This window comes from Cajanus cajan, chromosome 4, assembly GCF_000230855.2.
Source record: "Cajanus cajan strain Asha chromosome 4, NIPB_CcT2T_4, whole genome shotgun sequence".
NCBI classification, from domain to species: domain Eukaryota; kingdom Viridiplantae; phylum Streptophyta; class Magnoliopsida; order Fabales; family Fabaceae; genus Cajanus; species Cajanus cajan.
The window spans coordinates 31,445,418-31,517,506 of record NC_138520.1 but is presented as its reverse complement, the minus strand read 5'-3'; positions in this window follow the sequence as shown (position 1 = coordinate 31,517,506).

Sequence of the window (72,089 nt, the reverse complement as noted above, 5' to 3'; positions counted from 1 at the left end):
CGGCGAGCCTCTCCAGGCTCAGTTATTCTGAAAGATGTGAAATCTTTGTCTTTTTTTGTCGACTTTTGACTTTTTCTGTATGTTTGCCTTTTTTGTCATTTTTTGGCTTTTTCTGTATTTTTGCCTTTTCTGTTGTTTTTCAGCTTTTTCTGTACAGAAATGTCTCAGTTATTATGAGGGAGTATTATTTCGGCGAGCCTCTCCAGGCTCAATTATTTTGAGAGAGTATTATTTCGGCAAGCCTCTCCAGGCTCAGTTATTTTGAGAGAGTATTATTTCGGCAAGCCTCTCCAGGCTCAGTTATTCTGAGAGTATTCTTTCGGCAAGCCTCTCCAGGCTCAGTTATTCTGAGAGTATTCTTTCGGCAAGCCTCTCCAGGCTCAGTTATTCTGTATGACGCTGTTGATTTTCTGAATCTTTGCATTTTGTTTGCTGCTGTCATACACAAGCAATTTTTCCTATTTTTTCTATTTTATGCAATTGCCTCATGACGAGGTCTTTGAAAATTTCTTTATGGCTAATACGGCCGCATCCATTTCAGTACGCCCGTATTGAGTTGAAATTTTGTTCATAACCCTGATTTTAGTACGGGTGTACTGAACATGGTACGGGCGCATTGTTTTTTCTGAAATTTATATTTTTTATTATTATTATATTTTTATTTTTTTATTTTTATTTTTTTTTGTTTTTTCAATAAACAGAGAATAAGTGATCTTCCAGTACACCTATCATCTGTATGCATGTATGCAGTATGATGCACCTAATTCTATTTGATTCTTTTTTCAAAAGAATTAATCGATGCGTTTTTCTGTTTGAATTTTTGCCATTCCTCTAGACGAGCTGTGCTCTGCCGATTTCTGTAACCGAGGAATGATGCGTATTTGATTTTGGGATTTGGTGTCATCAACCAAATGATCCTTCCCTTCCTTTAGAAGATGTGTCAACCCTCCTATTGACCACTATATCTCCATGTTTCCACTAGATTATTAAAAAATCGTTGGGACAAGAGAGAAAAGAAGGAAAGGGTATATTTTTCAAAAGTTTGTGTTTTAGAGGGGATTATTTTATTTTTTGAAAAATGGATTTTGTAAGAATGGCTGGCCATGGTAGGCTTATTGTGTTTAGGTTTGTTCGATTAAACACTTATGAAGTTAAGCACATCTTTGTTATTAATGATTTGTGCTTTGACAACTTGGATAGCTTTTCTTGAGCCCCTTGTTGAATTCAATTGATGGTACCATCATGGATTTATTTTGTTTTTCTTTTTTGACGGCCCTAACTTTTGCCTAAAACACCCATTTGTGATGTCTTAGCGAGCTTTTGTCTTTGTTCATTTTTTCAACCCTAACTTTTGCCTAGGTCACCCTTTTTGTGGGATTCCTAGCGGGTTTTTGTCTTCATTTTGTAACCCTAACTTTTGTCTAGGTCACCCTTTTATGGGATTCCTAGCGGGTCTTTTGCTCTTATTTTTACGCAGTCCCCTTTTTGGGTTTCCTGCCGAGCTTATTATCTTTAGGATTTCTTTATCCATGATGGCACTTATTGAGGCCAAGAAAAGGTGCTCCAAGCTGTCATGCACATTTCCACATAAAAATGATGCGGGTTTATTGATTATTAAGACGATTTTAACCTCACTTATGTTTATTCAAACAGGGTTAAATGACGTGGTTTAGAATTTTATTGCGAGCAAGAAAAGAAGCAATAAGAAATAATGAAGAATGATTTTATTATAATCATAGTGGAAACATGTGCCCTATCGAGGCTCGGGGGTCGGGCTGTCCCCGAGGAGTGATCTCTAATAGTCACTGAATTTACACATCCCTATTAGAAGGAAAAGGACACTTGATGACGACAACCGGCCTTGACGATTGTGAACCGGCCTTCCTAAAGATCTGGCTTAAAGAACGTCGAGAAGGATCTTGGTTCCTCTTCGTCCTTTGATCTTTGTTAGGGTTGTATCTTAACCCTTGTTTCCCCGGATTGTCCTTGATAATGGGTAGCTCCGGGATTCCTTGGGAGTCCTTGCCTAATTCTTGTTTTGGCAAGTATTCGTTCTTTGTGAGCATATGAGCTACCTTCTTCATTTCTCGGGGAAACGTTTCAACATTGGCAATCTCCAATGCTTGGAAGGCGGTTTCTAGAGCTTCCTCCACTGCATCCACATAAGGTATGGTGGATGGCTTGCTGATGAGTATGTCGTCTTCAGCTTGTACAGTCACCAGCTTGTCACCCACAATGAATTTGACTTTCTGGTGAAGCGTAGAAGGAATAGCTTTTGCATCATGAATCCAAGGTCGGCCGAGGAGACAGCTGTATGCGGGAGTAATGTCCATCACTTGAAATTCGACGTTTAAAGATGGTGGGCCCAATTTGGATTGGGAGATTGACTTCTCCCACCACTTCTCTTTTAGATCCATCGAAGGCTCGGACGATCATGTTGCTCGGGCGCATTTGGACTCCCTTGATTGCCAATTGCTTGAGCGTTCTTTTTGGCATCACATTCAAGGAAGATCCATTATCTACCAAGACTTTAGCGATGTGATACTCCTTGCACTTTATAGAGATGTGCAAGGGCTTGTTGTGGTTTGATCCCTCGGTGGGGATTTCTTCATCGATGAAAGTGAGGTGGTCATTAGCCGTGATGTGGCTAACAATTCCCTCAAACTTGTCTTGGGAGATGGTATGCGACACATATGCCTCGTTCAAGACCTTCAACAGAGCTTGCCGATGCGGTTCGGAGCTTAGGATCAACGACAGCAAAGTGATCTTCGCCGGTGTCTTGTGAAGTTGATCCACAATGGAGTACTCGCTCTGTCTGATGAATTTTAACAGCTCATCAGTCTCCTCCTCGGATTCTTTTTCCTCGGTTTTATCTTTTCCTTTTTCTTTATTCTTGGGAGCTTTATCATGAAGATCTTCGGGAGTGTAGATCCTGCCACTCCTAGTCATGCCCCCAAGTCCAGCGATATTGGAGATATCACTGACGGCAGAAGTATGGATGTCGTATATCCATGGCACAGCCTTATTTGATTCGTAAGGGAAAGGTCTTGGAGCGACAATCCTTAACGGCGTGGGACCTTCCCCTTTTTCTGTCTTGATTTCCAACAACGGCGTCGTCGTGTGTTCGCTTTGCGCAGTTGTTGGTTTGCATTTTATCACAAATGGCGTGCGATCCATTCTGAACATACACATCGATTAATTCTTTCTTTTTATTAATTTTTATTTATTAATTACTAGGAGAGATAAATGCAAAATGAATGACTAATGAGATGCAAAGGCAATAAATCTCAAAAATACGATTTTATTCATTAAAGAAAGTGTACAACTTTTATACAATGCTTTGAAGCAATTTTTTACAATAAGAGAAAAGCCGGTAGAAACCCACAGGCGGGTTCATATTTCTTTGCCATTCATCTTCGGCTTCCTCGACATGACGACCCATTGCTTCAATCTGCGTATGGACCGCTTGGCTCATATCGTCACTGATTTTCTGAGCCTTCTTCGCTTTCTGAGTATAGTAGTTGATCATGGCCTGTAGCTCATTAAGCTCGTCTTCGGCTCGATCCTTCTCCTCTTGGAGTTTGGCCATTTGTGCCAATCCTTCCCTTTCTTTTCTGCGAAAATCGGAAAGGTTTGCGGCTTGTCGTTGAGCGACTTCCCGCCATTGCTGTGCGTCGGATCGAGTCAGAAACAAATCATCTTGCATGTCCTTGATCAACTGTGCCTGCTTTGCATGCTCGGCTTCAAGGCGTGCTATCTTCTCATTGACTTCTTGGAGTTGACTACTCGGTTCAACCTTTGGCATTTTGGATGCCCGAGTAGTCTCCTCGTTGAGGTTAGCACACTCATCCTTGAGCCGCTCTATCTCATGGTCCTTCTTCTTGCATTGCCTTTGAAGACCATCAATGGTGAAACTGGATTCTTCGTTTTTCTCTTCAAGAACTCTCATCTGAGCTCCCATGATTCCCAGTTTCTTGGTCAAGGCGTCGACCTGTTCTTGCAACACCCTCCTTGTAGTCGTGGTTGCACAAGAGGTGGATGGTTGTGACACCCCCCTCTCATTCCTCCATTTCTCATAGTCAATGGAAACGGACACCCGAGGCTTTTCAAGCTCGAGATCTCCCTCATAGGTTGGTCTCTCCCACGCTCTTATAACAGCGTGCATATCTCTCTGATGCTCGGGATCGAAAGAGAAACACAACCCTCCCAGCTCCTCTATGGTAGGAACGATTTGGGTCCTCATTAGTTGCCTCATAACCAATTTAGGTGAGTAGGTTATGCAACCTCTGAGGCCCATCAACGGTATGCTCGAATAACTGCCGCATCTTGTCAATACATGGCTCGGACGGAACCAAGGGCAAACCCACGTGAAGTGCTCGATACTCCACTGTTCCATCTCATCCTTCCACTCGGAAGCATATCGGCGGCAGACGGGGATCTTTGAAAAGCTTCTCAGCGGATCGGGCAAGGTCCCCATGTGACTAGAGGCGTAGAAATGTGTGATGCCCCACACATATAACAAGGAGGTGCAGCATCGGATGATCTTCCCTTGCTTCTGTTGAGATAGATGAAGAGATAGCAAGGTGTCGGCAAGAATAGCGGGCACGGGACTCTTCATATGCACGTCCCAAGCAAAGAAAGCGTCCATCGCAGCATGGTCCACTGTGTTTGCGTGAAAGGGGAATAGGATCATCCCAAACACGGCTAACGCAAGAGTCTTGTTGAAAGCTAACCAATCTCCCTTACCAGCCAAGGAAGAAAGGTGGTCTTCGATCATAGCAAGCTTCCAACCCTTGATACTGCCGTTCCCTACTAAGGCAGCTGATCGTAGTGGTAGTTTGACCTGAGTGGCTACTCTCTCTACGGCCACATGGTTCCCCTGAAAAAGGTAGACCCCAGCTGATTTAGGCCACCGTAACATGAGCTCATACTCCTCTAGAGTAGGAACCAGGTCAAACTGGGGGAACTCAAAACAGTGCAGATCGGGACTCCAGAAGTGAACCAATGCCCTCAGAAAAGCTGGATCCACACAAATCCTCATCAAATCGAGAACTCGCCCATAAGATTTCTCAAACTTGACGCGAGCCTCTCTTGACATCAAGGTACAGAGGTGATCCAACCTCTCAGCACGGTATAATAGGAAGTCCACTTTCTTTAATGGCCTTTGCACCTCCCTAGACCTCTCCATAATCTACAATTCAATGCATGATATGAGATGATGGCGATGAATATGCATGCATAGTGTTTATTGAACTAAGCATTATCATGTTTTCGGGATGTCCCTAAGATGATGCATGATATCGCTTGGTTTTGGGTAAATATCATTTTTCTTTTTTGGGTATTTTTTATTATTATTATTATTTTTGGGTGAAAAGGGAAACTACCTATATGAATGCAATGGAGGCAGATGTTAACACCATGTACTAGCAAATCTTTATTTCTATTTATTCTTATTTTTTATTGTAAACAAGAATGTTGTATGTTTAAAAGGTGCAAATATATGCTCATACAATGTCACATAAAAAATGCACACACAATTCACTCATCCACGAACAGTCACGAGCGAATCACGAGGTAGGGGTATCCTGCAGAAATGGTGCATATTCAAGGTAGGTTCTAACTGTTCTCACCAGTCCAAGGCCCCCAAGGTGCCCCCATTATAGGGACCCAATTCCTCTCATCGTAGGTCGATGGAAAGCTCCAACGCACCGTCGGACTCAAGTTCATGGTTATCACCTTGAGTGATGTTTTCCGACAACGGTCTACGGGCACCTATAGACCCATTCGACAACCGGCCGTACTAACATCCACTCCCTATAGTTAATCACTCATGCCCCCGGGTATAGAGGGAACTGTTGTGTGCAAAGGTTTGTGTGCAGTTTTTATTTCAAACAATTGCGTAAATTTAAAAATACAACAGTTATTAAAGCCAAATAGATAAACATGTTATCATACAAGTGAGGGGTAATAAAGTAATTTTAACTATTATTTGTTAAAAATAATCTGTCACTAAATGGGACTGACTCTCGAGGCTTCCCCAGTGGAGTCGCCATCTGTCGCCACCGGCCCAAACGGGCCTCGGCGGTCGCGAAGACGGTCGAGCTCGCTTTTATTTTAGTTTTGAAAATGTATTGGATTGTTAGAACGACTTGTTCTCAAACTGAGACCTTGTCGATCCTATCCAATTTATTTATTAAAACGTCTCACCAATCCATATTAATCCCAAGCGGGACCCTCCATGGATTAGTGGTTTTCGTAAAAGGAGGGTTCGTGGAGTCGCCACCAATGTTTTACTCAAAACATTGGAAAAAGGGATAAGGCAATTGATTTTATAAATCAACTTTGGCCATTACAACCAGAGTTGGGTAAGGGAGTCGGTTACGCGTGGGGAAGGTGTTAGCACCCCACAGCGCCCCTTTCGGGTTCCCTATGACAGATTATTTTCTAAAATAACAGCGTAAAATTACTAAATTACCCCTATTTATTCTAAGCAATTATAAATTAACTATCTACATGATGATAGTTTAAATATGCACCCAGAAAGCAGTAAAAGGAAGGATTTAAGAAGAAACCTCTTGAAGCGTGCTTTTATATATTGAGTAAAACTGGGAAGCTTTTTGGCGTTCCCTCGCTCTACAAGCTCGCTCGCTCCTTCTAAAAACTTTTAACTATGGAAATCCGAAGGATTTCCCTTCGACTAAGTTCGATCCTCAAGCAAAATGGCTCGGGGCTCAAGAACTTCGTCGGATCAACTCTCCGAGTGATTTCTAGGGCAGAACACTGCTCAAAAACCCCAGAATACTCAAGGAGAGGGTTAAAACTATGTGAAAAAGTGTGAAATGACGTCCAATTGACGTCATATTTATAGGGAATAGGCGCAATACGGGCTACAGAATCAATACGGCCGTATTGAAATTTTTGAACTTCAATACGGCCGTATTGAGTTCAATACGGCCGTATTGAAATTCAGAAATTTCAATACGGCCGTATTGAGTTCAATACGGATGTATTGAAGCTTCAATACGGCCGTATTGATTTCAGTACGGCCGTATTGAAGTTTCAGAAACTTCAATACGCCGTATTGAGTTCACTGCGGCCGTATTGAAGCTTCAATACGGCCGTATTAAGTTCAGTACGGCCGTATTGGGCTTCATTCCCTCCACTTCCTTATTTTGAGCTATTCTAAGACCTCTAGACCTACAGAGAACCCTCCTAGGGCCTTCCAGGAGTCCTTCTGGCTGATCTTCCTTCAGTCTTCGAGAGTCTTCAAGCTTTATTTCCGACCCGGACAATTTTAGGGGTCTACAAGGACGTGCCAATGACGTCCTATTTATAGGATTGAGGCGCAATACGGCCTAGGGGGTCAATACGGCCCGTACTGGGTTTTTGAACTACGGCCGTACTCAAGTTCAAAATCTTCAGTACGACCGTATTGAGTTCAGTACGGCCGTATTGCAGTTCAAATGGCTCAGTACGGCCGTACTGAACCTCTGGGAGGGTGTATTGAGCTCCAATCCTTGCATACCCTTATTTTAAGCTATTCTAAGACTTCTAGACCTACAAAGAATCATCCTAGGGTCTTCCAGGAGTCCTTCCGGCTGACTTTCCTTCGGTCTTTGAGAGTCTTTGAGCTTTATTTCCGACCCGGACAATTTTAGGGGTCTACAGCCCTCATTAGATACAACTCCATCTTTTGTCTATACTCTTCCACACTCATGTTATTTTGTTGGAGTCTTTGGAGCTTATCCATAAGCTCCCTACTATAATAAGAAGGTATATGCCTTCTTCTCATAGCACTTCTCAAATCATTCCAATAGGTTATAGGAGGGATCATTATGAAGTCGCCTTTCTCTTACCAAGGCTGTCCACCAATATATAGCTTGTCCTTGGAAAGCTAAGGTGGCTAAGGGAACTTTTATTTCTTCACCTGCTTGATGACAAGTGAAGATTTGCTCCACTTTCATTTCCCAATCCAAGTAGGCATCTACATATTCTTTTCCATGAAAGTAAGGGAGATCAACTCTTGATTCCCTAACTTTGGGTTCCTTAATGACTTTTCTAGGCATGGGTTGGTAATATGCATCTACATTCAAACTACCAACATCCTCTTGGCTTGTGGAGCCATTGGAACTTTTAGTGGAACTCTTTTGACTCTTTTTCTTTTTAAGTTTTTCCAAAAGTTTTGCTTCTTGTTGCTTAATTTTGTTTATCTCTTCCTCAAGAGCAACAAGTTGTACTTCTCTTTCAATCTTTTCTCTTTCTTTTTGAAGTACCTCTTGTTGTCTCCATAGTTTTAGTGCCTCAACCACCTTAACAATCTGATTAAAACTTTTAGGAGATTCAAGGTCACTATCACTTTGAGAAATATGACTCATGATTAAGCAATAAAAAGTTTATAAGCTATGCAAAAGAGATAAAATATTTTTGGTCTTTTCTAGGAACAAAAATAACACTTGGAAGTCTAAGTGTACAAGTTGCACTGTCAAGGGAGGTGAGCTACTAAGAGCCACTTAATAACCAAGACTTTTCAAGTGGAAATCACTAAACTACCTTGTGGTATTTTCAATTCCACAAAACTTTTCACAAAGATTTTTATGTTGAATGTTTTTCTCAATTGTTGTTGAATACTAACTAAACGTGAACAAGTAACTCTACACAATGCTAGTCGAATTAAGGCAGAAAATTAAACAACTTAAAGAACAAACAAATCAAAGGAAGCAAGATTAAGCAACTAGTCATTTTGCCCTAAGTGGAAGCTTGAAACATATGAAATTTCCAAGCCGCTTCCACTAGTACTACACGTGAGTGAGCTACCAAGGGTTAGATATACCTGACCAGCTTCTTAATACTCCCTCCAAGCTTTACAAATTGATTGAAAATACAAGAGAAATTGCAAAAATTTAAACTACACTAGAAACAAATTTGTGGCGGCTTTAGTGACGGATTTGTTGTCCAAGTTTTCCAACACTTCTTTAAGTGTTTCAACCCGCCACTAATCCTTGATTATTGTTGCTCCTGGACCCTGCACAAATAACACAATAAAGTGATGAATGTAGGCTTCTCACAAGGTTAATGGAAAGATCACTCTTGTGAAGGTAGGTTTAGGAATTTTCGGTCACTAAATTAGGTCAAGTTTCAAAGTCTTTTATGTCCAATTCCTTTCCTACTTTTGTTGAGTCAATGTTTGGTCCTTAAGCAAGGATTTGAGGCCACTTCCAGCATAGAATTTTTAGTCAAAGAAAACTATACAAGAAACAAAAGCACAATTTCACAAGCTTATACCAAAAATTGAAGAGTAAAGTGTTTAAGACAAGACTCAAAGATAGCCAAAAATTGAAAGCTGAAAAATAAGACTCCAAAGAAAGCTAGCACATAGTAAGGAAGGTTCCTAGATAAGCACTAGAGTAGATTAACAAATCAAAAAAAATTTGGAAGTGATTGAACAAGTATAAACAAACTAGTAGTCCAATTAAGTTGTGGAATTCAAGTGTATTTTCTTAATTGTTCTTCTCGGCTTTTGCTTACTATATTTGCTTTATATTTTTTTTAATTCTTTTCTTTTTCTGAATTCAAATGTATATTCTAGAGAAGATACTTGCCTTTTGATCTCAAAATTTTCACAATTCCAAAGTATAGCAACCGGATCTACTAGAATGAAAAGTTTCAAGTGAAAATTGATGAACTAGTGCACTTTTAAGCTTTTGGTTGGATTCTTTTGTTCTCTTTTTTTTTATAACTATTTTGAATGATAATGCTCTGTATTTTCTCTATTTTCCAGCCACCAAACTTTTAAAATTTGAATCCAAAACAATTAGTGCACTAGAAGTAAGATGATTCACTTAAAATTTTTCAAGTTACAAATGGTAGATTCAAAAGTAATATGGAAAGTAATTTGAAAACTTAAGTACACAAAGGAAACCTAACACTAAGAGTTCACCAATGATCTACTAGTGAACATGAACTCAAATATGTAAAACAAAAGCACATATAGGTAGGCACAAAGAATATAAGCAAAAACCGTGACCAATAGTAGACACAAACAACACAAAACAAAAAAAAATTAGGCTAAACAAGCTAGTCTAGGAATTTTCAACATACAAGAACTACACATGACTTGCTAAGACATAACAAGTGATTCAAAAATAAAAATAATGCAATGTGAATGAAGTGCAATCACAGACACATGCTAAGGAATGTAGAAGACTCAAGCAAATACAAAAACGCACAAGCAAATAGAACCTACGTGTGTTGATTGTGGAATGAAACTCAAAATATAATCAACAAATGGATCTATGTATAAAATGTTTTCAAAAATTTATAGATCCGTAAAGAAACTCAAAGTATGACAAACAAGAACACCAAAAACACAAAAACAATCGGTCCAACATCAAGAACACTTATCTCCAATGAAGAAACCTTGCTCTTGATACCAAAATTGATGGAGAAGCTAGGAGAAGTGATGGATGAACTACTCCTTCACTTTACCAAGCGTAGGATCCTCTTCTTGGAGACTTTAACCGAATAGATGGAGCTTTTTTGATTGAAGAACATGAAGCAAGAAAGCCTAGGCTAGAGAAGGAAGTATCCTAGCTTGAAGGCTCAAAGGAATGCTCACTTCAAAGGTAGGAAACTAAGGGAATTTCCTAGGTTTTTGAAGGCACTCTCTCACGGTGACTCTTGTAGAAATTTGGCTGAAGAATGTTCAGAAATTTCATATATTCAAAAGTGATTACAAGGTGTTAGGATGAAGGCTTTTATAATTCCGGAATTAGGGACACTTGGCGCCAATGTGAAGGCTTTACATGTGGTGCCAAGATTTGAATTCAAATTTTGAATTTGAATTCAAATCTTAACCCACATGCATCATCGGATTCCCAAGGGTGCTAAGTGTATTTAGGTTTGATTTAATTTGCATTTAGAGTTGAATTTGAGTCACACATGTTCAGCCAAGGTGGCGCCATCCATGTGACTCAAAATGCAACTTAAATGCAAGCTAAATTAAACCTAGTTTTGCCTAATCCTCTTAATCAAGTATTCCTCCTTAAATCCTAAACTAATGACCTAAATACAATGGTCAATGAAATACAATGAATAGGAAAAATTACAAGAAAATGAGCCCAATATTGGGTGTCAAAAGCCCAAAGGCCCATGAAGCACAATTACAAGCCCAAAGTTCACAATCCCTAATCTATGGTGCAAAATACAAGACCAAAACAAAGTAAATCCCTATTCTATGAATATGCAATAAAACATGGTGTCAAACAGGTAAAGCCCAAGTGAGTAGCACCCTAGGCCCACCAAGCCCATTGGGCCCACTAAGCTCTGAAGCAGTCAAGTCTTCAAGTAATCTCCTGGCCATTGCTCTAGTGGTTGGACCCTTGGTCCATGCTCTTCCATCAAAACATCCTATGAAATTTACAACGGAAGGAAGCCTAACATTTCATACTTTAGAGTGTTCGGGTGTAAGTGCTTTGTGCTGAACAATGGAAAAGAGAAACTTGGAAAATTTGATGCAAAGGCTGATGAGGAAATCTTTTTAGGATATTCTACAAATAGAAAAGCCTATAGAATCTATAACAAGAGAACTCTAATTGTTGAAGAATCAGTTCATGTTGTGTTTGATGAGACTAATAAACAAGAGACAAAGTAAACTGAAATAGAAGACTTGACTGATTTGCTTGATCAACCTCTATTGGAGAGTGAACCAAATGAAAAGCCTAAAGAGCGTGAACCAAATGAAACTACCAAGGATACAAGTGAACAATTTCCTAAGGAATGGAAAACTTCTAGGGACTTATCAATGGATAATATAATTGGAAATATTGGTAAGGGAGTGTCAACTAGAAGAGCCATCAAGAATATTTGCAATACTATGGGTTTTGTGTCACAAGTTGAACCTAAAAGTATAAATGAAGCACTAAAAGATGAACATTGGTTAATGGCCATGCAAGAGGAACTAAATCAGTTTGAAAGAAATGAAGTATGGGATTTAGTGCCATTACCAACTGATTATCCAATTATAGGAACCAAGTGGGCTTTTAGAAATAAGCTTGATGAATCAGGAATTATTATAAGAAATAAGGCAAGGCTAGTGGCTAAGGGGTATAATCAAGAAGAGGGAATTGACTATGATGAGACTTTCACCCTGTAGCAAGGATAAAAGCCATTAGATTACTTCTTGCTTACTCTTCTATAATGAATTTCAAGCTTTATCAAATGGATGTGAAAAGTTCTTTTCTTAATGGTTTGATACAAGAAGAAGTGTATGTGGAGCAACCACCTGGTTTTATTGACTTTAAGTATCCTAATCATGTGTATAAACTTAAAAAGGCACTCTATGGCTTGAAGCAAGCTTTAAGATCAGGGTATGACAGGTTGAGAAAATTTTTGATTGAGAATGACTATGTAAGAGGGAAAGTAGATAATACATTGTTTTTTAAGAAATTTAAAAATGATACAATGTATGTTCAAATCTATGTGGATGATATTGTTTTTGGATCTACTAATGTCTCTCTATGCAACGAATTTTCTAAGACCATGCAAGGAGAATTTGAAATGTCAATGATGGGGGAGCTTACATTCTTCTTGGGGTTGCAAATCAAACAAATGAGAGATGGAATCTTCATAAGTCAAAGCAAGTATTGTAATGAATTATTGAAAAAGTTTGGTATGGAAGGGTGTAAGGAGGCTGCAACACCAATATCAAACACATGCAATCTTGACTTGGATGAGAAAGGCATAGTTGTTGATAACTCAAAGTATAGAGGTGTCATTGGATCACTCTTATACTTAACAGCTAGTAGGCCTGATATAATGTTTGTTGTGTGCTTGTGTGCAAGATTTCAGGCAAATCCAAAAGAATCTCACATGAAATGTGTAAAGAGAATTCTTAAATATCTAAAAGGTACAACTAATGTAGGTTTGTGGTATCCAAAAGCAGTCTCACTAAATCTGCTAGGCTACTCAGCTTCAGACTATGTTGGGTGTAAACTTGATAGAAAAAACACAAGTGGTACTTGTCACCTACTAGGAAGTGCACTAGTCTCATGGCATAACAAAAAGTAAGCTTGTGTTGCTTTAAGTACAGCTGAGGCTGAATATATAGTTGCTGGGAGTTGTTGTGCTCAAATTCTATGGATGAAACAACAACTAAGAGATTATGGAACTGAGCTGAATAAAGTACCTCTTAGGTGTGACAATACAAGTGCAATAAATCTGACCAAAAATCCAATTTTGCACTCTAGGACAAAAAACATAGAGATAAGACACCATTTTTTAAGGGATCATGTTCAAAGAAATGATTGTGTTGTAGAGTTTGTTGAAACAAGTAAGCAATTAGCTGACATATTTACAAAACCTCTACCAAGGGAAAAATTTAATCAATTAAGAATTAAACTAGGAATAATCAATGAATCTTGTTTGAATTGATTGTGATTTGAGATTGATTGTGTGATTGGTTTGTATATGTGTGAAACATTGATGTATAATGTATAAAAGAGAGTGTTCAAGAGTTGAATTAGATTTGGAGTGGTTTAAAAAGTTAGATTTTAAGAGAAGCAAAACTTCTCTGGAATAATCGATTATTTTAAAATTTAAACGATTATTGTAAGTAAGCCTATAAGAATAATCGATTATTTGGGCAATAATCGATTATCTGGGAGAAGAAGAATTCCAAGAGCCTCTGTAATAATCGATTATTTGGGGCAATAATCGATTATCTGGGAAGAAGAATGCCAAGAGTCTCTGGAATAATCGATTATTTTGGAAATAATCGATTATCTAGGCAAAGTTAAGGAAAATGAACCTCTAGAATAATCGATTATTTCTAAAATAATCGATTATTTAGTGCAGAAAGGGTTTTTAAAGGTTTTTACTGATACAAATAATTGATTATTTGTATGGATAATCGATTGTTTGCGTGACCTTTGGTTTTCCAGAAGGATTTTGAATGGTTTTTATTCGCGCCAAACCCTTAACTTCCCATTATTCTTCAGTTGTGTAACCTCCTCTCCACCCAAAAACATGCTAAGGCTAAATATAACCTCCAAACCCTCTCATTTTTCCAAATACTCATATTCTCTAAACTCTCAAACCCTAACCTCTTCATCTTTCTCATTTTCTTCATCTCTACCAAAACCCAACAATGGCTTCTTTCTCCAAAAGACCAAAGAAGCTAGAAGTGAGGGGGAGCAAGCGTCCTCTGCCCTTAGAGCAACTCATTTCCAAATGGTTTGCGGATGAGAAAACCCAGGAGTATTATTTTCGAGTGGTATGCAGGTCGGAGAATCATCCCTCCCAAGACCCTGAAGCTGGATTGGTTCAAGAACGAAGGATTCAACTTTCCTACTCTGCTAGAGCACCAAGAACTTGGGAAGTTTTTGGAACTAGAAGGACCCTACTACCCTGAGATGATAAGGCTGTTTCTCTCCTCTCCTTGCATTTTCATTTATGCATCTACTTTTTTTTTAATGGAAGGCTAAAACCCTAGGGTTGGGCCCTTGGCAGATTGCAACCCTTTGATGGAGGTTCTTTGTGCGTTGCATTTCTGTTCCGCTTGATTCCCCCTTGTGAGGTCTCTGTTCTGAGGCGTTCAACATCTGAGTCATGCTTAATGACTCTGGGTTGTTTTTGTTCAGTATCTCAGGTTGCTTAATCTTGAGGAAGGAGGTGACAAGGTTCACGTTTGCTTAATTCATGCAGTGAGGTCTCAGGTTAATCTTCGCTTAGTTGGTTAATCTGGACTGAACAGGATTAAGTTTGGACAGATTATCTTTCGTGAATCGAGGATATCAGAGGTGCATTATGTTCAAGGGTCTGACCTATTTTAATTACTGCAATTAATTCATATCTGCTCTGTGTTTTATTTAATTTTGATAATCTGCTCAAACCCGCCCACTGCGTGTTTAAACCTTTGACAGAGAAAAATGGTCCTTGGGAGACGACCTAGGACAACTTCCTAGTTCCTAGTACTGCATTTAATTATTTTTATTTGACCGGATACGGCTTTGATCACATTGTTATGTTTTTGAACATTGATATGTGGTATTTGATATTTGTTGGCATAATTGATGTTGATTTTGGACTTTGAATTGTGATAATGTACTGCATATTTTGATTTTGGCTGAAAAATGAATGTTTTTGTTGCTGATCATATGATCCTTATGGTAATGAATTACATATTGTGATTGAAGATCACTTGATAAATTTGAAAATTTTATGATCACAAAGTTAATTGGTTGGAGCAATGTCTCTGTTATGTTTAAATAAGTTTTGTGGCATTGATTCTGAGCAAATAAGGAGTATGCATAAAGCTCATACTTGTGTATTCTAGACATACATAAATTGGTTTGTTTTTGATGATGTCCAAAGGGGGAGAAAGGTGTTGTGAGTTTGTTTTGTAGGATTTGAAAGGTTGTGTAATGTAGCAAAACAACATGGCTTGGCTTGTATGGTTTGTCATCATCAAAAAGGGGGAGATTGTTGAGATTCATGGTGGTGAATCAACTCACCTCTGGAGATTAAAGGTTTTGATGATAACAAAAGTGTGGAACAAAGCCGACCAAGGACATCAACAACTTAGATGTCAAAAACAAAGTCAAAGAAAAATGTAGCTATTATGTTATGTAATAGGAGTAGCTTATAAATTGTTTTATTAAGCTTATTTTTTGTGTGTATGCTTTGTGCATGAGCTAATCTTTATCTAATCTAATTAGGAGTGAGTATGATGATGAGTTTGAAAGTTTAAGAAGTTATTTTGAGACTTAAAACAGAGTTTTGAAAACTAACTCAAAATAATCGATTATCATTAAATATAACCGATTATTCCAGCAATAGGTAAAAAGGATACCTTGTTGCAATAATCAATTATTCGTGAAATAATCGATTATCCCATAAATCACTCTCTGGAATAATCGATTATCCTGTAAAATAATCGATTAAATTGTTCTTGGTTGATTTCCAAAAATCTGGTTCTGAAAAACTTATAAATAGTTTGCACATTTTGAAACTTCAGAACAAGATAGAATTAAGAATCAAAAATAGAAAAACGTGTTTATGTCTTTGTGACATTCTTGGAGAGTTTTCTTTGTGAAACCAAGAAGAAAAACGTTTTTGAAATGCTTTGAGAAAAAATCATCATCATCACATTCTTGAAAAGAGAAAAGATTAAGATTTGTTTCTGAATTCCAGGTGAATTCGTTCCTTAATTCTTTGTGAATATTTGTAAATCTTGAGTAGGTTTCTCAAGTGGTAAGGAATTCTTGTAGTGGATTTCTAGAAGGGGTGCTTTCTTGAGGTCAAGAAAGTGGTTATCTTGAATGTAGGAGTGTATGCATGTGTGGTATGCTTGTAAAACTTCTTCATTAAGATAGTGGAACAAATCTTGATCAGTTTATGATTGAGGACTTGATGTAGGTCACATGTGGAGTGGCTGAACCAGGATAAAAGACTTGTGCAATCTTCTCTTACCCCTATCTTTTACTTTGTGTAATATCTTGGTTGTATTTTAAAAAGATTATTCTTGATTAACATGTTTGCATGTGCAATATTGAGTTGAACTGAATCAAAGTATTACATATTGATTGTACTTAACTTTGAATCTCATTAATGATTAATCAAGAAAGCATATAGGATTCATTCTTCATTAACAAGTCTTCAAGAAACTTCTTTGAAAATTCATAATTAGAAAAGATCCTAAAACTCAGGAAAAAAAATTTTAGTGTCATAGAATCCAATTCACCCCCCCTCTTGGATTGAGCCATTCTTTTCTAACAGAAGTAGCTTCATCAAGGCTACTATAGTGATCTTGGCCCCTTAAAATGATGGTTTTCTTAGTGGGGCATTGTGAAGCAATGTGCCCACGACCAAGACACTTGAAACACTTGATATCACTTGTTTTAGTGTCTTTGGAAGATACTTTGAAAGATGATTTTTCTTTTTCTTTCTCTTTTTCTTTTTCTTTTTCTTCTTTTGGATAAGGTTGGGAAGAGTGGCCCTCTTTCTTAAAACTCTTGGGATTAGAGGGAATGAAGTCTTTTCGACAAGATTTTCTCTTAAGTTGATGCTCCACCCTTGAGCAAAGTTGAACAAGTTCATTTAAATCTTTATAAGGCAAGAGTTAAACTTTGTCTCTTATCTCAAAATTAAGAGCACTTTGAAATCTAGAGATTGTGGTCCTCTCTTCCTCCCTAATCCCAGCCCCCATCATTATCAACTCCATAAATTGCCTATATTCTTCCATACTAGATGACCCTTATTTTAATCTTTGAAGTTTATCCATAAGTTATCGGTCATAGTTTGGAGGAATATGCCCCTTTCTCAAGGCACTACAAAGCTCATTCCAATATTGGATTGGGGGCTCAAGATTTATTATCCTTTCTTTTTCTAAAGAGGTCCACCAATACATGGCATGCCCTTAGAAGCTAAGGGTTACCAAAGAAACCTTTCATTCTTCACTCACTCCATGGAAAGATAAAAGTTGTTCAAGTTTCATTTCCCAATATAAATAGGTTTCAATGTTGTCTTTGCCATGGAATGGGGGAAGAGTGATGTTAGGTTCCCTATTGGAAGACTCCCTATGTGTTGGTTGCCTTGGGGCTCTTTGATAGTAATCATCATTGTGATGACTACTATAAAAGCTTTCACTTGGAGGTTGGGTATGATGCCCTTCCTCCTCGTGTATACTTGAGGGCATGTGGACCCCTTTGCCTTTTGAGGACTTAGGAGGAGGAAATCTTGGTCTAGAACCACTAGCCTCCCCTCCCACAACTAACCTTGCAAGTAATTGTTTTATTTCCTCATTATTTCTAACATTTTTTTTTTCTCTTTTTTAAGCTATTCTTCTCTTTTTATATTTTCCTATTCTTTTTTTCATAGGTACTCTTTTAATTCCCTAAGTTCATCCTTAACACTAGACCTAGTACTACAAGAATTATGACCATGTACACTAGAATAATCACTCATCTTTATTTAAGAAAAGGTTTTCACAAATTTGTTGTAAAATGATTGGTAAAAAGGTTTTACAAAGAGTGAGTGATAAAAAGGTTTTCAGAAAAAGGTTTTCAATGTGCAAGATTGGTATGAAAAGGCCTAAGTGTACAAAGTGAACTATCAAGGGAGGTGGACTACAAGGAATCACTTAAAAACCAAGCCTTTTCAATACTTATGTGTTTGTGTGAGGTTAGCAGAAAAGCACATAGAAGGGGGGGTTGAATATGTGTGTGTGTGAACAAAGGTATTTTAAAACCGTTTTTGCAAGAGTAGTGCTCTTCATCCACTACACTTTTGAATATCAGACGGTTGTGCAGAGTTTGCTTAACATATAATCAATGCATCTGAAGGGTTTATCATCCACTAGGAAAAATGTCTCGTAAAAATATTAATTGAAGTTCTTACATTTTTGTTTTCAAGATAGTTTCGTTGGATAAGTAGTAGATGAAACTTTCAGTGTAATAAGTTTGTCAAGCAAAGTTAGCATCTTCGTCTAAAAGTTTTTTTAAATATATATAAACACTGGACGAAGTCTTTAACAAATGTTTAATCAGTAAGGGAGATCAGTGTCTAAGTAAATAAAAGGATGCAACCATTTTATATTGGTTCGCTCAATAGAGCTACGTCCAGTCTCCTTCAACTTGAAGGTTTCCACTAGATATGAAATGAAGAACATCGAGTATTATCGTCCACTCCTGGAACTGATTATTCTTGACCACTCCTGACCTTGAGTATTCTCGGCCACTCCTAGCCCTGACGATTCTCGACCACTCTTGACCCGTCAGCTTCACTCACCAATGCTAGTATTCTTAAACCTCTTCTGGTTCTCCAAGTATTCTCGACCACTCCTGGTCTGTCGGCTTCACTCACCAATGCTAGTATATTCTTCTCAGCCACTTCTGGCTAGCAGTGAGTATTCTTTGACAAGCCTCTCCAGGCTTTACAAGTATTCTTTCCAAGCCTCTTCAGGCTTTACAATGTTGGCTAGACAATTTTGGTTTAATGCATACATTACTCTCATAGAGAGGATTGGGAATTTCCTACACTCACTAAGGTTTGCTACCTTAGTTTTACAAAGACTTGTGTTTAAGTGTTTGGGTTACTCTCATGGAGAGGATACATAGGTTTACAACACTCACTAGGGTTTAGTCCATTACTGACATTTCAAACACCTTAGTCTACAGAGATACAAATACAATATTACATTGTACATATTACTACGTATGCTCATCTTTGGTCTCTGCCTCGCGGGCTTGATATCACTCTTTTTCTTCCAATCAAAAAGCCTAGGGCAAGGCATATAATCATTCTTTCATTATTTCTTGCCTTACCTTATTTATAAGGTTTGAGGTAGATATATATATATATATATATATATATATATATATATATATATTCTTGTAAAATCTGCCCTTTGCTTGATTTTGAATATGTCCGTTGACACAGAGCTTCATGTTGCATATGTCCATTGAAGCTAATATAGTCGTTCATGACTAGTTTGATCCTTTCATTTAATGCATTTTGCCTTGCATTAAATGTTACTTCCTGTTCTTAGATATTGAGTGTATTCTTCTCTGTTCTGTTGCAACATTGGTTGACTTTATCTGAGACCAAGAAATTATTTGTCTTTTTCTGGTCATGCAGCAATATAGCCGTTGTACTTTTCTGAAAAAGTAATGCACTTTTTCTGACACATGCATGCTCTACTTTTGCGTGCTTCTTTTCTTCTTTGTTTCTTCACTTAGATCACGTGTTTTACGTCGAACGCTTTTGTTTGGTCATAGACTATGTCTTGGCTTGTTTCTTGAGACATGATTCTTTATTTGTTTGCGTGCTAGTCTTCATCTTCATCTATTGGTCATTGTTTCCATTTGGAGTGTCTCTCAGTCTGTGCTGTCTTTCAACTGATGCATAGTTGGCTTTCTTTTTTACCTTAGTCATATGCCTCATCAGATTTGCGCTTTGGGATAGTTGTACTAGACACATTTTTATCTGAGTATTTTATGATCAACTGGCACATATTCGTGTTCCAATTATTCTTCTCTTGACGCTCGGTTTCCTACATCACTGGCTTCATCTTTCTATCCTTTCTCAAATGAAGCCAAACCCAATCCCCATCTCCCCTAGGGTTGGCTCTTGAATTTGTCATGGTATTTCTTGGTAAAATCCGCCCTTGATACTCCTTTTTGTGAAACAAAGAAGTAGTATTAGGGAGTGGTAGTAAGTCAAGGGGGGTGAGAGGGTTAAAGCCATATACAACCTCAGAAGGGGATAGATTAGTAGTTTTGTTAACTAGCCTATTATCGGCAAACTCTATGAGGGGGAGACAATCATCCCAAGTTTTCTTATTTCCTTTCAATATAACCCTTAACAATGTGGATAGGGATCTATTCACCACTTCGATTTTCCCATCAGTTTATGGGTGACATGTAGTGGAATAGACAAGCTTGGTTCCTAGTTTTTCCCATAATATTTTCCAAAAGTGACTTAGGAACTTCACATCCCTATCGGACACAATAGTCTTGGATAGACCATGCAAATGAACCACTTCCTTGAAGAAAAGCTAAGGAATATAGCTAGCATCATCTACTTTCTAGCATGGTATGAAATGAGCCATCTTACTAAAACGGTCCACTACCACAAAGATAGAATCAGATCCCCTTTGGGTTCTTAGGAGACCAAGCACAAAATCCATACTAATGTCAACCCAAGGGGAGCTAGCTATAGGAAGGGGTGTATAGAGTCCATGAGGCATTACTCTAGATTTGGCTTGGAGACAAGTAATACACTTAGAACAATGCCTTTGTACGTCTATTCTCATGTGTGGCCAATAAAATTTTGATTTTAAAAGACTTAGGGTTTTATCAACCCCAAAGTGGCCCATGAGTCCCTAACTAATTTGAATTACTGGTCCAATGAAAGCCCAAATAGAAAATGGTGCAGAATATAAACAATTAAGCACAAATCAGAGATTAAAATAAGTACAGAAAGGTAAGAAAATAAGGGAAAATAATGACTCATCAAATTCCCCCACACTTAGCCTTTTGCACTTTTGGGCAAAATCAAAAAGCAGAGCAAGGAACAATTCTAAAGACATCAAAGAGAGTGACACAACAGAAAGAAACAGAAACAAGAATACACACAAGAAAACAAACAGATTTACACAATCCTCAATGAATCCTGGGAAAAGAAAAGGAGTAGACAACATCCAACACACAAAGAGTCAGAGAAACCAGATACTTATGGAAATCATCCAAGCATTTATAAACATGGCAAGAAAATTGGTCAGTTCAAGAGGTGACTCAAAAGCTATAGAACTTCACAAGATATGCACTGTATCACTGAATCTCTCATGTGTCTAGGCTAATGTATACTCTCGGAGCACTCATGAAAAACAAGCAACAGATAGACTTGGCAAGCCTCTAAAATCAACACCCAACACACAAGCACATAAGGATCAAAAGGTATTTTTAGGGTTGTAATGAGGCTAAGGACAGGGTGGAGGATAATATATGGGATAAGTAATTACAAACCAGAGGAACTAGAGGAGCAATGGGGAATAAGTTAAGAATACGCACAAGAAACAAACCCAGAAACCTCTAATGACCTTTATGATGATCAATCTTTTTTCTCTTGCCTCAAACAACTTCTCTTTTTCATTTTTTTTTGGTTTTTATAAACGTACAGTACGTAGTGAACAATACCCACGAAAATTTGAAATGAGATAAGATAACATGCAGAGAAGTAAAATGTACAGCATAAGGAATCAACTAGCCAATATACATCATCCAATGAAACATACACACACCCCCACACTTATTTAAGAACTTATTACCAAAACAATTCCAAAGCTCCAAAACTCCCTAAGGTTAAGGTAATCATGGTTTTTCGCTTAAGGCTTGTAATGAGCTTCAAACAAAGAAGGGGAAATAGGCTCAGCAGGGGTTATCAAAGGAGTTAATTCAAGGTAGGCTTATTTGGCCAGAGGCTTATGAGAATCAAAATGCCTTAATCTTTTCCAAACATGCATGCGGACCAAGAAATATCAAACAGAGTCAAGCCAAGAATATTGTGCAAGCAATCAAGACGCAAAGCACACAAGAAAGAACAGAGAAGGGGTCAAAACCTCACACAGGGTAAATCTGTCACATTCAATTCAACCTCTCAAACCTCATAATCAACTTGCTAAGCAAAGAAAGACAGGGCTTTCAATCCATATAATATCAAGCAACTCATATCCAAGAGTGAAGAAAGTGCCTACAGACTATCAAAATCCAGAAATCAAAGAGAAACATGCAAAATTGTACATAACAACTAAACATAAAAGCTAAACCAAAAATAAAAAATAAACTCTAAAAGAATATAACCAAAACAGTTGCCCCCCACACTTAAACTACACATTGTCCCAATGTGGCACAAACAGAAGATCAGAGCAATCAGAACCATCAATAAATCTGGACAAGTGCAATAAAAGTAAATAAGGAGAAGAAAAAAAGAAAACTCCCTAAATCATGGTGGGAGAGAAGCAAGGTCAAGCAGAGACATCTCCTCTACAACAACATCCAACAAAGATGGATTGCTGAGGAATGGCTTTAGCCGGTGCCCATTAACTTTAAAGCTCTTATCTGTGGATTCACTTTTGATCTCAACTGTACCATAAGGATAAACATTAGTAACAACAAAAGGTCCAATCCACTTTGATCGTAACTTACAACCCATGAGTCTGAGCTGAGAATTGTATAACAGAACTTTCTGGCCAACCACGAAGTCTTTCCTAGCTATCAAGCTGTCATGGAACTTCTTGGTTTTCTCCTTGTAGAATTTTGAATTCTCGTAGGCTTCCAAGCGGATCTCATCAAGCTCATTTAGTTGCAACCTCCTTTCCTCACCAGCCTGATCAATGGAGAAGTTGCAGGTCTTCACAGCTCAGTAGGCCCGATGCTCAATCTGAACAGGTAAATGACATGCCTTGCCAAAGACAACCCAATAAGGAGACATCCCTATGGGTGCTTTGTAGGCAATCCTATGCTCCCAAAGAGCATCATCCAACCTGTTACTCCAATCTTTTCTGTTGGGCTGGACATTTTTCTCTAAGATTCTCTTGATCTCCCTGTTTGAAATTTTGGCTTGCCCATTGGTTTAAGGGTGGTAGGGTGTAGAAATTTTGCGCACTACCCCATACTTCTTGAGCAAAACCTGCATAGATCTGTTACAAAAATGGGTGCCTTAATCACTAACAATAGCTCTGGGTACTCCAAACCTGTAGAATAGGTGATATCTAACAAAATCCACAACAACTCGAGTGTCATTAGTTTTGGTGGGTTTGGCTTCCACCCATTTTGAAACATAATCAACAGCTAAAAGAATGTAGGAAAAACCAAAAGAAACAGGAAAGGGTCCCATGAAATTAATACCCCAGACATCAAACACCTCACAGAATAGCATAGGTTGCTGAGGCATCTGCTGTCTCTATGTAAGGGATCCTCCTGCTCGCTGACACTGCTAACAAGTGCTACAAATCTTCCACACATCTCTGAAGATGGTGGGCCAGTAAAAACCATAATCAAGCACCTTGCGAACTGTCCTCTGAATGCCTAGATGGCCACCTGGTGCGGAAAAGTGACAAAACTGTAGGACCGAATCGATCTCATGATCTGGTATGCATCTCCTAATCACCTGGTCACTGCACAACTTCCATAAACAGGGGTCATCCCAAATATAATGCTTAGCATCACTCTTAATTTTATTAATTTGAGCTCGTGATGCTAAGGGAGGAAAAACAGAAGCAACTAAAAATTTAACAATGTTTGAAAACCAAGGGGTGGTAGAAGAAACAGAAACAAAAGAAATAATCAACAAATTTTCATCAGGAAAATTATCCTGGATGGGCAAGACGTCAGCACTATCCTCATCTCTTTCAATTCTACTGAGATGGTCTACCACTAAATTCTGAGCTCCATTCCTGTCCCGGATATCCAAATCAAACTCCTAGAGCTAGAGCATTCACTTGATCAATCTAGGCTTTGACTCAGCCTTTTTCAGCAGGTACTTCAGAGTTGCATGGTTAGTATAGACAATAACACGAGAAACAAGCAAATAAGATCTAAATTTATCAAGAGCAAGAATAATCGCAAGAACCTCTTTCACTATGGTAGTGTAGTTTGCTTGGGCAGCGTCCAAAGTCCTGGAAGCATAATATATCAATCGAGGCAACTTGTCAACTCTCCGTGCCAGGACACCTCCCAATGCATAATTGGATGCATCACACATCAGCTCGAATGGGACTGTCCAATCAAGTGCTTGAATGATTGGAGTGGTTGTGAGTGCTTCCTTGAGGCAATCAAAAGGCTGTTTACACTTGTCATCAAATACAAAATCAACATATTTTTTGCAGTAGATTGATAGCGAAAGGGCCTTCTTGCTGAATTCTTTGACGAAGTGCCTGTAGAAACCTGCATGGCCAAGAAAAGATCGAACCTCTCGCACGCAAGAAGGGTAAGGCAACTGTGAAATAACAGAGACTTTCGCAGGATTTACTTCTATGCCCTTCCTAGAAATAATATGCCCGAAAACTATACCCTGTTCTACCATGAAGTGACATTTTTTAAAATTCAGAACAAGATCAGTTTCAATGCATCTATTAAGCACTCTATCCAAATTATCTAAGAATGTTTCAAAATAGGATCAATACATTGAAATCATCCATAAACACCTCTATGCAATTTTCAAGAAAATTAGAAAAAAATACTAAGCATGCATCGTTGGAAGGTACCAGGGGCATCGCATAGGTCAAAGGGCATCCTCCTATAGGCAAAAGTTCCAAAGGGGCAGGTGAATGTGGTTTTCTCTTAATCCTCAAGAGCAATATGGATTTGAAAATAACAAGAAAAACCATCAAGAAAGTAGTAGTGAGATTTACCTGCTAGACGCTCAAGCATCTGGTCAATGAAAGGCAGCGGAAAATGATCTTTCCTGGTTGCTTGATTCAACCTTCAGTAGTCGATGTAGACCCTCCAACTGCTTTGCACTCTAGTGGGAATGAGCTCATCCCTCTTATTTTTCACAATAGTAAGGCCTGTCTTCTTGGGGACCACCTGGACCGGACTCACCCACTAACTATCCTAAGTAGTTCTAAGTGTAGCTTAGGAACATAAACCTTAATGAGTGTAGTAAATATTTGTATCCTCCCTGTGAGAGTAAACCACACACTCAAAACAAATTAATTATCATTTGTAAAGCCTAAAGAGGCTAGGGAAAGAATACTTGTATATAAGCCTGGAAAGGCTTGTCAAAGAATCCTCACTAAGAGCCTGAAGAGGCTAAACAATGAATACTAGAGCTAATGAGTGATGATAGCAGCCCAGGATGGTCGATAATCCTCACTAACACTAGTGCAAAAATTGGATTTAAAATCGGAGTTTTAAGATCGGTTACAAGATAACCGATCTTAAAAGTGCCACTTTTAAAATCGGTTATTTTGTAACCGATCTTAAAAGTACCACTTTTAAGATTGGTTCTTTTATAACCGATCTTAAAAGTACTACTTTTAAAATCAGTTATGTCAAAACCGATTTTGTATGTAATATACAAAACCGGTTCTGGAATAACCGATTTTAAAAGTATCGTCAGAAATCTTTTATATTCCCCTACATTCTCATTATCTTCAATTTTTCCCTGAAGCTCTCATTTCCTAAAGTCTCCAATAAGGTAAATTTCGTTGTCTCTTTCGTTTTCATTTTCATCTTCTCATGTCTCTTTTCATTTTTGCATGATTTCTCGTAGATCTAGTTGGGTTCGAAACTGGAACGGCCCGTTCTCCAAGAAAAACGGCCCGTTCTGCAAGGAGAACGGCCCGTTCTCCAAGTAGAACGACCTGTTCTGCAAGGAGAACGACTCGTTCTCCAAGCAGAATGCCCTATTCTGAAAGGAGAACGGCCCGTTCTCCTAGCAGAACGCCCCGTTCTTCAAGGAGAACGGCCGTTCTCCTTGCAGAACAGGCCGTTCTGCTTGGAGAACGGGCCGTTCTCCAAGTGACCTTTTAGGCCTTTTCGATCAAACTAGAACGGCCCGTTCCGGTTTTGGAACGGCCCGTTCTAGTTTAATTTTTTTACACATCCAGACTTTTAAAATCGGTTATAAAACAACCGATTTTAAAAGTTCACTTTTAAAATCGGCTCTTTCAAGATCGGTTAAAGAACCGATTTTAAAAGTCAAAAATAACCGATTTTAAAAGTCTTTTTTCCACTAGTGTAATGAGTGAAGTTAGCAAGCCAAGAGTGGTCGATAATCCTCACTGAGAGCTTGAAGAGGCAGAACAAAGAATACTAGCGCTAATGAATGAAGTTAGCGAACCAGGAGTGGTTGATAATACTTGGGAACCAAAAGTGGTTGATGTCGCCACCGGCCCGAAACGGGCTTTCGGCATTCGCGAAGGATGGTTGGACTCTTTTATTTGTTTAAAAATATGGATTGCTAGAATGACTTATTCTCAAACTGAGACCTTGTCAAACGAGCAATTTTATTAAAAGGCTCACCAATCCATGTTAATCCCAAGCAGGACCCTCCATGGATTAGCGGTTTTCATAAAAAGGAAGGGTTCATGGAGTCGCCACCAATGTTTTACTCAAAACATTGGAAAAAGAAGTTTAAGGCAATCGATTCAAAAATCGACTTCGGCCATGACAACCAGAGTCGGGTAAGGGAGTCGGTTACGCGTGGGGAAGGTGTTAGCACCCCACAGCGCCCCTTTCGGGTTCCCTATGACGGATTATTTATTAAATAATAGCGTAAAATTACTAAATTACCCCTATTTATTATAAACGATTATATATTAAATATCTACATGATGACGAATTTAAATATGCAACAATCAGAAAGCAGTAAAAGAAGGGTTTTTTAGAGAAGAAACCTCTTGAAGCGTGCTTTTTATATATCAATGAAGTTTATGAGGCTTTTTGGCGCTCTCTCCCTCTACAAGCTCGCTCGCTCCTTCCTAAAAAATAATTTTTACTATGGAAATCTAAAAGATTTCCCTTCGACTAAGTTCGAATCTCCAAGCTAAATGCTTGGAATTCCAGAACTTCGTCGGATCGACTCCCAGAGAGATTTCTAGGGCAGAACACTGCTCAAAAACCCCATAATACTCAAGGAGGGAGTCAAAACTGTGTGGAAAAGTGTCAAATGACGTCCAATTGACGTCATATTTATAGGGATGAGGCGCAATACGGCCTCTGGGGGTCAATACGGCCCGTATTGAGTTTTTGAACTACAATACGGCCGTATTGAATTCAGTACGGCCGTATTGAAGTTCAAGAAACCTCAATACAGCCGTATTGAGTTCAGTGCGGCCGTATTGAAGTTCAAGAAACCTCAATACAGCCGTATTGAGTTCAGTGCGGCCGTATTGAAGTTCAAGAAACCTCAATACGGCCGTATTGAGTTCAGTGCGGCCGTATTGTAGTTCAAAATGTTCAATACGGCCGTACTGAACTTTTGGGAGGCCGTATTGGGCTTCATTCCCTCCACTTCCTTATTTTGAGCTATTCTAAGACTTCTAAACCTACGAATAATCATCCTAGGGTCTTCCAGGGTCTTCCAGGAGTCCTTCCGGCTGACTTTCCTTTGGTCTTCGAGAGTCTTCGAGTCTTATTTCCGACCCGGACAATTTTAGGGGTCTACAGTTGAGAATACTGACTAAGATCCTGAAGAGGCTGAACAAAGAATACTAGTGCCAATGAGTGAAGTTGGCGAACTAGGAGTGGTTGATAATACTCGGGAACTAGGAGTGGTTGAGAATACTAACTAAGAGCCTGAAGAGGCTGAACAAAGAATACTAGCGCTGACGAGTGATGTTGGTAGGCCAGAAGTGGTCGACAATACTCAGCAAACCAAAAGTGGTGATAATACTTGTACTTAATTGAAAATCTAGTGGAACCCTTCGATTGAAGGAGACTGGAAAGCACTTTCAATATAATCACTTTCTTGACCCCAAGAAAGCACCCCTTGTAGAAACTCACTACAAGAATTCCTTACCACTTGAGACACCTACTCAAGATTTACAATTATTCACAAAGAATTAAAGGAACGAATTCACCTAGAAACTGAATAAATCAGATAGTGAACTTAAAAGCAAATCTTAATCTTTCTCTTTTCAAGAATGTGATGATGATGATGATCTTTTCTCAAATCATTTCGAAAACATTTTACTTCTTGGTTTCACAAAGAAAACACTCCAAGAAGGTCACAAAGACTTCACAATAACATTTTTCTCTTTTTGATTCTCTGTTCTATCTTGTTCTGAAGTTTCAAAATGTAAGAACTATTTATAACATTTTTAGAACCAGATAATCGATTATTTTAAAGGATAATCGATTATTTTGTTCTTCATGATTTCTAGAAATAAACCAAGAACAGATTAATCGATTATTTTGCAGGATAATCGATTATTCCAAAGAGTGATTCCTGGGATAATCGATTATTTCACAAATAATCGATTAGTGCAACAAGGCATCCTTTTTACCTGTTGCTGGAATAATCGATTATATCTAATGATAATCGAATATTTTGAGTTAGTTTTTAAAAACTTTGTTTTATGTCTAAAAATAACTTTTCAGGTTTCTAACTCATCATCATACTCACTCTTACTCAGATTATATAAAGATTAACCCATGCACAAAGCACACACATCCAAAATAAGCTCAGCAACACAATATAACTCATGAGCTACTTCTATTACACATCATAATAGCCATATTTTCTTCTTCTTTGTTTTTGACTTATTGATGTCCTTGGTCAGGTTCGATTCTCAGAATCCATACTTTGTTATCATCAAAACCTTCATTCTCCAAGTTTGAGTTGATTCACCACTCCATGAATCTCAACATAACTTATTATTGCAAGAAACATTCTCGTGCAGATGATAAAACCTACAGAGACAAAACTCTTTTAAATGTTATATTAAAAGTAAACATAAGATGCATTTTGAGTTTGAAAACTTCAGTATGAAACATGAAAAAGCCTTTTATGCAAAAATATTTCTTTAAACCTTCACACACACACATTTAACCCCCCTTGTATGTGTTTTTCCTCTAACTTCATTTTTTGGTTTTCTCTCTTTTTTTCTTAGGTATTCTTTCAATTCCCTAAGTTCTTCCCTAACACTAGGACGACTACTATATGTCGCCACCGGCCCGAAACGGGATTTCGGCATTCGCGAAGGATGGTTGGACTCTTTTATTTGTTTAAAAATATGGATTGCTAGAATGACTTATTCTCAAACTGAGACCTTGTCAAACGAGCAATTTTATTAAAAGGCTCACCAATCCATGTTAATCCCAAGCGGGACCCTCCATGGATTAGCGGTTTTCATAAAAAGGAAGGGTTCATGGAGTCGCCACCAATGTTTTACTCAAAACATTGGAAAAAGAAGTTTAAGGCAATCGATTCAAAAATCGACTTCGGCCATGACAACCAGAGTCGGGTAAGGGAGTCGGTTACGCGTGGGGAAGGTGTTAGCACCCCACAGCGCCCCTTTCGGGTTCCCTATGACAGATTATTTCTAAAAATAATAGTGCGAAATTACTAAATTACCCCTATTTATTCTAAACAATTATAACTTAACTATCTACATGATGACAGTTAAATATACACACAGAAAGCAGTAAAAGGAAGGACTTAAGAAGAAACCTTTGAAGCGTGCTTTTATATTCAAGTAAAACTGGGAAGCTATTTGGCGTTCCCTCGCTCTACAAGCCCGCTCGCTCCCTCCTAGAAAATTTTAACTATGGAAATCCGGAGGAGTTCCCTTCGACTCAGTTCGAGACTCAAGCAAAAAGCTCAGAACTCGAGAACTTTGTCGGATCAACTCTCCGAGTGATTTCTAGGCAGAGCACTGCTCAAAAAAACCCAGAATACTCAAGAAGAGGGTTAAAACTCAGTGTAAAAGTGTAGAATGACGTCCAAATGACGTCTTATTTATAGGGAACAAGCGCAATACGGGCCCTGGAGTCAATACGGCCCGTATTGAGTTTTTGAACTACAACACGGCCGTATTGAATTCAGTACGGCCGTATTGAAGTTCAAGAAACCTCAATACAGTCGTATTGAGTTCAGTGCGGCCGTATTGAAGTTCAAGAAACCTCAATACGGCCGTATTGAGTTCAGTGCGGCCGTATTGTAGTTCAAAATGTTCAATACGGCCGTACTGAACTTTTGGGAGGCCGTATTGGGCTTCATTCCCTCCACTTCCTTATTTTGAGCTATTACAAGACCTCTAGACCTACAGAGATTCCTCCTAGGGCCTTCCATGAGTCCTTCTGGCTGACTTTCCTTCAGTCCTCAAAAGTCTTCAAGCTTTATTTCCGACCCGGACAATTTTAGGGGTCTACAGCTGCCCCCCCTTTACTTAGTCGGACGGCCTTTTGGTGTACCGGCTGACAAGTAAAGGAGTTGACCCAATTGTCCGGGTGATGTGCCAACCTTCTGACTTGTAGCGTCTTTCGGTGGAAAATTGTTGAGTAGCCTCTCCAGGTTGTTGCATACCTCGGCGCTTCTGACAACCTCGGTAGCTAAGTTTACCCTCTCCAGGGTGGCTGAGTTTGCGCTCTCCAGGGTGAGTTTGCCCTCTCCAGGGTGAGTTTGCCCTCTCCAGGGTGGCTGAGTTTGCCCTCTCCAGGGTGAGTTTGCCCTCTCCAGGGTGGCTGAGTTTGCCCTCTCCAGGGTGAGTTTGCCCTCTCCAGGGTGGCTGAGTTTGCCCTCTCCAGGGTGAGTTTGCCCTCTCCAGGGTGGCTGAGTTTGCCCTCTCCAGGGTGAGTTTGCCCTCTCCAGGGTGGCTGAGTTTGCCCTCTCCAGGGTGAGTTTGCCCTCTCCAGGGTGAGTTTGCCCTCTCCAGGGTGGCTGAGTTTGCCCTCTCCAGGGTGTTGAGTTTGCCCTCTCCAGGGTGAGTTTGCCCTCTCCAGGGTGAGTTTGCCCTCTCCAGGGTGGGTGAGTTTGCCCTCTCCAGGGTGAGTTTGCCCTCTCCAGGGTGGCTGAGTTTGCCCTCTCCAGGGTGAGTTTGCCCTTTCCAGGGTGAGTTTGCCCTCTTCAGGGTTTTGAGATAAGTTTGTCTCCACAGTCCACGATGCTGCTTCGACGATTTGTTTTTGATTTTGGTGCCGCTGAGGGCTGGATAACGCAGGGATCCGTCTAGGGGATGTGCAGTTACTCATAGGTTCTTGTGTCCCAACTTTCCATTGCGTAGTTGGTACCCATTGAGGAATTTCTGTTTCCTTGGGGTGTAGACACGAAGATGCTCTTTCTGATGTGAGCGATGCCTTATGATTGGCTGACGTCCTTTCGACGATGGTGGAGTATCCCGGTTATCCTTATTCGGGTGACTCTTTTTGTTTTTCTGGTTTTGTTGCCTCTATGTAGGCTATCATCCGCTGGGGGATTTTGTCGTTTTGTTGTGATTAGCCTCTTCTGTTAGGCGGATCATCTTGACGTTCAATGATTGGCTGAATGCCGAATTCCGCTTGGGGAATGATTATTGATCTTTCGATTTTTCCTCTTTTTGAAGGAGTGCCTCTGAGTAGGCGAATTATCTTGATGTTTGGTGTTCGGCTGAGTGCCGGATTCCGCTTCAGGAATGGTTATTGATTTTTTTTTATTTTTCTCCTTTTGTAGGGGTGCCTCTTGAGTAGGCGACTGGGGATTTGGGAATCTTATGTATCCCAGAGTATTATTTAGGAAGCCTCTGCAGGCTTAGCCTCACTCAGCGCTTGAGTCAGAGAGCTATCTTCCACTGAGGAAGTTTCAAGTCCTTTGACTGAATATTTTGCTTGGATGATCGCGCTTCCATTGGGGATTTTGACGATCTTGCTTTGATAGCTCTCGCTGGGGATTTGTTCCATGAGCTTAAGCTGAGGTTTCTCTGGGGAGTATTATTTCTACGAGCCTCTCCAGGCTCAGTTATTCTGAGAGAGTATTATTTCGGCGAGCCTCTCCAGGCTCAGTTATTCTGAGAGAGTATTATTTCGGCAAGCCTCTCCAGGCTCAGTTATTCTGAGAGAGTATTATTTCGGCAAGCCTCTCCAGGCTCAATTATTCTGAGAGAGTATTATTTCGGCAAGCCTCTCCAGGCTCGGTTATTCTGCGAGAGTATTATTTCGGCAAGCCTCTCTAGGCTCAATTATTCTGTGGGAGTATTATTTCGGCAAGCCTCTCCAGGCTCAATTATTCTGTATGATGCGGAATCTTTGTCTTTTTTGTCGAATTTTGACTTTTTCTGTATTTTTGCCTTTTTTGTCGTTTTTCGGCTTTTGTTGACTGCTGTCATACACAAGCAATTTTTCTATTTTTTTTTATTTTATGCGATTGCCTCATGATAAGGTCTTTGAATGTGCAACTAATGTGTGTGTGATGCACAAATGCAAGTTTTATTATTTAATGTTTTTTAGAAAAATGAATGGCTCTCCCTATCCTCCTTTTCTTGGAGGAATTTCTGTCATCGACGAGAGGGAATATTTTTGTGAGCCTTTTATGCAGGAGATTATGGATTTTATAGGAACCCCTCCAATTTTCTTTATTGACTGATTATTAAAGGAATTTCGTACAATTTTTATGAAATACCAATTTTAGAGGCATAATCACATGGTTAAGAGAGAAGAGAAAGTGAATAGATATTTTATTGATATTCACAAGTGTTTTTACAGAAAGATATACAGAAGGAATTTCTGAAGAATGGCTGGCCAGGGTAGGCTATATACATTGGGCTTAGCAATTATATCTGTAATTGTTGCTCTTTACGCTCCCCTAATTGCTTCGGGTGAGATGTCTGAGCCAGGAGCGTAGATGCTGCAAGACGCTTGCTTCTAGAAGATAATCACTTGAGCCGCCTTTCGGTTTTCGATTCAAGTGATCGTTGCTTGCTTTGTTTTTGCATCTTATTCTTTTGCCCCTAATTTTTGTCTAGGACGTATCCTAGCGGGGGATAAATTCGCCTTTGTTCTGCCTAGTACCCTTGTACTGGCGGGCTTTTTATTTTGCCCTAACTTTTGCCTAGGACGCCCTTTTTGGGTTTTCATCCTAGCGGGCCTATGCAAGCAACGTCTTCAAGCATAGTACTTCTTTACCACGTCAGCGTTGACTGGGTATCGAAGTTCTTTTCCATCCATGTCTGTGAGGATCAATGCTCCTCCTGAGAAGGCTCGTTTTTCCATGTATGGTCCTCCGTGATTTGGGGCACACTTTCCGATTTTGTCCTTTTGAGTTGGTAGCAATTTCTTCATTACCAACTCTCCCTCATGGTAGACTCGAGGGTGGACTTTCTTGTCAAAAGCCCATTTTGATCTTCCTCTGATAGGCTTGACCATGGCATATGGCGTTCAGCCGTTTCTTTTTTATAAGGTTCAACTGGTCGTATCGGCTTTGAACCCATTCTACCTCGGAAAGTTTTGTTTCCATGATTACCCTTAGAGAAGGTATCTCGACTTCGACGAGTAGAACTGCCTCCATCCCATAAACGAGGGAGAATGGAGTAGCTCCTGTAGATGTACGTACTGAAGTCCTATAGCCATGAGGAGCGAAGGGTAACATCTCGTGCCAGTCTTTAAATGAGACAACCATCTTTTGCACTATTTTCTTGATGTTCTTATTGGTTGCCTCGACTGCCCCATTCATCTTTGGCCGATATGGGGAAGAGTTATGGTGTTGGATCTTGAATTCTTGGCACAGTTTTTCCACCATTTTGTTGTTCAGATTAGATCCATTATCAGTGATGATTTATTTCTCCATGCTTCCACTAGATTATTCTAAAATCTTTTGGGACAAGAGAGAAGAGAAAGGAAAGATATTTTTGTTCTGAAGTTTGTGTTTTAGAGAGGATTTATTTTTCAAAAATGGTTTTTGTAAGAATGGATGGCCAAGGTAGGCTTATGTGTTTAGGCTTGTTTGATTAAACACTTATGAAGTTAAAAAGTCGTGTTGTGATTCGACAACTTGGATAGCTTCCCTTGAACCTTTCTTGAATTCGGCTCGTGGTACCATCATGGATTTCTTTTGTTTTTTTTTTTAATTGTCCTTATTTTTGCCTGAAACACCCTTTTGTGGTGTTTTAGCGGACTTTTGTTTTTTGTTTATTTTGCGACCCTAATTTTTGCCTAGGTCACCCTTTCGTGGGATTCCTAGCGGGTTCTTTGCTCTTATTTTTGCGCATTCCCCTTTTTGGGTTTTCTGCCGAGCTTCTTTTATTTTAAAGGATTTATTTTTATCCATGATGGCACTTGTCGAGGCCAAGGGAAGGTGCTCCAAGTTGTCACACACACTTCCACATAAAAAATGATGCGGGTTTATTATTATTAAGATGATTTTAACCTCATTCATGTTTATTCAAACAGGGTTAAAAATAATGTGGTTTAGAATTTTATTATAAGCAAGAAAAGAAGCAATGAAGAATGATTTTATTATAATCATAGCGGAAACATGTGTCCTTATTTCATCACTGATATGGGTCCCAATGTTGACCTCTTATATCTCTCGGCCATGCCCCAAATTCACAGTCTCCAATTTCTCTTGACGAGTTGGAGTAGGCGAGCTTCTCGTTCTAGCAGTCTTTGCAGATCCGGAGAGATGGCCTCCTCATCGCTATCCGACTCAACCCATTCATCCTCAACTTTCGGATCCCGGTCAGAGCGAACAATTACAGACATAATTATTTTATTGGTTCTGTTTAGGTTTAGAATTATTAATGTTAATGGGGAAAGAGAGAAAAGAACAAAAGAGAGAGTAATGTGTGAAAAATGCCTCTTTATTGATATGTATTAAAACTGTAAAACCCTTATTTACATGAAAAGGTTCTCATGATCTCAGGTACTGATCATGAGTCCCTAAAAGAGAAATATGAAGGGGCCCTATCGTGGCTTGTTCTTCTCTCTATTCCTGCTTTGGCCGAGGATTCTTGCTCACGTCGGGCGCTGTCGAATCGAAAGTGACCCATCCAGCATCAATAAGGCTTTGGACCTTGTGTTTGAGAGCTAAACAGTTCTCCGTTGAATGCCCTGGTGCCCCCGAATGGTATAAACATTTGTCCTGTGGCTTGTACCAATCGGGGTAAGGTGGGTCGATCTTTCTTGGTGGAACATAAGCTAGAAGTTTGGCTTCTACTAGCTTCGGCAGGAGATCGCTGTAGGTGGTCGGAAGTTTATCAAACTTCTTCACAGGGGTGAATTGCGATCTTCCTGACTTCGAAGTGGAGGAAGATGAGGAAATGGTTATGGCACTGACTCCTCTCTCCTTCTTCTTCCCAAAGGTCTTCTTAGCTTTAAATGATTGGGAAGGTTTAGCTAGCTTCCCACTTTTCAGCTCTTGTTCCACTCTTCCTCCAACATGATGGGACTCATGATCACTGTGCTCAGCCCCTTGTATGTTGTGGTGACGCATGAGTTCCATCATTTGCGCCATTTGCTCTCGGCTGTAAGCTTCTTATTTTGTTCCTCCAACGCGTCCATCTTCTTGATTTTCTGCGCGCGCGTGAGGACAGAGAGATGACCAGCCACTTTCTAAAATGAATGTTTAATTAGTTTATTTATGGGATGAATACGCTCTTGACATGAGCTTGATAACCCTCCATTTTTAAGGCGCTGCCTTTTTAAAACAGAGTGTTACTACCCTCCTTGACTTATGATCTCTCCTCAACGGAGAATCTCGATAATTATGGGTCTCTTTTACTCATGTCAAGAGGTATTGGTGAACCTAAAATGCATGGTTTATGAGGATGCATGATGTCTTATTGGTAATGATGCACATGCTCCTCACTTTTATTATATTTCCACACATGGTCTTTTTTCTCATGTCATGGTATTTTCATGCATGGGGATTATTCTTTAGACCTTATCACGAGGTTTATTACTAATGCACAAACAATATCACATAAACCTATACACAAACAATTCACTCATTCACGAACAGTCACGAGCGAATCACGAGGTAGGGGTATCCTGCAGAAAAGTGCATATTCAAGGTGGATCTAACTGTTCTCACCGGTCTGAGGCCCCCAAGGTGCCCCCATTATAGGGACCCAATTCCTCTTGTCGTAAGTCGATGGAAAGTTCCAACGCACTGTCGGACTCGAGTTCATGGTTATCACCTTGAGTGATGTTTTCCGACAACGGTCTACGGGCACCTATAGACCCATTCGACAACCGGCCGTACTAACATCCACTCCCTATGGCTTACCACTCATGCCCCCGGGTATAGAGGGAACTGTTGTGTGCAAAGGTTTGTGTGCAGTTTGTATTTCAAACAATTGCAGAAACTAAACATACAACAGTTTATTAAAGCCATATAAATAAAGCATGTTATCATACAAGTGAGGGGTAATAAAGTAATTTTAAACTATTATTTTAGAAATAATCTATCACTAAATGGGACTGACTCTCGAGGCTTCCCCAGTGAAGTTGCCATCTGTCGCCACCAGCCCGAAACGGGCTTTCGGCATTCGCGAAGGATGGTTGGACTCTTTTATTTGTTTAAAAATATGGATTGCTAGAATGACTTATTCTCAAACTGAGACCTTGTCAAACGAGCAATTTTATTAAAAGGCTCACCAATCCATGTTAATCCCAAGCGGGACCCCCCATGGATTAGCGGTTTTCATAAAAAGGAAGGGTTCATGGAGTCGCCACCAATGTTTTACTCAAAACATTGGAAAAAGAAGTTTAAGGCAATCGATTCAAAAATCGACTTCGGCCATGACAACCAGAGTCGGGTAAGGGAGTCGGTTACGCGTGGGGAAGGTGTTAGCACCCCACAGCGCCCCTTTCGGGTTCCCTATGACAGATTATTTCTAAAAATAATAGTGCGAAATTACTAAATTACCCCTATTTATTCTAAACAATTATAACTTAACTATCTACATGATGACAGTTAAATATACACACAGAAAGCAGTAAAAGGAAGGACTTAAGAAGAAACCTTTGAAGCGTGCTTTTATATTCAAGTAAAACTGGGAAGCTTTTTGGCGTTCCCTCGCTCTACAAGCCCGCTCGCTCCCTCCTAGAAAATTTTAACTATGGAAATCCGGAGGATTTCCCTTCGACTCAGTTCGAGACTCAAGCAAAAAGCTCAGAACTCGAGAACTTTGTCGGATCAACTCTCCGAGTGATTTCTAGGCAGAGCACTGCTCAAAAAAACCCATAATACTCAAGAAGAGGGTTAAAACTCAGTGTAAAAGTGTAGAATGACGTCCAAATGACGTCTTATTTATAGGGAACAGGCGCAATACGGGCCCTGGAGTCAATACGGCCCGTATTGAGTTTTTGAACTACAATACGGCCGTATTGAATTCAGTACGGCCGTATTGAAGTTCAAGAAACCTCAATACAGCCGTATTGAGTTCAGTGCGGCCGTATTGAAGTTCAAGAAACCTCAATACGGCCGTATTGAGTTCAGTGCGGCCGTATTGTAGTTCAAAATGTTCAATACGGCCGTACTGAACTTTTGGGAGGCCGTATTGGGCTTCATTCCCTCCACTTCCTTATTTTGAGCTATTACAAGACCTCTAGACCTACAGAGAATCCTCCTAGGGCCTTCCATGAGTCCTTCTGGCTGACTTTCCTTCAGTCCTCAAGAGTCTTCAAGCTTTATTTCCGACCCGGACAATTTTAGGGGTCTACACTATATGAGTTTTTCCGACGCACACTTGAATGATCACTCATCTTTGATTAAGAAAGGTTTTCAAAAAGAGTTTCAAAATATTTTCACAAAGAGTGAGTGATGAAAAGGTTTACACAAAAAGTTTTAAGGGGGCAAGATTGGTATAAAAATGCCTAAGTGTACAAATTGAATTATCAAGGGAGGTGGACTACTAAGAATCACTTGAAAACCAAGCCTTTTCAAGTAAAATTCACTAAGCCCTTTTACACTTTCTTACAAAAACAATTTTAGCACGCAACGGCCAGATCCAGAACGGGCCGTTCCAATTTTGGAACGGGCTGTTCTGGACCCCTGCTAAAGGCTATAAATAGGCAGCTTGGGCTCATTTCTAAAGGACCTCCAAAATTTCGTCCAAAGCTCCATAGAGCTCGAAATTTCTCCTTTTTCTCTCTCTCTCTCTCTCCTATTATACTTCTTGAGTTTTGTGAGGCTTATTGTAGTGTGAAAGGTTGCCACAAAGCACCTAAAACCCCCATAGTTGAAGATCCAATAAAGCTTGTTACGAGATATTACTCATCAATCTCTTGTTTTATCTTTCTCTTCTTTTATTTTACATTGTTATAATAAAAATAATCATGTAGATATTTTAGAGTCAATTGTTTAATTTAAATTTCAAGCATGTAAATAGTCATCAATAAAAAGGGATTTAATATTTATATTATTATTATTTATAATGTTAAACTTCGTCATAGGGTACCGATTAAGGGCGTTGTAGGGGTGCTTAATACCTTCCCTACACGTAACTGACCCCCGAACCCAATTCTGGTTATCAAGGCCATTATTGGACTTTTAAAAACCTTTTCTTTTTCCAATGTTTTGAGTAAAATATTGGTGGCGACTCCATGAACCTATTTTCAAAACCATTAATTAAGGATTAGTCTGGTGTCTGGGCATTCCTTAATTGATGAGATCTTTAAAAGGATGTCTAAACCGTAGGTCGCAAGATCGTAAATTTTTGGGTTGCGACAGATGGCGACTCCACTAGGGACGTTTAAAGAGGGTCAGACCCATTTAATTGATGAAGTTAATAAAATAAAAAATAATAATTTAAATATTTTTCTCCTTTACCTTGTTTGTTTTCTTTGTTTGGCTTTGATATCTGTTTGCTTATTTAAATTCCGCACCTATTTGAAATAAAATTGTACATAAATCTTTGCACACAACAGTTCCCCCTACACCCGGGGGCATGCGGGTATTAACCATAGGGAGTGGTTGACGTACGACCGGCCCAAGTTTGGCCTTAGAGCCTGCGAGCCTTGTCGGAAATCACACTCTAGGTGATAACCAGTTACTCTAGCCTGAAATACTCTGACAGACCTTAGAGTTTGCCAGGTGACGGCGACAGAGATATTGGGTCCCTGTAATGGGGGCACCTTGGGGGCCTTAAAGACCAGTGAGATTAGAACCGTCCTATACAACACACTTTTCTTGATAGGGACCACAGACCAAGGATTTGAACACAATCGTTCGTGGGTGTACATTGATTGAGCATGTGTGTGTGCATTTATTTGTACTATTTCTTCTAATAAGAGTGGATTGGAATTTTAAAATGAGCAAACAAATAATAATAAAATAATAAAAAAAATAATAAAAATTTTATACCCCTTCGTACATTCTTAGGTCAGCATTCCATTAACATCATATAGATAGTTTTCTTTTTGTAAAAAAAAATCAATAAAAGAAGTCTCTTATTTACCATGCATCATTCCCTTTTAGATAATAGAAACATGATAAAGGTTAGGCAAAAAAAAGATGACATGCATTCTAGATTAGCTCATTAATTTCATTCATTTTATTTTATTAGCTAAGGAGGATTAGGTTGCAGTATGTATAGAAAGTTAAGAGAAGTGAATGCTCTAATATACGACAGTACCTGCGCTCTAAAGAAAAGCCCAAATCGATTTTAAAAAATACTATGGTTGGGCACTTGCTTTGATATGTTTTTTAAAGTAAGTCTTCTTAGAATCTAATATAGACTCTCGCTTAATACTGTCAAAATCTATTTGAGCATTCACATATAAATAAATCAATGAGACTGATATTTATTATTCTCAACTTTTTATACATTATGTATTACATTCATTTAGAGCATATCCCTCCTTGAAAAGGAATAAATGAGAATAAAAAGGGAAATTAACCTATGTGCGTTAGTCGGAAGTAATGGAAGCAAACCGTGCATAAAGAGTTTAGGGTAAATCATCAAGATGCCCTAAGAGGACAAAGCCATGTCGTGCAACCATGAAATCTAGGCGGAATAGGGATGGACGAATCCACACTCCTAACGAGTTGTAAGAACCTGAGAATGACGAATCTCTCAAACATTGAGGCAAAACGATTAGAGGTTTCTCGAAAGGTGATTTCAACAAGAGAGGAGCATTGCTTGTTAAGAAGCTGCTAGAATGAAAACCCGCAAAGGGCGTTCTAGGCAAAAAAATAAAAATAAAAAAATAAAAAAATAAAAAAGCACTGTCTGTTCGAGCTGAAAATTGAGAGACAGCTTGAACGTTCCTCTCGAGATTTCATAGAAAGCTCTATCATCGCTTCTACCTCTTCCTACATCTCAGGAAAGATATGGGTTGAGAAAACCTTCATGAGAGAAGAAGCCAAAGGCCCTCCCTCTACACAAAATCTTCTGAAGCGCCACATCCAAGCAAGTGGAGGACTAGCTCTACAGTTAGATGACCTAAGCCTCTCTAAGGGGCAACCTCCTTCTTTTTCTTTGTGTACGAATCACGAACTTGGGGCATGCCCGGGCCCTCAAGCTACATTAAATGGGCACGTGTAAATTGACAATTATATTTCAATGCCATACACTTTTCTACTTCATTTCTCTTCTCCCTTTTATCTACTCTAAGCCTCGTCATCAAACCTTAAATGAACAAGTACATTTGAAATAAGGACATCATCAGAAACAATGGCTTAATACGCAATAAAAAAAACACATAAAGATCAATCGAATTGGGCATGACTTGTGGATAAAAGTCCAAATGAAATCAGTGCAAGGGGCATCCCCTTTTAATGAAGGAATGAAAGATGATCACAAATGCTGCAAAGACAAAAGCCTGGCAGGAAACCCACTAAGGGGGCTGCGCAAAAATTAGGGCAAGGTCCGCTAGGAGACTCACAAACAAAAAGGGTAGCCTAGGCAAAAGTAAGGATCAAAAGAAAATGTCCGCTAGGGAACACATCTCAAGTAACCTAGGCAGAAGTTAGGACAAAGCAGCATCCCGATCTGAAAACTGAAAGACGGCTCGAGAAGATCATTTAATCAATATGCAATCCCAAGTCATCGCTTAACTCTAAAGGAAATAATAAGCTAACGCAGAAAATGATTTCCTCACTTTGAATGTGCTTGTTCATCAGCCTAAACCACTAGCCTACCTCAGCCAACCATTCTTCTATAAACCATTTTTGAAAAAAAACCTTTCTACCAAAACTTTTACAAAAAATATATATATATCCTCTTCCTCTCTTTCCTCTTGACCTATATGGCATTAAGATAAATTTGAGAGATACACGGAGTATGCACAGTGAACACTCACAAGGAAAAGATGGAGGTGTCCTAGAACAGAGTCTAGGTACACCTAATCTAAGGGCTAACATATCATATCCGGTACAAGCGAGAGGGCTGAACTACACAAACCTTAGGTTAAAGAAGCAACACTGAATTCGACAAGGATAAAAGATAACAATCCAGGTCATTGATCAATGCGCATAGATTAATTTCTTGAAAGTAAAAATAAATTTGCATTTTGAGCATTAGCATAGAAGCATCATTGCATAACATGCATATGGCACAAGCGTGCACAAAAGGTATAAGTTTTATAATAAAAAAAAAAATCCAATCCATTCCTGCTTCGCATTTTCTTTTGCATTCTTGCATTCTTTGTGTGTGTCTATCCATCCCTTGTTGGAGGAATCAAGAGGCCGAAGCACTCGTAAAAAAGATCAACAACTAGACAGTGCCTTAAAGCCAAGGTCATGTCAAAAAGCATAGCCCCAACAAGGGCATTCCATACAAGTGGTTTCATATAGCCACCAAGAAACAAAACACATGTCAACAGAAAGAAGGGATAGAACCAGACGAGGAAGAATAATCAAGTCCACAAGCATGAAGAGGCCATCACGCCCTACTCCTCAATTGAAAGAAGGATGATTCAAGAGAATGCAAAGACTAGGAATGGTCTTCTTACCAAAGCCAGGAGTGGCTTCCAAAATAATACTTGTCAATAAATATTAAGCAAATAACATCATCATGGGATGGGATCCCTCCACCAATGATGATAACAAAAGATAAAATAGAAAAAGGAAAGCTTCATACATGATGAAAAAGACGAAGCATTTATAAAAATAGTAGAAAAAGGCAAGCTTCAAATATGAAAAATTCGAAGCTAAGAAAACAAAATTTAGAAGAAAAAAAAAACCTATTACAAGCAGACGCATGGAGAGGGATTACAATACTCACCTTGACAAGAACAACAGAAAACTCTTACCAACCATCCCACAATAAAGGCGCCTGGAGAGGCATCACAATACTCATGTGGTAGGGGCAACACTGGAATCCCTGCCAGCCATCCACTTCTCTGCCCGCCAACACAGGGGCACAACAAACATATCCTGACCATCCATTTAGGGGCAGTCTTTCATTCCACAACAATCAATCATCAATGAATCAAAAGAACTCAGCGTTACGCCTGGAGAGGCATCATAATACTCGCATGGCAGGGGAAACACTAGAATCCCTATCACCCATCAACTCCTTTTCCCACCAGCACAAGGGCACCACCTACCAGTAATCTTCGTCTTCATCAGACGTCCTCCAAAAAAAAGGGGGGGCAATCACATTATCATCATCAGCAGGCAGCTTGGAGAGGCCAGGCATAATAATACTCATCATTTACTCCTTTGCCCACCATCACAAGGACACCACCTACCAGCAATCCTCGTCTTCATCAGACGTCGTCCCAAAGAAAAGGGGAATCACATCATCATCATCAGCAGGAAGCCTGGAGAGGCCAGGCATAATAATACTCATCATTTACTCCTTTGCCCACCATCACAAGGGCACCACCTACTAGCAATCCTCGTCTTCATCAGACGTCCTCCCATAGAAAAAGGGCAATCGCATCATCAACATCAGCAGGCAGCCTGGAGAGGCTAGGCATAATAATACTCAATATTCAGCAGGCAGCATGGAGAGGCTAGGCATAATAATACTCAACATTCAGCAGGCGGCCTGGAGAGGCTAGGCATAATAATACTCAACATTCAGCATGGGGCCTGGAGAGGCAGGCATAATAATACTCAACATTAGCAAGCGGCCTGGAGAGGCAGGCATAATAATACTCAGCATCAGCAGGCAGCCTGGAGAGGCAGGCATAATAATACTCAGCATCAGCAGGCGGCTTGGAGAGGCCAGGCATAATAATACTCAACATTACCAGGTGTAGACCCCTAAAATTGTCCGGGTCGGAAATAAAGCTTGAAGACTCTCGAAGACTGAAGGAAGATCAGCCAGAAGGACTCCTGGAAGGCCCTAGGAGGGTTCTCTGTAGGTCTAGAGGTCTTAGAATAGCTCAAAATAAGGAAGTGGAGGGAATGAAGCCCAATACGGCCGTACTGAACTTAATACGGCCGTATTGAAGCTTCAATACGGCCGCAGTGAACTCAATACCGCGTATTGAAGTTTCTGAAACTTCAATACGGCCGTACTGAAATCAATACGGCCGTATTGAAGCTTCAATACATCCGTATTGAACTCAATACGGCCGTATTGAAATTTCTGAATTTCAATACGGCCGTATTGAACTCAATACGGCCGTATTGAAGTTCAAAAATTTCAATACGGCCGTATTGGTTCTGTAGCCCGTATTGGGCCTGTTCTCTATAAATATGACGTCAATTGGACGTCATGGGACACTTTCACACTCAGTTTTGACTCCCTCCTTGAGTATTCTGGGGTTTTTGAGCAGTGTTCTGCCCTAGAAATCTCTCTGGGAGTCGATCCGACGAAGTTCTGGAATTCCGAGTACTTAGCTTGGAGATTCGAACCTAGTCGAAGGGAAATCCTCCGGATTTCCATAGTCAAAAGTTTTTAGGAAGGAGCGAGCGAGCTTGTAGAGCGAGGGAACGCCAAAAAGCTTCCCAGTTTTACTCAATATATAAAAGCACGCTTCAAGAGGTTTCTTCTTAAATCCTTCCTTTTACTGCTTTCTGTGTGCATATTTAAACTGTCATCATGTAGATAGTTAATTTATAATCGCTTATAATAAATAGGGGTAATTTAGTAATTTTACGCTGTTATTTTTGAAAATAATCTGTCATAGGGAACCCGAAAGGGGCGCTGTGGGGTGCTAACACCTTCCCCACGCGTAACCGACTCCCTTACCCAACTCTGGTTGTAATGGCCAAAGTTGATTTATAAAATCAATTGCCTTATCCCTTTTTCCAATGTTTTGAGTAAAACATTGGTGGCGACTCCACGAACCCCTCCTTTTGCGAAAACCACTAATCCATGGAGGGTCCCGTTTGGGATTAATATGGATTGGTGAGCCTTTTAATAAAATTGCTCGTTTGACGAGGTCTCAGTTTGAGAATAAGTCATTCTAGCAATCCACATTTTTAAACAAATAGACGAGTCCAACCATCCTTCGCGAATGCCGAAAGCCCGTTTCGGGGCCGGTGGCGACAGATGGCGACTCCACTGGGGAAGCTTCGAGAGTCAGTCCCATTTAGTGACAGATTATTTTTAACAAATGATAGTTAAAATTACTTTATTACCCCTTTGCTTGTATGATAACATGCTTTATATATTTGGCTTTTAATAACTGTTGTTTGTTTAAAATTCCGCAATTGTTTGAAATATAAATTGCACACAAACCTTTGCACACAACAGTTCCCTCTATACCCGGGGGCATGAGTGGTAATCCATAGGGAGTGAATGTTAGTACGGCCGGTTGAATGGGTCTATAGGAGCCTACGAGACCGTTGTCGGAAAAACATCACTCAAGGTGATAACCATGAACTTAAGTCCGACGGTGCGTTGGAACTTTCCATCGACCCACGACGAGAGGAATTGGGTCCCTATAATGGGGGCACCTTGGGGGCCTTTGACCAAGTGAGAACAGTTAGATCCTCATTGAATATGCACTTTTCTGCAGGAGACCCCTACCTCGTGATTCGCTCGTGACTGTTCGTGGATGAGTGAATTGTTTGTGTAAATGCTTATGTGCAATTGTTTGTGCATTAATAAATAACCTCGTGATAAGGTCTAAGAATAATCCCCATGCATGAAAATGTCATGACATGAGAGGAAAAACCAATGTGTGAAAATATAATAAAAGTAAGGAGCATAGGCATCATTATCAATAAAACCTCATGCATCTTCATCATCATTTATAGGTTCACTAATACCCTCTCGATGTGAATAAAAGAGACCCGTGACTATTGAGATTCTCCGTTGTGGAGAGATAATAGCCTAGGGAGGGTGATAAACTTTCATCTTAAAAAGGCAGCGCCTCAAAGATGAAAGATTATCAAGCTCACATCAAGAGTGTATTCATATCATAAATAAGCTAATTAGAATAAACATTCATTTTAGAAAGTGGCTGGTCATCTCTCTGTCCTCACACGCGCAAAGAAAATCAAGAAAATGGAAGCGCTAGAGGAACAAAACAAGAAGCTCACGACCGAGCTTTCACAGCTCAAAGAGCAGATGGCGCAAATGTTGGAACTCATGCGTCACCATAACATTCATGGATCTCATCACAGTGACCATGGGTCCCATCATGAGGGAGAGGAGGAGGAGCATGAAGAAGATCCTCCACATGCCATACCTCTTGGGGCTGGAATTATGATCAAAGAGCCCGAGGTTTCAAAAGAACAATTCCACGCCCTAGAGGATCGGTTGAGGGCTATGGAGGGGCATGACTTCGATATTAAAGATGCCGCCGACATGTGTTTAGTGAGGGATATTCAATTCCCTCCCAAATTTAAAGTGCCAGATTTCCCGAGATACGTGGGATCGACTTGCCCCAAGAGTCATCTCACCATGTACTGCCGAAAGATGGCTGCATATGCCACAAACGAAAAGCTCTTGATCCACTGCTTCCAAGAGAGCTTGGCTGATACCGCGCTCAACTGGTATATGCAGCTAGATGGAAATCAAGTATGTACATGGAGGCAGTTGGCCGACGCCTTTCTCAAGCGCTACAAATACAACATCGACCTAACACCTGATAGGTCAGATCTTCAAGCCTTGAGTAAGAAAAATGATGAATCTTTCAAGGCGTACGCCCAACGATAGAGGGAGTTGGCGGCACAGATAGAGCCCCCGCTGTCAGATAAGGAGATGGTGTCCTTATTCATCAACTCGTTGACTGGTCCCTATTACGATAAAATGATAGGGAAAACAACGACACTCTTCTCGGACATCATCACCATTGGGAAGAGAGTGGAACAAGGACTTAAAAGTGGGAAGCTGGCTAAGCCTTCCCAATCATATGAAGCTAAGAAGGTCTTCGGGAAGAAGAAAGAGGGAGAAGTCAATGCTATAACCATACCCTCGGCTACTTCCACTTCGAAGTCGGGAAGATCGCAATTCACCCCTGTGAAGAAGTTTGATAAACTTCCGACCACTTATAGCGATCTCCTGCCGAAGCTAGTAGAAGCCAAACTTCTAGCTCATGTTCCACCAAGGAAGATCGACCCACCTTACCCCGATTGGTACAAGCCACAAGACAAATGTTTATACCATTCGGGGGCACCAGGGCATTCAACAGAGAAATGCCTTGCTCTCAAATACAGGGTCCAAGACCTTATTGATGCCGGGTGGGTCACCTTCGATTCGACAGCGCCCGACGTGAGCAAGAATCCTCTGCCAAAGCAGGAGTAGAGAGAAGAACAAGCCACGATAGGGCCCCTTCATATTTCTCTTTTAGGGACTCATGATCAGTACCCGAGATCATGAGAACCTTTTCATGTAAATAAGGGTTTTTGTACAGTTTTAATACATATCAATAAAGAGGCATTTTTCACATTATTCTCTTTTTTGTTCTTTTCTCTCTTTCCTCATTAACATTAATAATTCTAAACCTAAACAGAACCAATAAAATAATTATGTCTGTAATTGTTCGCTCTGACCGGGATCCAAAAGTTGAGGATGAATGGGTTGAGTTGGACAGTGATGAGGAAACCATTTCTCCGGATCTGCAAAGATTGCTAGATCAAGAAGCTTGTCAAGAGAAATTGGAGACTATAAATTTGGGGCATGGCCGAGAGATAAAAGAGGTCAATATTGGGACCCATATCAGTGATGAAATAAGGACACATGCTTCCGCTATGATTATAATAAAATCATTCTTCATTGCTTCTTTTCTTGCTTATAATAAAATTCTAAACCACATTATTTTTAACCCTGTTTGAATAAACATGAATGAGGTTAAAATCATCTTAATAATAATAAACCCACATCATTTTTATGTGGAAGTGTGTGTGACAACTTGGAGCACCTTCCCTTGGCCTTGACAAGTGCCATCATGGATAAAAATAAATCCTTCAAAATAAAAGAAGCTCGGCAGGAAACCCAAAAAGGGGTCTGCGCAAAAATAAGAGCAAAAGACCCGCTAGGAATCCCACAAAAGGGTGACCTAGGCAAAAGTTAGGGTTGCAAAAATGAACAAAAACAAAAGTCCGCTAAAACGCCACAAAAGGGTGTTTTAGGCAAAAATAAGGACAATCAAAAAACAGAAGAAATCCATGATGGTACCATGAACCGAATTCAAAAAGAAAGGTTCAAGAGCAGCTATCCAAGTTGTCAAAATCACAACGTCAATAAACAAAGATTTTCTTAACTTCATAAGTGTTTAATCAAGCAAGCCTAAACACATAAGCCTACCTTGGCCATCCATTCTTACAAAAACCATTTTTGAAAAATAATCCCCTCTAAAACACAAACTTCAAAACAAAAATATCTTTCCCTTCTTTTCTCTCTTGTCCCAAAAGATTTTAGAATAATCTAGTGGAAGCATGGAGAAATAAATCATCACTGATAATGGATCTAATCTGAACAACAAAATGGTGGAAGAACTGTGCCAAGAATTCAAGATCCAACACCACAACTCTTCCCCATATCGGCCAAAAATGAATGGGGCAGTCGAGGCAACCAATAAGAACATCAAAAAATAGTGCAAAAGACGGTTGTCTCATTTAAAGACTGACACGAGATGTTACCCTTCGCTCCTCATGGCTATAGGACTTCAGTACGTCCATTTACAGGAGCTACTCCATTCTCACTCGTTTATGGGGTGGAGGCAGTTCTACCCATCGAAGTCGAGATACTCTAAGGGTAATCATGGAAACAAAACTTTCCGAGGCAGAATGGGTTCAAAGCCAATATGACCAGTTGAACCCTATCAAAAAGAAACGGCTGAACGCCATATGCCATGGTCAAGCCTATCAGAGGAAGATCAAAAAGGCTTTTGACAAGAAAGTCCACCCTCGAGTCTACCATGAGGGAGAGTTGGTAATGAAGAAATTACTACCAACTCAAAAAGGGCAAAATCGGAAAATGTGCCCCAAATCACGGAGGACCATACGTGGTAAAACGAGCCTTCTCAGGAGAAGCATTGATTCTCACAAACATGGACGGAGAAGAACTTCGATACCCAGTCAACATTGACGTGGTAAAGAAGTACTATGCTTGAAGACGTTGCTTGCATAGGCCTGCTAGGATGAAAACCCAAAAAAGGCGTCCTAGGCAAAAATTAGGGCAAAATAAAAAGCCCGCCAGTACAAGGGTACTAGGCAAAACAACGGCAAAATTATCCCCGCTAGGATACGTCCTAGGCAAAAGTTAGGGGCAAAAGAATAAGATGTAAAAGCAAAGCAAGCAACGATCGCTTGAATCGAAAACCGAAAGGCGGTTCAAGTGATTATCTTCTAGAAGCAAGCGTCTTGCAGCATCTACACTCCTGGCTCAGGCCGAAGCAATTAGGGGAACGTAAAGAGCAACAATTACAGATATAATTGTTAAGCCCAATGTATATAGCCTACCCTGGCCAGCCATTCTTCAGAAATTTCCTTCTGTATATCTTTCTGTACAAACACTTGTGAATATCAATAAAAATATCCATTTGTTTCTTTTCTTTCTTGACCATGTGATTATGCCTCTGAATTGGTTTTTCATAAAAATTGTACGAAATTCCATTAATAATCGGTCAATAAAAGAAAATTGGAGGGGTTCCTGTAAAATCCATAATCTCCTGCATAAAGGCTCACAAAAATACTCCCTCGCGTCAATGACAGAAAGTCCTCCAAGAAGAAGAGGATAGGGAGAGCCACTCACTTTTCTAAATAAATGAACAAAAATAAAAAATTGTATTGCATTTGTGCATCACACACACATTAGTTGCACATTCAAAGACCTTATCATGAGGCAACTGCATAAAATAGAAAAATAGAAAATTGCTTGTGTATGACAGCAGCAAGCAAAATACAAAGATTCAGAAAATCAACAGCATCATACAGAATAATTGAGCCTGGAGAGGCTTGCCGAAAGAATACTCTCAAAATAACTGAGCCTGGAGAGGCTCGCCGAAATAATACTCTCTCAGAATAATTGAGCCTGGAGAGGCTTGCCGAAAGAATACTCTCAGAATAATTGAGCCTGGAGAGGCTTGCCGAAACAATACTCCCACAGAATAATTGAGCCTGGAGAGGCTTGTCGAAATAATACTCCTTCAGAATAATTGAGCCTGGAGAGGCTTGTCGAAATAATACTCCTTCAGAATAACTGAGCCTGGAGAGGCTTGCCGAAATAATACTCTCTCATAAAAACTGAATTTAATTTCTTTAGCACTTTTAATTTCTGTACAGCAAAAGCCAAAAACATAAAAAAGGCAAAATACAGAAAAAGCCAAATCAGAAGAAAAGGCAAAATACAGAAAAAGCCGAAAATGAAAAAAGGCAAGAATATAGAAAATCCAACAAACAGTTTGTACAGAATAACTAAGCCTGGAGAGGCTTACCAAAATAATACTCCACATCCTCCACATTATGCAGAATAACTGAGCCTGGAGAGGCTCGCAGAAATAATACTCCCCAGAGGGAACCTTAGCTCAAGCTCACGGAAAAATCCCCAGCGAGAGCTATCAAAGCAAAATCGACGCAATCCCCAATGGAAGTGCGATCATCCAAACAGTATATACAAGTCAAAGGACTTAACACTTCCTCAGTGGAAGATAGCTCTCCGACTCAAAGCGCTGAGCGAGGCTAAGCCTGTAGAGGCTTCCTAAAAAATACTCTGGGATACGTAAGATCCCCAAATCCCCAGTCGCCTACTCAAGAGGCATTCCTACAAAAAGAAAAGATCAAAAATTTCAATAAATATTCCCCAAGCGGAATGCGGCACTCAGCCAAACACTGAACATCAAGATAATTCGCCTACTTAGAGGCACTTCTTCAAGAAGAGAAAATCAAAAAGATCAATAATAATTCCCCAAGTGGAATCCGGCTCTTAGCCAAACATCAAGCGTCAAGATGATACGCCTAACAGAAGAGGCTAATCAAAATGAATGACAAAATCCCCCAGCGGATAATAGCCTACACAGAGGCGACAAAAATCAGAAAACCCAAAAGAGATACCCGAATAAGGATAACCGGGATACTCCACCAACGTCCAAAGGACGTCAGCCAATCATAAGGCACTGCTCATCTCAGAAAGAGCATCTTCGTGTCTACACCCCAAGGAAACAGAAATTCCTCAATGGGCGCCAACTACTCAATGGAAAGTTGGGACACAAGAACCTATGAGTAACTGCACATCCCCTAGACGGATCCCTGCGTTATCCAGCCCTCAGTGGCATAAAAATCAAAAATAATCGTCGAAGCAGCATCGTGGACTGTGGAGACAAAATCAACATCCAGAATCCCCAGCGGATAACAGCCTACACAGAGGCAGTAAAAATCAGAAAATCAAAAAGAGTCACCCGAATAAAGATAACCGGGATACTCCACCAACGTCAAAAGACGTCAGCCAAACATAAGGCATCGCTCAACTCAAAGAGAGAGCATCTGTGTCTACACCCCAAGGAGTCAAAAATTCCCATGGGTACCAACTAAGCAATGCAAGTTGGGACACAAGAACCTATGAATGACTGCACATCCCCTAGACGGATCCCTGCGTTATCCAGCCCTCAGCGGCACAAAATCAGAAAAACAAACCGTCGAAGCAGCATTGTGGACTGTGGAGACAAACTATACTCAACTACCTCATTTTTGAGAGGCAAAGTCTGGAGAGACGATACTCAAACGAAGTCTGGAGAGACAGTACTCAAACAAGGTCTGGAGAGACGGTACTCAAACAAGGTCTGGAGAGACGGTACTCAAACAAGGTCTGGAGAGACGGTACTCAAACAAGGTCTGGAGAGACGGTACTCAAACAAGGTCTGGAGAGACGGTACTCAAACAAGGTCTGGAGAGACGGTACTCAAACAAGGTCTGGAGAGACGGTACTCAAACAAAGTCTGGAGAGACAGTACTCAAACAAGGTCTGGAGAGACGGTACTCAAACAAGGTCTGGAGAGACGGTACTCAAACAAGGTCTGGAGAGACAATACTCAAACGAAGTCTGGAGAGACAGTACTCAAAGTCTGGAGAGACGGTACTCAAACAAAGTCTGGAGAGACGATACTCAAACAAAGTCTGGAGAGACGATACTCAAACAAGGTCTGGAGAGACGGTACTCGAACAAAGTCTGGAGAGACGGTACTCAAACAAAGTCTGGAGAGACGGTACTCAAGGTCTAGAGAGACAGTACTCAAGGTCTGGAGAGACAGTACTCAAGGTCTGGAGAGACAATACTCAAGGTCTGGAGAGACAATACTCAGCCATCAGCGTCGTCAGAGGCACGTTGGTGTTAAACTCAGCTACCGAGGATGTCAGAAGCGCCGAGGTATGCACCCACCTGGAGAGGCTACTCAACAATTTTCCACCGGAAGACATTACAAGTCAGAAGGTCGGCACATCACCCGGACAATTGGGTCAACTCCTTTACTTGTCAGCCGGTACACCAAAAGACCGTCCGACTAAGTAAAGGGGGGGCAGCTGTAGACCCCTAAAATTGTCCGGGTCGGAAATAAAGCTTGAAGACTCTCGAAGACTGAAGGAAGATCAGCCAGAAGGACTCCTGGAAGGCCCTAGGAGGGTTCTCTGTAGGTCTAGAGGTCTTAGAATAGCTCAAAATAAGGAAGTGGAGGGAATGAAGCCCAATACGGCCGTACTGAACTTAATACGGCCGTATTGAAGCTTCAATACGGCCGCAGTGAACTCAATACGGCGTATTGAAGTTTCTGAAACTTCAATACGGCCGTACTGAAATCAATACGGCCGTATTGAAGCTTCAATACAGCCGTATTGAACTCAATACGGCCGTATTGAAGTTCAAAAATTTCAATACGGCCGTATTGGTTCTGTAGCCCGTATTGGGCCTGTTCCCTATAAATATGACGTCAATTGGACGTCATGGGACACTTTCACACTCAGTTTTGACTCCCTCCTTGAGTATTCTGGGGTTTTTGAGCAGTGTTCTGCCCTAGAAATCTCTCTGGGAGTCGATCCGACGAAGTTCTGGAATTCCGAGTACTTAGCTTGGAGATTCGAACCTAGTCGAAGGGAAATCCTCCGGATTTCCATAGTCAAAAGTTTTTAGGAAGGAGCGAGCGAGCTTGTAGAGCGAGGGAACGCCAAAAAGCTTCCCAGTTTTACTCAATATATAAAAGCACGCTTCAAGAGGTTTCTTCTTAAATCCTTCCTTTTACTGCTTTCTGTGTGCATATTTAAACTGTCATCATGTAGATAGTTAATTTATAATCGCTTATAATAAATAGGGGTAATTTAGTAATTTTACGCTGTTATTTTTGAAAATAATCTGTCATAGGGAACCCGAAAGGGGCGCTGTGGGGTGCTAACACCTTCTCCACGCGTAACCGACTCCCTTACCCAACTCTGGTTGTAATGGCCAAAGTTGATTTATAAAATCAATTGCCTTATCCCTTTTTCCAATGTTTTGAGTAAAACATTGGTGGCGACTCCACGAACCCCTCCTTTTGCGAAAACCACTAATCCATGGAGGGTCCCGTTTGGGATTAATATGGATTGGTGAGCCTTTTAATAAAATTGCTCGTTTGACGAGGTCTCAGTTTGAGAATAAGTCATTCTAGCAATCCACATTTTTAAACAAATAGACGAGTCCAACCATCCTTCGCGAATGCCGAAAGCCCGTTTCAGGGCCGGTGGCGACACCAGGCAGCCTAGAGAAGCTAGGCATAATAATACTCAGCATTCATTCAGCAGGCAGCCTGGAGAGGCTAGGCATAATAATACTCACCGTTCAACAGGAAGCCTGGAGAGGCTAGGCATAATAATACTCAGCATCCATTCAGCAGGCAGCCTGGAGAGGCCAGCCATAAATATACTCATCGTTCAGCAAGCAGCCTGGAGAGGCTAGCCATAATAAAACTCCCTCTTAAACAAGCTACAAATAAAGGGACACATTATCACAAGAGAAACAATGGAGCTTCTACTCGAAGACTGAAGATCAAGTGTACAGTTTGTCAACCTTATTACCTAATAGAGTACGCAATCAATGTTCAACTGCTCTAAAGGGTGAGGATACGAGCAAATACACCTGTCCAAGGGAAGCAACGTAGAAGCATCAACACAGAGACGAGAAGACGACCCGGACGAAATGTCTACGTCTTTACTTGCCTTTAGAAAAGCAACACAGCTATTCTAAAGGACAAGTAAAGAGGGGCAATTGTAGACACCCAATTTCGTCCGGGGGGCAAACAATAAGCAAAATAGGACATTAGAGGACCCAAAAGCCAAAATCAACTTTTTTAGTGGCTCGGAACGAGCCGTTCCAAAATCGGAACGGGCCGTTCCCAAGTTCGGAACGGGTCGTTCTCGAATCAGAACAGGCCGTTCCGAGGCTTCTCAAAGGCCTAAAAATTGTTGGTTGGAACGGGCTGTTCTAGACCAGAACGGGCCGTTCCAAACCAAAAAATGGCCTAAAATCTGTACCCTAGAACGGGCCGTTCTGAACTCAGAACAGGCCGTTCTGGTTCCCCGGAACAGGCCGTTTCAGAATGGCCCATTCCAATACACTAAATTAACATGCAACGGCCAGATCCAGAACGGGCCGTTCCAATTTCAGAACGGGCCGTTCTGGACCCCTGCTGAAGGCTATAAATAGGCAGCTTGGGCTCATTTCTAAAGGACCTCCAAAATTTCGTCCAAAGCTCAATAGAGCTCGAAATTTCTCCCTTTTTTTTCTCTCTCTCTCTTATTATACTTCTTGAGTTTTGTGAGGCTTATTGTAGTGTGAAAGGTTGCCACAAAGCACCTAAAACCCCTATAGTTGAAGATCCAATAAAGCTTGTTACGAGGTATTACTCATCAATCTCTTGTTTTATCTTTCTCTTCTTTTATTTTACATTGTTATAATAAAAATAATCATGTAGATATTTTAGAGTCAATTGTTTAATTTAAATTTCAAGCATGTAAATAGTCATCAATAAAATGGGATTTAATATTTATATTATTATTATTTATAATGTTAAACTTCGTCAAAGGGTACCGATTAAGGGCGTTGTAGGGGTGCTTAATACCTTCCCTACACGTAACCGACCCCCGAACCCAATTCTGGTTATCAAGGCCATTATTGGACTTTTAAAAACCTTTTCTTTTTCCAATGTTTTGAGTAAAATATTGGTGGCGACTCCATGAACCTATTTTCAAAACCATTAATTAAGGATTAGTCTGGTGTCTGGGCATTCCTTAATTGATGAGATCTTTAAAAGGATGTCTAAACCATAGGTCGCAAGATCGGAAATTTTCGGGTTGCGACACCAACCCATCAGGAAGGCATTGAAAATGAAAGCTCTTCTACCTTTTCTAGCACCTCCTCGCCCTAAGAAGAAGAGGGTCTTGAGGTTAGCACCAAAGGTGGTTCCTGAACTAGAGCGATCAACATGCACTTCTCCTCTTGAAGCTGAGGCTGAACCAAAGGTGGCCTAAAAGAATTGGAAGAAGAATTGAGCAAAAATTAAGATTAAGTCTTCAACTCCTCCAATTCGGCTCCCCTTCACAAGGAACAAACTAGGTTAGTCCTCTCCTTTGGTGTTTGCACTCTTTGAGATATGGTATCCTTTCCAAAGCACTTGGGGTCTCCACGGATTTAGTCTCCACTCAATCCCCCAAAGAAGTTGCTAAGAAAGGTTATGATGCATGATTTTTGCTACATATTTTTGTTTTTTGTTTTTTTTTAAACAAACTATCCTATATGATGCTTTAGATCTAGGGTATACATAAAAGTGTTAGTGTTTATTGGTATCTGTTTGTTTGTCTATAATTCCTTTCTATTTGAAATGAACAAAAAGAGAACACAATAAATGCAACATGCATATTCTCAAACAAATGTATACTTGTGAACGGTCACGTTTGTCGCCACCCGCCGAAACGGACATTGGCATTCGCGACGATGGTTGGACTCTTATTAAGTTTTGAAAAATGATGGTTTGTTAGAACGACTTATTCTCAAACTGAGACCTCATCGAGCTAACAATTTTATTTAAATGACTCTCACCAATCCATGGTAATCCCAAGCGGGACCCTCCATGGATTAGTGGTTTTCGTAAAAAGAAGGGTTCTTGGAGTCGCCACCAATATTTTACTCAAAACATTGGAAAAAGATATAAGGCAATTGATTTTCATAAATCAACCTTGGCCATTACAACCAGAGTCGGGTAAGGGAGTCGATTACGTGCGAGGAAGGTGTTAGCACCCCACAACGCCCCTTTCGGGTTCCCTATGACGGATTATTTCATAAATAACAATGTAAAATTACTAGATTACCCCTATTTATTAGAAACGATTATAGATAAAATATTTACATGATGAAAGCTCTAAACATGCAATGCGACAATCAAAAATCAATAAAAGCGGTAAAAGAAAGGATTTAGAAAGAAACCTCCGAAGCGGGCTTTTATATATATCAGAACAACGTTAGGAGGCTTTTTGGCGCTCCTTCCCACTACACGTCCGCTCGCTCCTTTCCCCTAAAGACAAATTTTTACTATGGAAATCAAAGAGATTTCCCTTCGACTTGTTCGAATCTCAAGCTAATGGCTCATGACTCAAGAATTTCGTCGGATCGGCCCCCGGAGAGATATCTAGGGCAGAGAAAAGCTCAAAAACCCAAGAATCCTCAGTAGGAGGGTTGAGGAATGTGTAAAAAGTGTGTGAGGACGTGCCAATGACGTCCTATTTATAGGATTGAGGCGCAATACGGCCTGGGAGGTCAATACGGCCCGTACTGGGTTTTTGAACTACAGTACGGCTGTATTGAATTTGGTACGGCCGTACTGAAGTTCAAAAACATCAGTACGGCCGTATTGAGTTCACTACGGCCGTATTGCAGTTCAAATGGCTCAGTACGGCCGTACTGAACCTCTGGGAGGGTGTATTGAGCTCTAATCCTCGCACACCCTTATTCTAAGCTACTCTAAGACTTCTAGACCTACAAAGAATCATCCTAGGGTCTTCCAGGAGTCCTTCCGGCTGACTTTCCTTCGGTCTTCGAGAGTCTTTGAGCTTTATTTCCGACCCGGACAATTTTAGGGGTCTACAGCTGCCCCCCCTTTACTTAGTCGAACGGCTTTTTGGTGTACCGGTTGACAAGTAAAGGAGTTGACCCAAGTGTCCGGGGAGTAAGCCATCCTTCCGACTTGTAGTGTCTTCCGGTGGGAAAATTGTTGAGTGGCCTCTCCAGGTTGAGTATTAGTCGTCGCCTCTCCAGGCTCGTGCATACCTCCGTGTTTCTGACGACGGGGTAGCTGAGTACCGCCTCTCCAGGCTCGTGCATACCTCGGTGTTTCTGACAACCTCGGTAGCTGCATACCTCCGTGTTTCTGACGACGGGGTAGCTGAGTACCGCCTCTCCAGGCCCGTGCATACCTCGGTGTTTCTGACAACCTCGGTAGCTGCATACCTCCGTGTTTCTGACGACAAGGTAGCTGAGTATTAGTCGTCGCCTCTCCAGGCTCGTGCATACCTCGGTGTTTCTAACAACCTCGGTAGCTGCATACCTCCGTGTTTCTGACGACGGGGTAGCTGAGTACCGCCTCTCCAGGCTCGTGCATACCTCGGTGTTTCTGACAACCTCGGTAGCTGCATACCTCCGTGTTTCTGACGAAGGGGTAGCTGAGTACCGCCTCTCCAGGCTCGTGCATACCTCGGTGTTTCTGACAACCTCGGTAGCTACATACCTCCGTGTTTCTGACGACGGGGTAGCTGAGTATTAGTCATCGCCTCTCCAGGCTCGTGCATACCTCGGTGTTTCTGACAACCTCGGTAGCGTGAGTTTGCCCTCTCCAGGGTCTGCGGTTTGCCCTCCCCAGGGTTGCATACCTCCGTGCTTCTGGTCACTTTGGTAGCGTGAGTTTGCCCTCTCCAGGGATTTGTGATGATTTTGTCTCCACAGTCCACAATGCTGCTTCGACGGTTGTTTTTGATTTTGGTGCCGCTAAGGGCTGGATAGCGCAGGGATCCGTCTAGGGGATGTGCAGTTACTCATAGGTTCTTGTGTCCCAACTTTCCATTGCGTAGTTGGTGCCCACTGGGGAAATTCTGGTTCCTCGGGGATGCAGACACAAAGATGCTCTTCCTGAGGTGAGCGATGCCTTATGATTGGCTGACGTCCTTTCGACGTTGGTGGAGTATCCCGGTTATCCTTATTCGGGTGACTCTTTTTGATTTTCTGGTTTTATTGCCTCTGCGTAGGCTGTTATCCGCTGGGGGATTCTATTGTGATGATTTTGTCTCCACAGTCCACGATGCTGCTTCGACGGTTGTTTTTGATTTTGATGCCGTTGAGGGCTGGATAACACAGGGATCCGTCTAGGGGATGTGCAGTTACTCATAGGTTCTTGTGTCCCAACTTTCCATTGCGTAGTTGGTGCCCATTGGGGAAATTCTGATTCCTTGGGGATGCAGACACAAAGATGCTCTTTCTGAGGTGAGCGATGCCTTATGATTGGCTGACGTCCTTTCGACGTTGGTGGAGTATCCCGGTTATCCTTATTCGGGTGACTCTTTTGATTTTCTGGTTTTGTTGCCTCTGCGTAGGCTGTTATCCGCTGGGGGATTCTGTCGTATGATTTTGATTGGCCTCTTCTGTTAGGCGGATTATCTTGACGTTCGGTGTTTGGTTGAATACCGAATTCCGCTTGGGGAATGGGTATTGATCTTTTTGGATTTTCTTTTTTTTGGAGGAGTGCCTCTGAGTAGGCGAATGGGAATTGAGGATCTTGTGTATCCCAGAGTATTATTTAGAAAGCCTCTTCAGGCTTAGCTTCACTCGTCGCTCGAGTTGGAAAGCTATCTTCCACTGAGGAAGTCTAAGTCCTTTGACTTGGATATTTTGTTTGGACAATCATGCTTCCGTTGGGGGATCTTGCTGATCTTGCTCTGATAGCTTTCACTGGGAATTCGGCCCAAGAGTGCAAGCTGAGATGTCTCTGGGGAGTATTATTTCGGCAAGCCTCTCCAGGCTCAGTTATTCTGTATGATTGTTGGATTTTCTCTTTTTGAAGGAGTGCCTCTGAGTAGGCGAATGGGGATTGAGGATCTTATGTACCCCAGAGTATTATTTAGAAAGCCTCTTCAGGCTTAGCTTCACTCGTCGCTCGAGTTGGAAAGCTATCTTCCACTGAGGAAGTCTAAGTCCTTTGACTCTGATATTTTGTTTGGATGATCATGCTTCCATTGGGGAATCTTGCTGATCTTGCTCTGATAGCTTTCACTGGGAATTCGGCCCAAGAGTGCAAGCTGAGATGTCTCTGGGGAGTATTATTTCGGCAAGCCTCTCCAGGCTCAGTTATTCTGTCCGATTGTTGGATTTTCTGAATTTTGCCTTTTTTTGTCGATTTTGGCTTTTTCTGTTGGAGGGATCTCAAACACACTCACAGATAAAGTATGCAGAGGAATGAAGATGTTGTTGATGTACAAAAGAATGGGCCAATACGGGCCGTATTGAATTCAATACGCCCGTATTGGTGTGGACGTTATGGCCAATGCTGCCGTATTCATTTCAGTACGCCCGTATTAAGTTGAAAATTTGTTCATAACCCTAATTTTAGTACGGGTGTACTGAACATGGTACTGGCGCTTTGTTTTTTCTGAAGTTTATATGTTTTTTGTTTTTTGTTTTTTTTTTGTTTGTTTTTTCAATAAACAGAGAATAAGTGATCTTCTAGTACACCTATCATCTGTATGCATGTATGCGGTATGATGCACCTAATTCTATTTGATTTATTTTTCAAAAGAATTAACTGATGCGTTTCTTTGCTTGGATTTTGCCATTCCTCTAGACGGGATGTGCGCTGCCGATTTCTGTAACCGAGGAATGATGCGTGTTATATCGAGATTGGTGTCATCATCCCAGTGATCATTCCCTTCCTTTAGAAGATGTATTAACCTTCCTATTGACCACTATATCTCCATGTTTCCACTAGATTATTCTAAAATCGTTTGGGACAAGAGAAAAGAAGGGAAAGGTATTTTTGTTCGAAAGTTTGTGTTTTAGAGGGGATTATTTATTGTTTTGAAAACGGTTTTTGTAAGAATGGTTGGCCAAGGTAGGCTTATGTGTTTAGGCTTGTTTGATTAAACACTTATGAAGTTAATAAAGTCTTGTTATTGACGTTGTGATTTGACAACTTAGATAGCTTCCCTTGAACCTTTCTTTTTGAATTCGGCTCATGGTACCATCATGGATTTCTTTTGCTTTTTTGATTGTCCTTATTTTTTGCCTAAAACACCCTTTTGTGGCGTCTCAGCGGACCTTTGTTTTTGTTCATTTTTGCAACCCTAACTTTTGCCTAGGTCACCCTTTCGTGGGATTCCTAGCGGGTTCTTTGCTCTTATTTTTGCGCAGCCATCTTTTTGGGTTTCCTGCCGAGCTTTTTTTTTTGTTTTTATGATTTTTGCTTTTAAAGGATTTCTTTTTTATCCATGATGGCACTTGTCGAGGCCAAGGAAAGGTGCTCCAAGTTGTCACGCACACTTCCACATAAAAATGATGCGGGTTTATTGTTATTAAGACAATTTTAACCTCATTCATGCTTATTCAAACAAGGTTAAAATAATGTGGTCTAGAGATTTATTGTAAGCAAGAAAAGAAGCAATAAGAAATAATAAAGAATGATTTTATTATAATTATAGAGGAAACATGTGCCCTATCGAGGCTCGGGGGTCGGGCTGTCCCCGAGGAGTGATCTCTAACAGTCATCAGGTCTATACATCCCTATCGGAAGGAGAAGAGCACTTGATGACGACGACCGGCCTTGACGCTTGTGAACCGGCCTTCCTAAAGATCTGGCTTAAAGAACGTCGAGAAGGATCTTGGTTCCTCTTCGTCCTTTGATCTTTATTAGGGTTGTATCCTAACCCTTGTTTCCCCGGATTATCCTTGATGATGGGTAGCTCGGGAATTCCTTGGGAGTCCTTGCCAAGTCCTTGTCCAGGCAAGTATCCGTTCTTGGTGAGCATGTAGGCTACCTTCTTCATTTCTCGGGGAAACGTTTCGACATTGGCAATCTCCAATGCTTGGAAGGCAGTCTCTAGAGCTTCCTCTGCCGCATCCACGTAAGGTATGGCAGATGGCTTGCTGATGAGTATGTCATCTTCAGCTTGTACAGTCACCAGCTTGTCACCCACTACGAATTTGACTTTCTGGTGGAGCGTAGAGGGAACAGCTTTCACATCATGAATCCAAGGTCGGCCGAGGAGACAGCTGTATGCGGGAGTAATGTCCATCACTTGAAATTCGACATTAAAGATGGTGGGTCCAATTTGGATTGGAAGATTAATTTCTCCCACCACTTCTCTTTTAGAACCATCGAAAGCTCGGACGATCATGTTGCTCGGGCGCATTTGGATTCCCTTGATTGCCATTTGATCGAACGTTCTTTTTGGCATCACATTCAAGGAAGATCCGTTATCCACCAAGACTTTAGCGATGTGATATTCCTTGCACTTTATAGAGATGTGCAAGGGCTTGTTGTGATTCGGTCCCTCAGCGGGGATCTCTTCATCGGTGAAAGTGAGGTGATCATTAGCCGTGATGTGACTAACAATCCCCTCAAACTTGTCTTGGGAGATAGTGTGCGACACGTATGCCTCGTTCAAGACTTTCAACAGAGCTTGCCGATGCGGTTCGGAGCTTAGGATCAACGACAACAGAGTAATCTTTGCTGGCGTCCTATGAAGTTGATCCACGATGGAGTACTCGCTCTGTCGGATATACTTTAACAGCTCGTTAGTCTCCTCCTCGGATTCTTTATTTTTCTCGGTTTTTTCTTTTTCTTTTTCTTTTCCTTTATTCTTGGGAGCTTTATCATGAAGATCTTCGGGAGTGTAGATCCTGCTACTCCTAGTCATGCCCCCAAGTCCAGCGATGTTAGAGATATCGCTGTCGGCAGAAGAATGGATGTCGTATATCCATGGCACAGCCTTATTCGATTCGTAGGGAAAAGGTCTTGGAGCAGTGATCCTTAACGGTGTCGGACCTTCCCCTTTATTCGTCTTGATTACCAACAACGAAGTTGATGTGCGTTCGCTTGGCGCGGTTGTTGGTTTACACTTAATAACAAACGGCGTGCGATCCATTCTGAACATACGCATCGATTAACCCTTTCTTTTTATTAATGTTTATTAATGAGTTACTAGGAGGGATGTATGAAATGTAAACCTAGATCCCTCCATGATCTTTGATAAGAATGCATGATATGAGATGATGGCGTTGAATATGCATGCATTGTGTTTATTCAACTAAGCATTATCATGTTTTCGGGATGTTCCTAAGATGATGCATGATATTGCTTGGATAAATATCTTTTTTGGGTATTTTGTGTTTTTTTTTTTGTATTTTTGGGTGAAAAGGGAAACTACCTATATGAATGTGATGAAGGTAGATGTTAACACCATGTAATGGAAAATCCTTATTCCTATTTATTCTTATTTTAAAGGGGAATGTTGTATGTTTAAATAATGCAATGTATGCTCAAACAATGCACAAACAATTCACTCATCCACGAACAGTCACGAGCGAATCATGAGGTAGGGGTATCCTGCAGAAAAGTGCATATTCAAGGAGGTTCTAACTGTTCTCACTGGTCTAAGGCCCCCAAGGTGCCCCCATTATAGGGACCCAATTCCTCTCGTCGTAAGTCGATGGAAAGCTCCAACGCACTGTCGGACTTGAGTTCATGGTTATCACCTTGAGTGATGCTTTCCGACAACGGTCTACGGGCACCTATAGACCCATTCGACAACCGGCCGTACTAACATCCACTCCCTATGGCTTTCCACTCATGCCCCCGGGTATAGAGGGAACTGTTGTGTGCAAAGGTTCGTGTGCAGTTTGTATTTCAAACAATTGCGTAGATTTAAACATCCAACATTTATTAAAGCCAACTATGTAAAACATGTTATCATACAAGTGAGGGGTAATGAAGTAATTTTAAACTATTATTTTAGAAATAATTCATCACTAAATGGGACTGACTCTCGAGGCTTCCCCAGTGGAGTCGCCATCTGTCACCACCCGCCGAAACGGACATTGGCATTCGCGACGATGGTTGGACTCTTATTAAGTTTTGAAAAATGATGGTTTGTTAGAAAGACTTATTCTCAAACTGAGACCTCATCGAGCTAACAATTTTATTTAAATGACTCTCACCAATCCATGTTAATCCCAAGCGTGACCCTCCATGGATTAGTGGTTTTCGTAAAAAGAAGGGTTCTTGGAGTCGCCACCAATATTTTACTCAAAACATTGGAAAAAGATATAAGGCAATTGATTTTCATAAATCAACCTTGGCCATTACAACCAGAGTCGGGTAAGGGAGTCGATTACGTGCGAGGAAGGTGTTAGCACCCCACAACGCCCCTTTCGGGTTCCCTATGACGGATTATTTCATAAATAACAATGTAAAATTACTAGATTACCCCTATTTATTAGAAACGATTATAGATAAAATATTTACATGATGAAAGCTCTAAACATGCAATGCGACAATCAAAAATCAATAAAAGCGGTAAAAGAAAGGATTTAGAAAGAAACCTCCGAAGCGGGCTTTTATATATATCAGAACAACGTTAGGAGGCTTTTCGGCGCTCCTTCCCACTACACGTCCGCTCGCTCCTTTCCCCTAAAGACAAATTTTTACTATGGAAATCAAAGAGATTTCCCTTCGACTTGTTCGAATCTCAAGCTAATGGCTCATGACTCAAGAATTTCGTCGGATCGGCTCCCGGAGAGATATCTAGGGCAGAGAAAAGCTCAAAAACCCAAGAATCCTCAGTAGGAGGGTTGAGGAATGTGTAAAAAGTGTGTGAGGACGTGCCAATGACGTCCTATTTATAGGATTGAGGCGCAATACGGCCTGGGAGGTCAATACGGCCCGTATTGGGTTTTTGAACTACAGTACGGCCGTATTGAATTTGGTACGGCCGTACTGAAGTTCAAAAACTTCAGTACGACCGTATTGATTTCACTACGGCCCGTACTGAAGTTTTTTGAACTACAGTACGGCCGTATTGAATTTGGTACGGCCGTACTGAAGTTCAAAAACTTCTGTACGGCCGTATTGCAGTTCAAATGGCTCAGTACGGCCGTACTGAACCTCTGGGAGGGTGTATTGAGCTCCAATCCTCGCACACCCTTATTCTAAGCTACTCTAAGACTTCTAGACCTACAAAGAATCATCCTAGGGTCTTCCAGGAGTCCTTCCGGCTGACTTTCCTTCGGTCTTCGAGAGTCTTTGAGCTTTATTTCCAAACCGGACAATTTTAGGGGTCTACAACGTTCAAATCCTTGGTCTGTGGTCCCTGTAAGAAAAGTGCATTATATAGGACGGTTCTAATCTCATTGGTTCTCAAGGCTCCCAAGGTGCCTCCGTTATAGGGACCTAGTATCTCTATTGCTGTCACTTGGTAAACTCTAAGGTCTGTCGCAATATTTTGGGCTAGAGTAACTAGTTATCACCTTGCGTGTGATTTTTGAGAAGGCTCACAGGCTCCAAGGCCAAACTTGGGCCGGTTGTACGTCAACCACTCCCTATGTTTATACCCTTATGCCCCCGGGTGTAGGGGGAACTGTTGTGTGCAAAGGTTTGTGTACAATTTTTATTCAAACAAATGCAGAATTTAAACAGGCAAACAAATATCAAAGCCAAATAAGTAAAACAAACAAAATAAAAGGGAAAAGATATTTAAGTTATTATTCTTATTATGCTAACTTCATCATTTATTTGGGCTTGACCCTTTTTAAATGTCCCTGTGGAGTCGCCATCTGTCGTAACCCAAAAATTTTCGATCTCACAACTAAATGGTTTGGACTACCTTTTTGAAAATATCATCAATTAGGGAATGCCTGAAAATTAGACTAATCCTTAATTAATAGTTTTTGAAAATGAGTTCATGGAGTCGCCACCAATGTTTTACTCAAAACTATTGGAAAAAGAAAAGGTTTTGGAAATCCAATAATGGCCTTTATAACCAAAATTGTGTTTGGGGGTTGATGGCATCCTTACTAGCATTGGTGGAGAGATGGTGAGCAATGTGAAGGAAGGCTTGACTCCTTGGATCAAGTACTTCAAGCTTTACGTCTTTGATGGAGGAATGGATGAAAATGAAGGTTGGCTAGAAGGTGGTTGATGAAAGGCTTGAGAAGACACTATAGGGTTTGGCTCACTCCATGGATGATGAAGGCCAATTCTAGGGTTTCTCTCAAGCTGAAGATAGGTAGGGTTTGGAAAAATATTAGCCAAGAGTGACTAAGGAAAATATTAAGGCACAAGGCTCACTCAATATTAAAAATTCCAAAGTATTTACAAGGAGACTCATTCTCAGAAGGTGGGACTATATGCTCTCTAAATAATCTAAGGAAAGTTCTATCTATTTTAGGATCAAATGGATGCAAAATGCCTGGATTATTCCTAGTCATGCACTACATGCAATCACATGCAACTACCACGTGAACAGTAGGGGCAAAATGGGAATTTTAATGCGAACTTGGAAACCATAAAAAAAAATGCACCAATATCATCCTAAAATCATTAGAAACTACCACAAAAAATTTCAAAGCAAAATTCAAAGCCTAACTATATGAACCACCTATGAAAAGTTTGGAAAAATAGGGAAATAAAACGTCAAAATTAGAAAAAAAAAATACAAAATGACCTCTTTTGAAAATATAGATGGGGACAAATAGATCTCATTTTTCTACACAATTTAAAGAAAAAAATTGCGCAATTCTGATAACTAGAGCAAAAGTTATGGCCTTTTGAAGTTTTGGAAAAATCTAGTCTCAAAAATTTTTGTATCTCCAAATCTGGACCACCTTGAGGGCCTCTGGTATTTTTCATGCAAAATATGGGTTGAAAGAAGTTACCACACAAAATTTGAGGCAAAAATAACAAGTCTAGATATCAAAACCAAAAATCACAATTAATTGGAAAATTCAGCTACTATTCAGCACTATTCACGTGCACCAAAATTGCACCAAATTTGCAACATTTTCACACAATTTCCCACAATTTTAGAACCGGAACAGAGGAGTAGTAGACAGTGAAAGCAGAGCATGCCCACACACACTAAATGAAAAACAGAGCACAAATGCACCAACACGAGCCAAAATGCAATAGAAATGCACCAAAAGCAGAGTTACCCTACTAACTCACTACACTTCACAATTAACACACGAACAGAGACACACTAAGATACACAAATACGAACATGAACATAACAAAACATACACTATATTATGAACCTTTGGCTGGGGCATTGCTCCCTGGCAACGGTGCCAAATTTGATCGGTATCGTACCCGATCAAATTTAATACGAAATTTGTAGTACTAGGAAGTGACTCCTAGGTCGTCTCTCTCAAGGAGTAACGGGCTAGTCAGTGGTTCTTATAATGCAAACATGAACACACAGTATTGGGGGCTTTCAGATTCAAATGAACAAATGCGTCAACAGTAATCAATAAAACAGTACACTTTCCAACTCAGTTATCATATACACATCATTGGTTCAAAATATTATCTTCAATCATTTTAAACCTTGGTTCAGTTTCTAGTAATCACTAAACGTCATTACTCTTGTTTTGAACGCATACAAATGAAGCATTAGCAAACATTCACTTCTGTGTTTCACGGGATTAAGCAAACCATGAACAAAACATTCAATCTAGATGAACAAATACTATTAAGCATGGAGAATACAAGGGTTAGAACACGAAGATGCAATGAAATAAAAAGACTTAAATGAGAATTAAACTGAGTTAGAAAGTGTTACAAGTTTAGCCTTCTATGGAGGAAGACAAAGAAGAAAACGAAGAGAGAAATGGAAAAAGAAAAAGAAAATGAAATGCAAAAGGGAACAAACTACAGAAAAGTGAGTCTCCAAAAATCGCTTCCTTCAAAACTCGCCCAGGAGCCAAAAAAGGAGTGGCGGCTGTGTCCTCTCATGTCCCATCCAGACCTAAAAATTCCTTTTATCCCCCTATGAGAATGTCAATTCGGGTCCAACCCTTGGGCTGACCCAGTTAGCCCATTACACACCAAAATACGAAATAAGAAAAATAAAATATAAACTATGCTAAAGTTCGTCCACGTGGCAGGTCCATTTGGCAGTGCTCCTAGTCCAATAAGTGCTTCCAAGTTCTCTGCAAAATGATTATGAAATTAATTAAGCTAATAAATCCAATTAAATGAAGTTCTAGTGTAATAGCCCAATAAACCTCAAAACAATAAAATATGGCAAGAGAAAACAATTAGGCACTAACAATATTTAATAGGAGCTTACAAAGGTAAGAAAATGCACGAAAATTATGATTTATCAGTCTCATTCGGCCAATAAGTATGGTTCAAAATTCCAAGAATAACTCCATTGCCTCGGTAAGAAAATTTTGTCCCAAAGTCCACAAGTCTAGCAAAGGTTCCCTTTTTACTTGTTTTTAATTTTTGTTCTTTTTATGCTTGACTAAGCCTTGGTTTTGATGTTAAAGGTCAAGCCACTTTTTTTTTTTTTTTAATTTTATACTTCTCCTTTGCTTGGGTTTTACACTTGTATTGTTGGTTTGGTTAGCAAGTTTTTGGAGTATCCTTTTTAGTAACTATCGCAACCCGAAAATTTTCGGTCTCGCGATCTATGATTTAGACATCCAATTGAAAATCTCAGCAATTAGGGAATGCCCAAAAACCAGACTAATCCCTAATTAATGGTTTTGAAAAATGAGTTCATGGAGTCGCCACCAATGTTTTACTCAAAACATTGGAAAAAGAAAAGGTTATTTAAAGTCCAATAATAGCCTTAATAACCAGAATTAGGTTCGGGGGTCAGTTACATGTAGGGAAGGTATTAAGCACCCCTACAACGCCCTCAATCAGTACCCTTGTGATGAAGTTAGTATAGCAAGAATTAATAAGTTAAATATTTAATCCCCTTTATCAATAGTTAATAACATGCTTGAAAATTAAATTAAGCGATTAACTCTAAAATGTCTACATGATTGCCTTTATTATAACAATATTTATCAAAGACAAGAAATAAAAGGGAGAGAAGAAGATTGACTGAAATACCTCTTGAATGAGCTCTATTAAATCTTTAAATATGGAGACTTTTAGGTGCTTTGTGGTAACCTTTCACACTACAATATGCCTCACAAAAATCTCAAGAAATACAAAAATAGAGAGAAAGAGAGAATTTTTGAGCTATAAGGAGCTCTGGATTGATTTTTTGGCCTTGAGAACCGACCAAAACGGCCGTTCTGGATTCAGAATGGTCCGTTTTGGGCCAGTCCATTATGGGTAAAATATGAATTTGGAACGGCCCGTTCCAGAACTCGAACAGCCCATTCCATAACTGGAACGGACCGTTCTGGATTAGAATTTTACACATAACAACTTGTTTTGGAACAGCCCGTTCCCAACTAAGGTTTTAGGCCTTTTGAGTAACTTGGAACGGCCTATTCCAATTAAGGAACGACCCGTTCTGAGTTGGAAATGGCCCATTCGAGTCTAGGAACAGCCCGTTCCGAGTTGGGAATGACCCGTTCCTATTTTTGAACAGCTCGTTCTGGGCTACCAAATCCAGCTTCTTTGGGCTTTAGGCCTTCTGATGTCGTGTCTTTTTGTTTTTATAGTTAGGAGATCTTTTTCTTTGATAATGGATGTCTATTTCATTTCTTTTGTTGGTACGGACAAAATTGGGTGTCTACAACTGCCCCTCTTTACTTGTCCTTTAGAATAGCTATGTGTTGCTTTTCCAAAGGCAAGTAAAGATGTATACATTTTGTCTGGGTCTTCTCCTCGTCTCTTTGATGTTGGTGCTTTTGCATTTTTTCCCTTGGTTAGGTTTATTTGCTCGTATCCTCACCCTTCAGAGCAGTTGAATGTTGGTTGTGTACTTTATTGGGTAACAAGGGTGACAAACTTTACACCTGATCTTCGGTCTTTGAGTATATGCTCCATGCTATGGCTTCTCTTATGATAGTGAGGTGGAGATCCAGATTTTCACTTTTTTTTTACAATAGATACCTTCACGTTGTTTCTTTTGGGTAGACGGTGCTTACCTATATCCTTGCCCCTTGGAGCAACTAAGTGTTGGGTTATATTCTCTATCGAGTGTCACGGATAGTAAATCGAATCATCTAGGCTTCAAGATCCATGTGAATGCTTTATATTGCTTCTTTTGTTGTTGTGTTCGAATCTTCCCCTTTGCTTCAACAGTGTAGATGCCACCACATCATTTCCTTCGGGTATATGGTGCTTTCCTATATCCTTATCCTTTAGAGCAATTGAGTGTTGGGTTATATGCCCCGTTGGTTGTTCAAGGATGGTAAATCGAAACATTTGGGCTTTAGGTCTTGATTTAGATGCTTCTTGATGCTTCTACTTGTTTCATGTAGTGAGTTCTTTTATTTGTAGCTTGTTAAAGAGGGAGTATTGATGGAATAACACTAAGGCAAAGAAGACCAAGAGGTGATATATCGAAGGAGGCAAGAGGAATGGGTTAGTATTGAAAAACCATAGGAGGAGTAAGCCTACTTTTGGGCCTTAGCTCCTAAGTTTTTATAGCATTTATTTTTATTCCTATTTTTTGCCCTTGTCTTTAATTTCCTATTTTACCCTTGTATTTTGGGGTATCTTAGTCATAGGATTTATTTTCTTTTGTATTTCCCATTTTACCCTTGTATTATGGGGTGCTTTAGATCATAGGTTTTTAATTTTGGGCTAAGGTATTTAATTAGGGAGCTAGATATATTTTTGGTGGTGTTTGGACCTGTTTTTGGACTTAGAAAGGCTTAGGCCCATGTGGAGGGCAAAGGTTGCATGGTCTTATCATGTACCTACATGTAGCCTAACTAAACCCTAAAGATTCCATCCTTGGCCACCAAGTTGCATCTAGGGTTAATTTAGGTTTCATTTGGTGTGCATTTGGCACCCTAAATGAAACCCTAGATGCCTCCCACTCCTATAAATACCCTAGGCACCACACCTTGTAAATACTTTGGATATTGAATTTAAAGAGAGCCTTTTGTGCCTTTATATCTTTCCTTAGTCACCCTGGCTAATTCGGCTACCTCCCTCCCATCTCCACCTTGAGAGAAACAACCCTAGAAGTGGCCTTCATCATCATGAAGTGAGCCAACCCTAGAGTACCCTTCTCAAGCATTTCCTCAAACACCTTCTACCCAACCTCCATTTTCATCCATTCCATCATTATCCACCCTAAAACCTTGTGCCACCTTTGAAGAACTTGATCCTTGGAGTAGGCGTCCTCTTCCTTGCTCATCATCTCATGTTCATGCAAGTAAGGATGCCATCATGTTGTATCTAGAGCCTTCGTTCTTCAAGGGTAACTTTTCCATCTTTGGTATTTTTGGTCATGTCATTTGTGTCTCCTTGAATGTCTAAATGGTTGTGCGTGATTAAGTCATCATCTTTCCATATGTCATGATTCTTATTCCTCATTTTCATGTATTGATTCATGCCTCATCATTCTTGTGAATCATCTTGGTGCTTTAGGCTTCCTTGCTAGGGTTCTTACAATTTTTCTTTAAATTTGAGTTGTTGGAAAATTTTGGGCTGCATGATATAATGTTGTTTTTCATTTTATAATCCATATGGTTTTGTCATAAGCTTGTTTCCTTTGAACTACCTTGAAAGAAAATCCAAGTTTTTATGCTTAGCCTTTGAAATGAACAAAAAATGACATGCATGCCACTTGTTTGATGAAATGGCCGTGAGTCCTTGATGTGCCTTAGAGAGTCAATCATGCATGCTAATTAGTTCTAGCATGTTCTACATTCCTAAAATATCATGTGTGATTAATTTCTTTGCACATACTTGCTTCGAAATTTTCGGCCACTTTGTGTATTCCTTGGTGCACTTGACATGCCTATGTATTGTTTGATGTTTTGAGTGTGAAAATGAATTTTATGTGCACATCCTTGTTGCTGGACATTGCACATTAAAAACCTTGAGAAAACACTCAAAACTTGTCTCTTTAAGCCATTGTAAGTTGCTAAGAGGATACTCCAAGGTCTTTCTTGATGGAATATCAATAAGGCCACGAAGCCCAAGGGGTGACATTTTGAAGGAGGCAAGAGGAATGGGTTAGACTTGAAAACCCATGAAGAGGAATAAGCCTACTTTTTGGGCCTTAACTATGTTTACTTCCAAATTTTACCTTAGGGGTATTTTAGGTATAGAATTTATTTTCTTTGTATTTCCAATTTTACCCTTGTATTTTGGGGTATTTTAGTCATAGGATTTATTTCTTTGTATTTCCCATTTTGCCCTTGTATTATGGGGTAATTTAGATGCTTAGGACTTTAATTGGACTAGGGTGCATCCATTAGGAGGTGACGTATTTTTGGTGAGTCTTGGACATATTTTTGGTGTTAGAAAGGCTTAGGCCCAAGTGGAGGGCAAAGGTTGCATGGACTTATCATGCACCTAGTTGTAGCCAATCTAACCCCTTAGATTCCATCCTTGGCCACCAAGTAGCATCTAGGGTTCATTTGGCATTGCATTTGGAGTGCATTTGCCTTGTGAATTTCGGCCATGCATTGCTCCAAATGCAACCCTAGATGCCTCCCCTCCTATAAATACCCAACACTCCACCACTTGTAAATACTTTGGATCATATTGAATTTGAGTGTGCATTTTTGCCTCAACTTCTCTTCCATAGTCTCTAGGAACTCCACGGCCCCTCCTTTCTCCTCCTCCCTAAACCACCATGAGTGAGTTGAGCTTGGCCTTCCTTGGTTGGCCTTCACCCACCTTAGTGAAGTGAGCTAGCCAAAAGGAGCAACACCCCCACCAAACACCTTCCTCCCTTTGAGCGTGACCACCACCACCCTAAACACCAACTTTCCCTTAGTTTCTAGGTTGCCTTTGGCTAACCTCCTCCCATCTCCACCCTAAGAGAGCAAAACCCTAAATAGGTTTCATCCTACACTTGGATGAAACAACCTTGAGCAAACCATCCTCACTTTGTGCTTCCGCCAACATCACCACCATCTTTCCACCATTTTGGAGTCCCCTTGTTGAACCAAGATCAAGGGCGTGCATGGAACTAAGCCACCTTCCATCAAGTGGTATCTAGAGCCATGGTTCTTCAAGGGTAAATGTTTCCTTTCCTTGTCTTTCCTTTGAGTCTTCCTTGTGCTCTATTTTTGTATTCGGTCATTTCACTTCTTCTCCTCTCTTGACCGAATATATTTTTGTGTGGTTCATGCTTGTTTTCCTTGAACCTTCCATGTTTTAGGTTCCATTGTTAGGTTGTCATATTTCTATGCTAGGTTGAGTATTACATGATCATGCATTTTTCTTTTTGAATCTACCTATTGTTTTGTCAATTTACTTCCTATATTTTGTTTTACACATTTTCCATGTATGTGCCAAACACCTTGCATGAAAACATGAAAAATACCATGATGCATACATCTTAAAGTGGGCGTGTCATATAGAATTCCTATCTAGGTCATTCATGCATGCTAATAGATTCTAGCATGTTCTATGTTGCCATGATTTTCCATGTGTGAACCTCCTTGCACATGCTAGAAAAACCGCCCATCTTTACCCTTGCATTTTCACTTGTTTAAGTTTATCTTTTGTTTGCCAAGAACCCTAAAAGAATCTAAGAGGTGCTGGACTTTTTGTGCTAAACAACTTGACCTAAATAGTACAAAACAAAATCCACTCAAAATATTCCCTAAGGACCTCTAAATTCACGCCACTTGTCTTGCTCCTATGCTACATATTTTTGACCTAATTTTG